This window comes from Ruditapes philippinarum, unplaced genomic scaffold (assembly GCF_026571515.1).
Source record: "Ruditapes philippinarum isolate M1 unplaced genomic scaffold, ASM2657151v2 ctg499_1_1_1_1, whole genome shotgun sequence".
NCBI classification, from domain to species: domain Eukaryota; kingdom Metazoa; phylum Mollusca; class Bivalvia; order Venerida; family Veneridae; genus Ruditapes; species Ruditapes philippinarum.
Window position 1 is genome coordinate 69,138 of NW_026861806.1, and position 72,089 is coordinate 141,226.

At 32.1% G+C, this 72,089-nt stretch overlaps 3 protein-coding genes and 2 long non-coding RNA genes across 5 annotated transcripts; 3 read left to right on the forward strand and 2 right to left on the reverse strand.

The window, feature by feature from the left end:
• The first annotated feature begins 12,576 nt into the window (after window positions 1–12,576).
• LOC132716888 (uncharacterized) lies at window positions 12,577–18,848 on the forward strand. Its single transcript, XR_009623883.1, has 3 exons — window positions 12,577–13,031; window positions 13,144–13,275; window positions 13,647–18,848. It is a non-coding gene; the product is annotated as an uncharacterized LOC132716888 (long non-coding RNA).
• Window positions 18,849–19,120: 272 nt separating this feature from the next.
• On the forward strand, window positions 19,121–30,702 carry LOC132716887 (NXPE family member 3-like). The gene is made up of 3 exons (XM_060700222.1): window positions 19,121–19,574; window positions 26,546–26,724; window positions 27,785–30,702. The coding sequence occupies exons 1-3, from the start codon at window positions 19,333–19,335 to the stop codon at window positions 28,447–28,449; spliced, it is 1,086 nt and encodes a 361-aa protein (XP_060556205.1). The 5' UTR covers window positions 19,121–19,332; the 3' UTR covers window positions 28,450–30,702.
• Window positions 30,703–39,120: 8,418 nt separating this feature from the next.
• On the forward strand, window positions 39,121–41,991 carry LOC132716883 (uncharacterized). The gene is made up of 3 exons (XM_060700217.1): window positions 39,121–39,171; window positions 40,978–41,427; window positions 41,741–41,991. The coding sequence occupies exons 1-3, from the start codon at window positions 39,121–39,123 to the stop codon at window positions 41,951–41,953; spliced, it is 714 nt and encodes a 237-aa protein (XP_060556200.1). The 3' UTR covers window positions 41,954–41,991.
• A 3,683-nt stretch (window positions 41,992–45,674) lies between these two features.
• On the reverse strand, window positions 45,675–49,204 carry LOC132716889 (uncharacterized). Its single transcript, XM_060700224.1, has 3 exons — window positions 48,666–49,204; window positions 47,750–47,811; window positions 45,675–46,893 (listed from the first exon to the last, which is right to left on the reverse strand). The coding sequence occupies exons 1-3, from the start codon at window positions 48,724–48,726 to the stop codon at window positions 45,787–45,789; spliced, it is 1,230 nt and encodes a 409-aa protein (XP_060556207.1). The 5' UTR covers window positions 48,727–49,204; the 3' UTR covers window positions 45,675–45,786.
• Window positions 49,205–58,021: 8,817 nt separating this feature from the next.
• LOC132716890 (uncharacterized) lies at window positions 58,022–66,804 on the reverse strand. The gene is made up of 2 exons (XR_009623884.1): window positions 60,779–66,804; window positions 58,022–59,786 (listed from the first exon to the last, which is right to left on the reverse strand). It is a non-coding gene; the product is annotated as an uncharacterized LOC132716890 (long non-coding RNA).
• Between the last annotated feature and the right edge of the window lie 5,285 nt (window positions 66,805–72,089).

Genomic DNA, 72,089 nt, shown 5'->3' on the forward strand with positions numbered 1-72,089 from the left:
TTTCAGAGGATTGAAGGTAATTAATTTATATTTTGATAGCAATAAAAAGTAAAATGTAACCCAAAACTTCTTGACCTAGTTTATATTCTACGTCAAAAGTTGCTAGTTCTTAGAAAATTGTTCTTGATACGTAGCGACTAAATTGCAGAAAATGTCAGAAATATTGATATTTCGACATATACATCAGGTCGTTTTCATACTAAATTCGGCAAGGTACTGTTTTTAAGTGTTATAAACTAAATCTTATCAGTAAAAACAAGTAAAATTAAGTCATTATGAGTCATAATTAACATAGATTTATCTAGTACTGAATGATGGTACAGTTAAGATAAATTAAGTTTTACTATTATTGTGATTCTAGAAGATATTTACAGAAACTATCAAAATGAAAACAAAAAGCTACATTGATTTTCTGCAAACAATTAAAAAAATTCTTATAAATTAAGCTAAAGTTGGCATGATTATACTAGTTCTTGTGTACTGTACTTTCATGACAGTTGTGGAAAAAAGAAAAAATCATTTAATCTAAGTATACAATAACATTATTAAGATTTATAAGTGGCTTAAGTTTTTTTAATGTTTTAATATCAGGAAAGACATATGCTTATGAAAGGCTTTATCTGGCATTTCAACTGCATACAATATAAAATGCAGAAATTAGCAAGAAATATAAGACCGTTGCCCCTAGACCGCAACCCCGAAATTCTCAGTCAGAAAGTTAGTCAGTAGTTCAATTTTTTAGACGGAATCTCTTATCAAAATTTAATTATCAAATATAAAGAGCTGTAAAGTCTAAATGTGATCTCATATTACGTCATGAATGATTTGTGTTAATAATGCCAAACACTTAGTTTGATTACTGAAAAACATAATATATTCTTTTTGTTCAATATTTTTCTGATTTTCTAATTTATTCACAAGACCTTACCAAAATAATGACATAATAAGATCCAGATTCTATTATCTTTGTCACAAAAAATGCTGCTTTAATAAGTGTTAATTACTAATGTCAGTTAATTACCTCCCCAAACACTAACTTGTATGACTCATACTGAACATTAAGTTCGGATAAGCTAAGAAAGTGTGTGCACTTTAATGTACAATACAATAAGAGGATTTATTTACCCAATTCGTGCATTGACAAGGACATTTTTGAGTCTACTTCCTTCTGGATTAGGATTTAATTTCTGCAGATGTTGATGCACAAAAAACAAGTATTAGACTCATTCTTATATTAAAATATATGACTATATAGTATATCACTATATTGTGATTTACGATTTGTTGTTTACCGGATAAAGAAACCGCTTTCGTATTGATTTTAACTCGCTTGTGTATTATATTTTGATAATCAGTAACTGGGGGCCGTTATCGCAATCAGCGGTTTTGCATGTTGCTATTGGCAGGACATCATAGAGTGCTCGACTGTTGTCAGTGCTTGATAGCTAAACTAGAACCTAGAAAATGAAGAATTCTCTTTATTTAAAAGGGCACTTATTCTGTTAAAATCTATTTGGCATTGAACAGTGACCTTCTATTTGGATCACAAATAAGTGTATTAGGTTTTAACCTATTCCAGTTTGTAATTTTTACAAAACTAACTGGCATGCAATCCTTAGCTAAACTGTAAAGCTGGCATCTTTAGTGTGTAATATCGCTCCCTGTTCTTCAAAATACCAAGCTAAATATTATGCTTGCATGGTTTTATCTGTAAATGCAAGTTTTTTTCTCTGTGAATGTACACCTGTGTGTGTAGATTTTATGCAAGTATACCATTTTATTAGTGTGTTATATTTATGAAACGTGTTGATCATTTGAATAATATTTATCATGGAAATTTGTCCAAAAACATTATTTAATGGCGGCCATCTTGGATTTTCTACCGATGCTACTAAAACATTTTTGCAAGAAATTACTAATTTTGACCTACAATGTGAATTTATATCATTTTGATGCCATAAATAACTCCATTTTGTCATGTCCCATGCACATTTAACTTTTTGGCGGCCATCTTGAAATTTGGAGGCCATCTTTCAGTTTTTAAGAAGTGGATGACAAGCTGAAGTAATTTGGTATACTATATCCTGCCACCATGCCAGTAAAGCTTTTCACAGAAGGTGGACAATTAATTTACTGATTTCTTGGACTAATACCAAACCATTTTAACATACTCTCCTTTTTTCTAATACATGGTATAAAAATATATCAACTAAACTTCATTGTTTATTGACTAGATAATATCGAACTCATTACTTTAGAATACCGCAATGAGATTTAATAAAAGTAAAAAAGACAAAACTCACTTAACACTCAAAATACCATTTTTATTTTCTCTACAAAAGCAAACACAACACACTCCGGGTTAGTCTTCTTTAACTGATGTGAATTTCTCCCAAAACAGGCATGATCATAAAACATTTGTTATCCAAACGATTACATATTAACATGCAAAGAGAGTTTATACAAACTGCGAGGAACATCAGTTTAAAAAAGATAACTTTACATTATTATATGATATTTACTCCACGACTCGGACAAAGTTTAGATGTAGGGAAAATATTAACCCGTTGTAAAAATGAATAAATCAACATATGAGACTGTATGACTCTTTTGACAGTATAGACGATAACTTGATGACTCTATTCGTTCAACAAAGTTTCACGGCAAACATAGGCTTGAAGAATAGGAAGGGAATATACAGTCAGGACTCATTGCAACGTCTTTGTTTGTTCCCAAAGGATATGTCAGTATATCAAATTTGTCAGTATATTGAATTTCATCATTCATCATGTAATTATATGCTTATTCACTGGTATCTGAACATTATGTATTTAGATCTATAATAAACATCTGTAATGAAAAACATTTTTGTGTTTATGTCTTCACTTTATAATACACATTACAAATCATACACATAATACGAGGATGGTATGGTAATAAGGCGTAACAATCAACTGACCAAGCTACAATACCTATTTTAAGACATTTCGGCTTTTGTTCAGGGCTCAATGATATGTGCACTTGACTGACCAAGTGTCAGTTAAACGGGTACTGATTTTATAGAAAATAACACGTTTGGTTTCAAATTTTATTGTGTCGGAGTCGGGATACGAATTTTTTGTTATATAAAGGATTATAACAACGTTGAAAAAGTTTGGTTCCCACCAAATCACTGTCGTTATTTGAATTTGTCAGTATAATTGATTCCGATGTATTGAGTCCTGACTGTATTTTACAAGAGCTAGAAAAAATAAATTGATTTAAAGCAAAAACAAGAACAACATGTATCACTTAAAAGGAAGCGTTTTTTTTACATTTTACTGCATCAGGTACAATAGGACAAAATGTCTCTGTGGAACCTCAATTCTACATGACAGTATAGAGACCCATCTACTTGAATACTATAATGTAAATTTAAAATCTCATAGAAGTCTGGAAAATAATTTTTCCATAATACAAATGGAAATATTCAATTATATTTTAGAGGGAAAAATTTACATCTTAAGAATCTCCGTTATTTAAATAGTCTTGCACAAGACACTTTTCTGGTGGGTTATTTCAATGTGTTGTTGAAAGTGTTAGTTCTTGTTTGATTCAGAAGGGTTATAAAGAAGAAATCAAACAAAATTATCCTTTAACTACCCTTGTTGATGAAATTAAAGTTCAAACAAGGGGATTATACCGTGCGCGCGCATCCTTAAAATTCTGATACCGCGAACACGTTTTCAACAAAAACGAGTCATGTAAAGCAATCAAATAGCATTCAACGCGAAATACTGACCAAAAAGACTTGTGTCAAGGCATTTGGAATATTAAAACTAGAAGTAAGGACATCTTCTTTGCAAAAGAAATTAAATTTAAATCTATTCTAATTGCTTTACATGACTCGTTTTTCTTCAAAATATCGGTTGAAAAAGTGTTTGCGGTATCAGAATTTTGAGGAAGCGCGCGCATGGTATAACCCCCTTGTCAAAAACGTAAAGTAAAGTAAGAATTGTAAAATAAAAAAGGTAAAATATGACCTTTTATTAATTTTGCGGATATATTTAAAATGAATGATTCAATTCATTTTGATGGTAAATGTGAAAAAGAAACCCAGATATGGACGTTCACTCGTATTACTTATTCAACCTTTTCCCTTATATAGACATTTTTTGACGGCTGTTTGCCCCCCCCCCCCCTTTTAAGCCTCAGAAAGTGAAAAAATGTCCTATTTAGGTCCCAAACACTGTTTATCATTTGAGAAATGTTGTTAAAAAATTGACCACTTCTTCGGCGCGGCTCCCCATCAAAATAGTACATCAGGGGGTTGCTAGAAGGGGGATGTGCCTCCTTTTGTTTGGGGGTTTGAAGGGGGGGCGGTAGTCCCCTTCATCGCCAAGAAAATTTTGGACATGTGACAGGCTAAAAATGGCCTCAGATCGATCTTAGGGTAACTTGTAACCGACGCTGAAAGCCTTTTACTCTATCTTAATTCATTGAGAAGTTGCAGCACTTTGAAATCAGTTTTGATGGAAAAAACAATGCAAAATAGTGATTTTTGGCAATTTTGAGACGTCCCGCGTTGCCATGGTAAAAGAAAATTTACGATTAGGTATGCTGTTACAGAGGCTATGGTTCAGTCAACATTTGTGCCAGGTTACATCAGTTTTGAAGCATTTTTCGTAGTTCCATAGCAGTTTGAACTTGAAACTAGTGGCTTTTCAATAAAAACGGCCATCTTTCACAATATGCTCATGGGGTAAAAGGTTAAGGTATATTTCTAAGAAATGGGTAGCGTATACCATTAGTATCTCCGATTAATACTCTATGAGTAACGGAGTACCATTATCTAAAATGAATTTGTTATAATCATAGCATGATGTTGAAAGTTTATTTTTATCATAGCTTGATACATTATGTTTTACTTAGCGAATGGTTATGTTTTCATGTTGTTTCTGTGTTCAATAGAAGAGCGTTCAATTAAAAGTTTGTGTTTTAAAATTAATATGTTCTCAAGTTTTCTTTACAAAATATATACAAGGGCTATTCATTATTTTTTTATATACCGTCAGTTTGTAATAACAATTATACATTTCACTTCTTAAGCCAACACATTCAACAATATGAGTCTTTGCAGCTTCATCTTTGAATTATCCATTAACTTTTACAAGCAAAGCAAAATTGAACTTAGAATAGACAAGTCCGAGGGATAATGACTATTCTAAAATCAACCTCTGTCAGCATGGGACTCTTTATACATGTCTTCTGTTTCGATTTTTTTGTAAAGTAAATCCTTATCAGTAAATAGAGTGGTGAATCTATATTTATAATTTTATTTTTATGGAAATGATAGATTAAATACTTCGATAAATCAAAAATTCACATTGCTGCATAGCTAGGACTAATAAATAATAATCTTAATTTGCTTTGTTTATATGATTGCATTTTAAACTCGGGGTTGAAATAACAAATAAGGTTTAATTATGTACTTGTGTTTTTATTTTGATTAGAGAAATAGTTATTAAATCGTTAACACTTAAATGTATGATGATGATCGAAGGTGGTGATGAAAGTAGGAATAGCGTTTGTATTGAATGTCTAAACTTTGCCCATTTTAGACCTATTACACCCCACCATGCTATAGTCTTGCCCTATATTACAAGGTTGGGCTTTGCTGTTGACACAGTTTGAACTCCTGCCTTACCTTAACCATAAGGTATTGAGTCGCTGACCAACTAGATGTCTACAAATATTTAAATTAATGATTCAGGGAACTAGGCTAGTTCAATGCATCAATCAAGTTAAGACTTTGACTTGTAAACAAGAACAAGCCGAGCCTGTATTATTTTCAATTTTGCTGTGTTAATCTTTCTTAAGGAATTCTGTTCTTCTCTATTGTAGGCCGTAAACTATGACCGGATAAACTATTTATAACAAGAAGAGGTCCATCTACCAAGTTTCATGATCACTTCTGCCGAATAGCCTTTAGCTGCTAAGTTTGAAGCTCTACCAACTCTAAAGCTATGTGATTTGAAATTATTCACCCCTGAACACAATTTTTGTTTTGTTACAGGCAAACGTTCTGATGGCAAAAAAAATATTCTAATTTTGAGGCTTATGTAATACATAGTTGAAAAATGCACGCATTGGACAAATCGCACCAATTTCCTTTGGTATTTTTAACGTAATTAATTTTCCTCTTTGGTTAGTTCTAAGAGAGATAATAACATAATCCGAATTGATGAATGTACATCCGAATCTCTGAGTGGGCCAGTTTCTTGGCATTTATATGAAGTGACTAGCTCTCGCTTATCCCAAATAAGTCGAGATATACCGATGTTAACAAAGAATTAAACAATTTAGTTTCATTTCTATTAAAACAAACTTGTGGAAGTCTCTCACAAACAACAACCAAGTTAGACAGTGTTAGAGGAGCCCTATAATCAAATGTAACTTGGTTCCTATGACTACCTTCTAAAAGTTTACTGATGATAAATTCATTTGAGATGTCATGAAAGCCCATTAGTTTATTAAAATTATTCAAGACGCCTCTATAAGTCGTGATTGTTTTGGCGCATTTCTTTTCCGATGCAATAAGTCGTATATTATATTACATGCTGATTTGGGATTGGACATTTGACTGTTAAATTGTACAGGTGTCTAAACTTTTAGGACGACCTGTATGCAGATTGATAAGTAAAGGAGGTATTTGTTGCGATTCCATTTGAAAGAAGTCGCTCTCGATCGAAGATATTCCAAAGAGAAGACGGTATCGGACAAGTGTCCAAGTCTGCTTCTGGTGCCAAGTACCTGAACTTGACTAACTGAAAGCGAAAGAGAGCATCGCAAATTTTATTACAACTGTGGTACGTGATAAGTTTTGATGATAATGTTAAGATGAAGACAACTTATAGCCAGGCACCTTACATGACACATTACTTGTTCCGATTTTGAAGTTAAATTGTTTATTTTCTGAACTACGGCCATATTATCGCAATTGAATCTGATTCTTTTTAACTAAATCCGAGACCCAAATATAACGCAACAAAATTTGGAAATAACTCTGTTAGATCGGATGAAATTCCGCGTTTGTGCCATAGCTGGGGCCATTGAGCATGTCACCAATGTCTCTTGAAATATTATCCAGAGACCCGATCTTGACCTCCCGCACTGTCAGGGTATAAATAAACATCTTTGGAGTTTATACATTTGAGCCGGTGACAGCAATTTCGGGAGATCTCGCAAGGTTGCCTAGTCGCTAAGGAAGATGGCTCGAAAGATTAAGATATTGGAGTAGATGACAATCGATAAACAAAGAAACTATTTCAAGAAGACCTTGTCAAAACACTGGAGCATTGATATAAAAACTGTTATGGACACGCTTGGGCTGAAAGATAAATTCTTTAATACACCTATTACTGATATACAATTGGCAAGAAATAAAGTCCACGATCATTTCAAAAATAAATAGCAATCAACTTTACAATCATATTCAAAAATAAGAACGTGTAGACTACTTCAATAAATCAAACTGAACAATATGTTCATTGTTATAATAGACAGTGCAGGGATCTTCACATACCCCATGTTAATTGTTTCGCCATTTAACATGTTGACCAAGGTATTAGGGATTGGAACATGCTCCCACTTAATATCTAAAGGGAAAGTAACTTATAATAATTAAAAAAAATGAAAGCTAAACTCAGTGAAAACATGAAATAATTTGAACAAGCTGTGATTTTATTTTACTAACCTTTAAGTTAATTATTTTCATAAATATGCATGTTAAATATAATTGAGTTATCATAACATAATCTCTGATAGCAATTTATATTATTTGAGCTAATATCATATTTAAACGTGGACTGTAATGCCAGATTCCAAGAACATGTATTTGTTTCCATCAAAGGACCCCATTGGAAATAAGTTCTCTATTCAATATTTAACTTCCATTTGTTATTCTTTGTTTATTAATTGTCTTGAAATCAACTAGGTCTTTAATATGAATGTTAAGTTATTATGTTTCAATTAACTATTGTGTTACTTTTAATGTGTATACTTCTGTTACGAATTGAAACGGGGAGGCATAGAGTGATAGAATATGCGCACCGTGTAATACTAATGAAATTGAAAATACAAAGTACATGCTATTCTATTCTACATAAAACAGCAAACTACGCAGCGAAATACATGGTAGTTTTTAAAAGGCTGTTGCTTTTTTAAACAAATCAAATGACAATATTATTATTTCAACATCCCAGACCAGACTAAAAAAATCAGTAATATTAATAAATTTCTTTTTGATTATATATGTGTATGCGTGTGTGCGTTGGTGCGTGCGTGCGTGCGCGCGTGTGTGTGTGTGTGTGTGTGCGTGTGTGTGTGTGTGTGTGTGTGTGTGTGATATAGATTATATTGTAAATTTATAAATCTCTTGTTCCAAACCATCTGCCCAATTTCAACAAAACTTGGCAAGATTGTGCCTTGGGTGAAGGGCTTCCAGGTTTGTTCAAAGAATTTGATTCAGTGCCGAGATCTGGAACAAAAATAAATTATAAGAAAAAGCATCTTCTTGTAAACACCTACAAGACCTAGAGCAAAGATATTTTACATAAGGCATTGTTTGGTAGCATCTAGTGTCAAAAGTGGCCTCGCTCCGGATAGAATCATAGGTTTTCCTTATATGTATTTAGTAAAAATTTTAAACATCTTCTTCTCTGTATTGACGAAGGCTAGAGGTTATATATTTGCATTAGAACATTGTATTGTGGACCTCTACCAACATTGTTTAAATATAAGTCAGAAGTCAAAATTTGCCCCGCTCCGGGGGTCATCAATTTTCATTATTAACTTATAGTAAAAACAGAAACTAAAAATGGTTTCTGAATAGGAGAAAGCTCGAGCTTAGATATTCGATATAAAAAACCTTTATTTGGTGGACCTATGTAGAGACCTACTTTTTTGTTATGATGTACAAGCATGAAATTTGGATCATGTGCACAGTTTTAGATGTTTAATTGAACTTTGGAATCAGCTAACCTATATTATGATGAAGTGACCTACTTTGACTTGTTATATACAGCAATGGGATGTTGACACCTTGAAAGTCAGTAACAAAATGACCTAGATATGGATGTAGTGACCTATTTTCTGTATGATGTACAACTATGAAATTAGGACAATGCATATAGTATGATTAAGAAATACATTCTGCATGAAGTCTAGTGACCGACATCGTTTTTGTAATAAACACTAGCTTTCACTGCTTTCACACCAATAACTGTATATCTTTAGGTGAGCGCTTGTCCCTCTTGTTCAAATTATGGCTGTTCTTCTGTTTCTACACTACTATGTAGTGTTGTATTAATGCGGTGGCATAGTATTTTTTACAAAATCTGGAAACAAAGTGATCTTATTTCTCGTAACATCACAGTTAAGACATGCTACGTCTTGCAAACGAAAAATGCAATATGTTGACACATTATTCCAATTGTTATTTTGAATCGATTTGGCTCTAAAATATAGAATTAAGTTAAACTATGGTTTACTGTTCAATGAGATGACAAACGGTACACATACTTACGACCTAAATAGAGCAAAGTGACACTTAGGAAACAAGTGATGTATCAGATAATTCCATGAAATCGGTTAATTTTTATTTTAAAGATACATTTATGTTGATGTAAAGTGATATTTTGTAATGTTGGGTATACCAAATGTAAGTATAATTAAGTTGTTCACATAAATGTATTCACTTCGTTGATTGAACATTTATTCTGTAAAATTGCAAAATCTTTATTATTTTCAGATCTAAATAGTGATTCTGTCAGTGGTTGTGGTTCAAACATATAATATCACCATTACCTTAACTTAATACGTTCATTCATAATATGTAAGTAAATTCAAATCATATTTCGAGAAACTCTATAAATATAATGTTTGTTTTCATGATCAAATATTTATAATTGAATTTGAATATGCTGACAACTGTATTTTAAAGTCATTATGTTTACTTAGTTTCTATGTCTCGAGTTAGTCTTTTCTTGTTACAAAGATAATAATTATAAAGTAAAAACAGATTTAAAAAAGTGTTCGCCAATTTGAATATTTCTGAGCACTGTTTATTTTGCAGATTCTCGTTTATTCAACCATAAAAAGGCATGCAGTAAAAAATCGCATAATGTGACATGTCTTTTTTCATTGGATTGAAATATCTCTAAAGTTGTTATCTATATAAGTAAATAGGTATTTGTTTGTTACAAATACAATTTGGAGAAAATAGTTGTATTAGGGTTGTAAAAGTTATATAACATAGTTACTTTGAGAATTAGCAGATTTGCCATGATGTCCAATAATAATAACGACTGCTTAATGACAAATTTGATAGCTACGGGAAAGGGCTTAAACAAGGACATATAACCTGAACTTGAAATCAATGAAGTTAAAACAATGATCACATATGACACAATTATTGAAATCATAAAAACATAATAGCTAGAAAGAGGATGGTTGATAAGACATATTACTATCTTTAAAAGAACATCGTTGCGTTTGGTCACAAGACTCAAGCATTCAAAAAAAGACATCTTTTTTTTTCCTATAATATACAAATCAACTCTTTGTTATAACTCCCTCGGTACTTTAAAGAAATGTCAATTGGTTGATTGTCTATATATTTGATGTTCATTTGACTTTACTTTAAAAATCTACATATTTCACAATTGTACGATTATATGTTGTAATATGGAAAAACTGAACATTTCTCTTGGTCAGAAAGTTGATTATGATAAGAATATAATGCGCACAAAAAAACAAGGATAAAATGCACAGTCCGATATGAATCTTAAGATCCAGTTTTGATTAATAATTTTGGCAAATGATAAAAAATATATATTTCAAATTATTTTTCTTTTTGTGTCTCTTGTGAAATAGGTATTAACTGGGGGAAAGCAAAACATACGTAAAATTTACAGCAACCTTTTGATTAAAACAACAGACATGCTTATTTTGAGGGAAAACATAGTTTTGTCGCGAAAATGTCTCATGAGCGAATTATATGACCTCGGTACGAACTAAATAATGGAAAAAAAATATCGGTACAATTTATCATTACAATTATTACATAGTGCAGGAGTAATTGCAACGTAGTCTATGTACTAGTTCAGTTATTAATACTCATAATTGAATTGGTTCTCAGGAAAATTGACATTCATTTTCAGTTTTTACGGTTTTATGTAAAGTGGCTAACTGGTTATCCAATGCTACACAGAGATAATATATAGTAAGTGGTGACCTTGTTTGCACAAAAGAACACGTGGTTATGTTTGTGATACTGTTTGTGAGCAGTTGACCTAGCAATTAATCGAAAAGGTGTTGCTAAATGTTCCGCTACGAAAAACCGAAAGGTCCATATCAAATTGAAATTCAATAAAATTGATGGACCTTTTTAGCTTAAATAGCATTATCAGAATTTGTTAGTCTAAAACCATTGTGATTCACTTCGGGGTATAAATTGATTAAATGAATATTGTACGTTTTATGTACTGTATTTTGCTTTATTGACATGTTATTTTAAATCGATTTATAAAGTTTGCTTGCCAAGAAAAAGAAAAGACAAAAAAAGAAAGCTTAACAATACTAAAATAAATAGAAAAGAAACGACAATGACGTGAATAGTGCTATAGACGTTCTGTCAGGTGGATAATGCAATTAAAATAGGCATGACATGCTGTGCAATTATTTCTCTTTGATTTTATTTTTACCCTAGAAGACAATTTTATTGAATGTATGATTAAGCGTTAGTACATTCGTTACTTCTGTGTACTACCATCTTAGTGAAATTATTATCATCGTTTCATGACTGCTTTTCCGCTTATTACAAATATAACAAAACCATTTTTTATCAATAAATTATAAATGGCTAGCTAAGAAATGTTTTATCGGCGACCTCCGACAAGTGTTTTTGTGATACAAAGCTGAAAACGTTTTTTCTTTGTTTTTTTGTACTTGTGTCTGTGTGCATATGATGTCAATGGATACCGGCGTGGTCTTTGTAACAAATATATTTTAAACGTTAATCAGGGTTTAGGTTTATAAGATACTTATTAAATGCATACTTGTAAGCAATAATTGCAATCTTATAGTATAATATTAAATAATAGTTTTTGACTTTACATGCAATATCAATTGCATTATTAAACAAACTTGCAAACTTTTGTTTAGATTGCATAACACATGTAACATTCAAGCTTTTGATAATTAAAAAAAGAACATCAAAATCAATACATACATTCTGCTTTGAATTTGACTTGCTTCTTGTTTATTGGAACATCCTGTTTAAATACATTAATATTTAACTTTGTCAAAATGTTTGAAAATTATATACATGTTATTTTTGTACGCTGTATTTTGATAAATGGCTATTGTATCAAATTATAAAATCAAATTACCTTCTGAAAAATCAATTTGTATTAAATTTGTTATCCTCTCTTAAGTGTGTAAAAAATATTTTTAATGCAAATTGTTATTTAAAAATAAGGCAAAAATGGAATAACATCGTTTCTGTAAAAAAATCCAATCCAATCCATTGTGCAATCTATGAGTAAAATTTACACAATAAATGCCTTGAATATTCTACATCTACATATACATGTAGTTGCAAAAATAGTGCATTATGCACTAGATGAATAAGTCAGGCAAATACAGAAGCAACAAGTAATGGGAAGCATGTAACAACTGGAGAAATTGTATTAAAACCCGATATATATACTCGCTGTTTAATTTGGTTTCTATATTTCGATGAAAAATACGCATGGTTGATCAAAACGGAAAATATTTTACTTCCAAAATTTACGTCTTTGTTTGTCGTATGTTCACATATAAATAAAAAAACTGAACGGTTGCTACACATTCGATTCTGATATAAACTGGTTTTAAGTATAAGGTTATACCATGTTGAAAAAATTACGTTTTTTTCAGAAATGAAAGATTTACAGTCTTGTTGCCTGATTTGATATAATGGACAGTATGTTGAACCGGCGATTAAAAAGGTAGCAGTTTTTTGCATTTAGATAATTAATCTAAAATCAACGTTGTTGAAGGAAAGTAATAATTAGTGTATCGATGAAAAGTTCACATTTTTTCTTTGTTTTCTATTTAAAGAATGCACTTTTTGATGGTGTATGCGTTCATAACAATATGTACGACGATATCTTTTGTCGAGATAGTTTGTTGTAGAAAATTCTCAATTCCTAAAACCGATGTCAGTGAAAAATCCGATATCCGAAACGACTGGTAAGTTTAATATATTTTTTTTTAAATAAGTACTGAGAGATGTAAACGGTTATAGTGTCAAAGTGTCATTTTTTTCTAATTTATAACAAGATGGAAAGTAAAATTTTCATTCTTAAAAAAGAAATTCTCATTAAAAATCAGGCTACAGGGCATAAACTGTAGGTTCGCTTATCACTACAGTTAAATTAAAAAATTCTAAATTAAACATTTTGTCCTCTGTGGCTACTTAAGGATTCTATTTCATAAATGTTAAGCTTCAAATAGATTTTACCTAAGAAATAAATTGATGTCTTATTTATTTGAACTCGATTTTATCATTAATCATTATCATTATTACGTCACATTTACACTTTATTCGGGCTTCTTTGAAGGTCTGAACAAATTGACAATATTCAAAAGGAAGTGTATGAAGAATTTAATGTGCAGTGTCTGCTCCAAACTGAATGTCGAGACCCTTTCCTAGCAGCGGATCCACTAAAATCAAAAATTGAGATGAAAGGCATGTGTTATTAATGCATTATTTTCCTTGTTATTTCAATTTACTACATTGAATTACGCATGTTTTAAAAAACATCATATATATAGAAAAATGTTAAGTCACAAAAAAAAATGTTTAATAGGTAGGAAAACTGCACTTGCAGATAATCTAAAAGTCGTTTTATATATTGATAATTCAACAGAGGCAACAAATTATTTTTAAACTGAATCATCTATTCATATACAGGATTTAAATGTACATTGTTTTAACTGGCTTTTTTAGCTTAGTATTTATAATTAAAAAGAAAAATAATCCAAGTTATTTTTGTAGCCATATAGTAGAAATAATTCAACTTTTCAACGAACAATAAGATTCACCCAATCAAACATTGCCTGCTTCAATTTTGCCGTTTTCTGCTCTCTTCATGGATTCTTTTGCCTCTCTTTTACGTAATCATGATCTAGGTATGAAAACAAACATTGAAAATAGTAACATAAAAAGAAAATGATTGACTGTGCGTAATATGTTGGTACAAAGGTATTCATAATAATCGTACTATTTACACTGTGTATAATCAGTAACGTAGGAATGTGAAAATAACACATGAATTGTGCAATATTAACGCGGTTATGTGTATTTCCATATCAAACTGAAAGAAATGAATAAGCATGTGCGATTGGTGAGATATTTCTATTTTAAACCTTATTAAAATATTTATAGGAAAGTGTTTTGTTTAGTAAGAGTAACGACTCGCTTGCATTTTGTGTTTCGTCGATATATATTTTGTTTAAATAACGTATACACTGCATTATATTTTTTGATATTCGGAATATCCGAGACATGTAAACTATTTGTCTCATATGACAATGACATAACAATCAATATGTGGCTGAGGAAATTTTAAGAGGTAAATGATTTCGCAAATGATGCACCGAAACATACTTTGTTATCTTATAAAGCGTACACAAACAATATTATTTCTGCTTCATAGTAACATCATACTGTACTAGTAATTTGGCAAATGACATATGAATACCGAATGCCAAAAACAATGAAAATCTGGAGAAAGTGTGATCTCTCGGACACATTAATCACAAAAATACATATAAATTGAGGACTCGATTTGACTGAATCTGTACATGTGGGATAATGAAATAATACAACAGAAACAACAGAAAACCAAACAAACAAACGATGTTCAAATCATGTCATTATTAGTACTTGTAATGGTAAGACAGAAAATTCCGCTCTAAAAAAACACAACAGATATATCAAAATTCAAAGCAAGGCGCCTACATTAACATAATAAAAATCCTGTCAGTTGTATGGCACAAATTACAAACCATACAACTAAAGCTATACACTAAACTTTTTTCACGGTATTTTATGACATAAAAACACATTATTTTACATTGCAAGAAATGGTAATGTCGCGGCATTGAAGATATGTTCGGTTTCTTTTAAAGTTATTCTTTTGATGTTGCACACCAATAGGAAATTAAAGTATTTTAATACATGTAATACGAAATTGAACACAAAAATACATATAAATTGAGGACTCTATTTGACTGAATCTGTACATGTGGATAATGAAATAGTACAACAGAAACAACAGAAAACCCAACAAACAAACGATGTTCAAATCATGTCATTATTAGTACTTGTAATGGGAAGGCAGAAAATTCCGCTCTCAAAAAATCAACAAAAAAGATATATCAAATTTCAAAGCAAGGCCCCTACATTAACATAATAAAAATACTGTCTGTTGTATGTCACAAACTACAAACCATACAACTAAAGTTATACACTGAACCTTTTTTCACGGTATTCTATGACATAAAAACACATTATTTTACATTGCAAGTACTTTAATACATGTAATACGAAATCGCGATTCTAAACTACTCCTTGATTGGGCATGTCAAATGTTTATCCTTGAGTAAACACAGACAATTAGAAATACATTTGTTTAGTAATACAATCAAATTCAATTAATAATTTAAGACAAAAAAGTCAGATATAAATAATCAGGTTACTTTTATTTAAAAAAAGTTAATTGTAAAGAGCACGTCATTACTTGTATATAAACATCATTTTAACTAAGAATCAAATAATTAAGTTTAAAAGAACACTTACAAATTGTATGATAATAATTATCTATCCTTTTTTATTGTTTCTCGTTAATATTGTTTCCAAAACTATAGAAACATAACATAGGTAAACATTACTTCGCTTTCAAGATGGCACACTAAACATTATATATACTACTCATTTTTGCTAAGCACCATATGTTGAGTGTTAATATATTTTTGGATAATCTTATTACCGCCGTAAGAAAGGTTTTAAATGTTAATTTATTGTGTTATCAGTTCATCTGAAGGACGAATTTAGCCTACATATGAGTTTTACAGTGACTTTATTCTAGGAAAGAGGATGACTCCCCACTTTGAAGAGTCTACAACATGCACCGTAATTCAATATCTGTTAAATTGGATTTTTGTTTACAGTTGTAGACCAAATACCGTGTGTATGACCCGTGACTATCATTGACTGCTTGGTAGCGCCTTCCCATACTCCCTTTTAGGTTTCTGATCATTCTAACGTTTATGGCAGTCAATTCGTAGACCAACACTGCTCCAAGCTCCTGGATGGTTCTGGATTGCAGCAGACGAGCTGAAATTCTAACCGGCAGCTCATTCCACATGTGTTCTATTGAATTTAAGTAAGGTGAGCGAGCTGGCCAGTCCATGCACCCAATAAACTCCCTTTCTAGATAGTCGTGGACCACCCTGGCTCTGTGGGGCGAGTATTATCGTTCATTAGAATGAACTGATCGCCAACTGCTCTAGCATACAATCTAACCTGGTTCCTCTAAGATGTCGTTTATGTATCACTGACCTGTCAATGGGTTTCTCTTTAGCACAACCAAGTCGGTTTGTCCATTCCAGTTGATACCTTCTCGCAAAAAAACTAACCAACCAACGTAGCTATCATGCTCAGCCTAAAACCTACCTTTTCATCTCTAGACTCAAGCACACCTATCTGTGAAGTCTACGTAGTATCTGGACTCTTCGGTGAACAAAATTTGTCTCCAGTGTTGCATGGTCGACCGTGTCTGGTCCATGGTACATTTCAAAGGGGCCTGGCGATGTCGAGGCGTCACAGGAATACGTATGCAAAGTCCTCCCGACCGCATATTACATTCATGCAGCTTTCTTCGTACCGTCTGCGTTGAATCATGGACACCCGCAGCATTAGCAATGTCATTTCAAAGAGAAGTTGCTGTTAAAAAAACAACCCTTGTACGTCGTGTCTGAGCGACCAAAAACAGATCATTAGCTGGTGTAATGACCCTTTGTCAACCTCCAGTATGCCTCCTGGTGCTTATACAATGTAGCTGGTATCTCTCCCAGGCTCTAGTGATGACGGTAGGTGTACACTGACGGAAGGTGGCCCTCTGCTGCACTATCCCTACAGCCCTCCATAAGTCTGCTTCACTTAAATTCTGCCTAATGTTAGCATTCGCCATTTCGTACTGACAGATGTAAAGAATGTAAAAATAGAGAAAATAAGAATCCCTAAAGAAAGTCAAAAACGGAAAAATTAAATTGTTGCAGGCTCGGTTTGATTGAGCCTGTTCATGGACGATACTGTCAAGTGTAAACCTCCGTCCACGTCCCCTAGCAACGGCTTAAGCAGAATTTATCATTCAAATATAGTAGTGGTGAATTTTGAAACTTCCGCAAATGTATATTTATACGGCCATTATCATGGAACCTCAAATGTGACACTTTCGTGCCATTCCATGAAAATCGTTTGAATGTCATTAAGCAGGTAATGTCGCCGTTTACCAAATGACATGTGATTGTACACCCCATCAAACACATGAAAATATTTGGGTGCATGTTTTCCATGCTACCTAGACGAGTTTAAACGGACTATCTTAAAACATTGTGAATTAGAATTTTCAAAAATTGAAAGAAATCTGTTTTATACTTGTGTTAATATAAAAATAGAATTGTGGTGCTAAGCAAATGTTCAGTAGTATAAATATCTATACATTTCTAGTGTCTTTCTACAGTTTATTAATGTCATGCTATGGTTGGACTTTAACAACAATTTTGTAATAATTTTAAAAGATTTACTCAAAAATAACAATAAAGCCGCACTGAAAAGTGCACTCGGTAAACTGTTGCTGGTAAGACCTCTGGGGTGACAGATTTTCTATCACTCATTTGCCTTTTTATCATTTGTGGCTCAAAATTAATTGAAACAATCATGTGCTGATAGTATCCGGTCATTTGCATAGCAATTGGTAACTACTTGTCACTTCAGTTTCTTATAGAGATTTGTTTAGAACAAAAAGTATTTTTAACCTCTTTCACATTATGCCTTTTTCGCGCTATCAATTCACGTTCTGTAAAAGTTTATCCCGTGTAATGAAATTGCATTACACAGTGCATACTGTTTAGTCTATGCACTGAACGTACAAAGCAGTCGATGTTGACAACACCAAAAATATCTTAATACACTGTTTCAGTGATACTTAGGTTACAAAATTAATGAATGGTCTTCTTAACTCCTTGTAAGTTTGTTTTTAACTTTTTTATAGAAAAAACTTTCAGCATTAATGATTAATGTATAAATGGGATGAAATGTGATACTTTAAATTATCAAACTGATTTGGATATATTCTATTGTTTCTGTTTTGTGTTTTATTTATCTATCTTTTTAACATCTTTTTTAACAGATCTTTTCCAGGTTTGATTAACATGTTGTATATTATCAATTTCAATTAAACATTTCACCTCACCGGCTCAACTTTTAGGAATAGTGTTTCTCTATTGAAAAATCATTACCGTCTAAATATAGCTTTATTCTGTAATTAATGTCTTTGATGAATGCACTTCTTGTGTAAATTTTATAAATGCTTTCAATTTCCTGAATTTTCATTTTAATGTTTAGTATGCAAAAATATTCTAAATTAAAAGGGAAAAGCAGATATCGGTACATGAAAAACGTGATACACTTTGCTCATAATTATCACGCTTTCAGATTTCTACAAAATCGCCGTCGGCGATAGTATCGATTTAAATTTGATCATATTTAATGGGTACGGAAACATGAAAACAGAGGGAGGAGACTACGTCAGGACAAGACTTTTTAATGATAATTTTAAAGCTTATGCTAATGGAGATGTTCTAGACCATAAAAATGGATCGTATACAATTAAGCACAACGCATTATGGACAGGGTTAGCTAAAATTGAAATAGAGTTATTATATCCGAAAGAGATTCTAGCAGCCATGATTCGCAGGAGACATCATTGGGTAATATGTTATACAAAATAAATATGCAAATAAAAGTATTGATGATAAAAAATCCTTTTACCATTTTTATTCTATACTGATCATATATAAGCCCAGAGTTCTCATTATATCTTTACTAATTGTAAAGATCAATCTGTTCGTTTCATGTTTAAGTACGAATCCTGAATTAAATACGATGGCTTTATCAATTTAATGATTTGTTAATTGAGAAACATTTAGGTTTAACTTTGCAGCATTTCAAGGATATTCATGCCATATACCAATCCTTTAATACATCCGAATCTGCTCGATGTCATTCGGACAAACATATTGAAAAAAGACAATAAAGATTCAGATTTGTGTAATTTTTCGTATTGGAATAAGACAATGCCGTGGTATTGTCTGAAACCTGTGAACAGAACTTTATCATGTAATGACTTGACAAAATACGAACGTAATTGGATTGGCTATTTAGAAGGTCTTAATGACTGTGAACTTCATCTTGTTAAAAGGTGAGTGCCTTTTTCTTAATAAAATAATTATTCTTCATCATTAGAAGACAAAAAGAGATGTTAATATTTGTCTGTTATGCTACAAAATAAAAAGAAATAAAATTCATCTCACTTCTTTATTTTTTTATCATAGCTAGTCAAATGCCTAAATACTGCTGAAATGCGAATATATTATCTTGTTTTAAACTTTAACATATAGATCTAAACAATCTGGTGCGTTTTTTTTCAAAGCAAATTTACTTGCTGTACTATTTTGATTTACTGCGCTTCAAACACTTCTTTCATTATTTGGACTTGCTCCCTTTATAGTACATGTAGTATGTTTCTCAGGCATAAATTGTATAATTATTTTTTATTTACATGCTCCTTGTTATATTATTTTTTCCCAATAATTTAGATAATTGATTTATTTAGGAATAAGTTTAATGACATCCGTCTATTGATAGTCATTTATAAAGCATGAGCACAAAGACTGTACCTTCACTTCTCTTAATTTTTCGTTTTTCGATTAAAATTCTGTTATTGGTGCGGGACTTGGTAGCTTGTTTATGTTTGAGATGAATCATTGAAAGACATAGTCTAAACTAGTCTACACACCCAAAAGTAATAATTTTTTGTAAAGGAATTTCATGTTATTGTATCTTTTATATTACAATGTAATGCATGTGTATATAATTCTTTTCTGTTGTTTGTACATTATATACGAGGGTTGTTCAAAAAGTAATAGGACAGGTAGTCTTGCGTATTCAAATTTCATTCAATTTAGAATATTTTCATATGTACAGCAATCGTAAAATGTTTTCTACAAATCAAACATAAGTTTTTTAATCTATTGTGCTAAACGCGCTTTTCCTTTGTTATTGAATAACCATGGTAACACGCACCCGGCGCAGCACATAAATATAGTTATTGGAGCTAAGTTCTACTTCTAATTTATTCATAAATAACTATTTGTTTTCCCCTGTATTCCATCAATACGTTGAAATATATTATTGTGACATTATGTCCAAATTTGACGTCATTCGGACTTGAAATGACCTATTTATTAAGTTTTGAACAGCAGCGGTCATAGCGTTAGATGTAGAAATATGACATTTGTTAACAAACAGAAAGTGTGTGCCATCGTTAAATTTTGCCAACAGATTGACTATAATCATTCAGATACACACAAAATGATTAAATAAACAAAGGACAATTATCCTGCCATCAGGACACTTGTTTTCAGTTGGCGCAAGCAATTCAAAAACTGAAAATACAAGATCGATAACGAGAAAGGGTGAGGATGAAAGTTGAAAATTGACGGGACGTTAGTGACGTCAATTGCAAAAGCGCTCCAAAAGAATTCACGGTAAACGGTACGCGACTGTTTATCGTTGTTGTATCTGCTTCGGGTCTACTTATTCAGTTTTAACCAAGGATTGTAAATAAGACATTTGTTATAAACACTATTTTATTGTATTTAACTAGATATACGTGTAATCATTAAATTAATGTTATAGTAAACGGAAATAATTAGTAGTGTTTCCCCAAAAACTTGTTTTAATAAACGATAGACTGTGCTAAGTAGAAAAGGATACTTTTCAATTGAGAAATATCTTTATTGGTCTGTATATAATCATATTGTTTTAAACACAATGACATGAGTAAATTAATAAAATAAATTGCCTTTACTTTAACATTTTCAGTCCTATTGAGTTCCAAGGTTACTCAAAAAACACACGAGAAAACCCGGAGAATGCCCGGCTATCGGGCATTTATTTATTTATTTTTTTTTTTAAACAGTGGAACAAGAATGTGATCGCTTTTTTTCTTGCTTCATCTCCACATATGAGGCAAAGTAGTAGTTACATGACTCATACACCTAGAGACTAGGGAGACTACTTTCAGAAAGAATGACGCTTATTACAATTTCGATTTATTTTACGACGTCATGAACGTCAATTATTGTATTGTTAGCTTGCGCCGCGTTTCGTACCCCTTGTCACTTGAAAATTTCACAGAAATTTCATTTCTTAACATTTTGTTTTGATTTTTTCACTGTATATTGAGAACATGTTCCGATATTTGTCTCATGTAAAATTGTGTATGTAAATTTAAAAATGTGAACAGTAGAGCTGCAGTCCTATTACTTTTTGAACAACCCTCGTATACTTTGTTTTTCGGGGATAATAAAATATAATAATAAAACATTTGTAAAATATAATAATTCGGTGAAATAATTTACAGCCTGTATACATTCTCTTTATTAATAACATTCTTGATTCTTTACTTTCCTCTTTCGTATTTGTTTAGATAACCAACATTTGACATGTTTCATTATGTTCCTTAGTAGTAAACGTATCACCGTTTATGTATATTTATCATTGTATCATTTTAACTGCATTTTATAATGTGTGCTCTAGTAATTCGTTGGTAGCATTAATACAAGAAATACATATGTTTATTCGGATTTTTAGATTTTATTACAGCAATCATGTGGGCAATATACCGTATAAGTACTTTTTTCTGCGGAAACTTTATTTCTACTATTTCTGCGGTTCATAACAACACCACAGATGCAAAAACCCAAGAAACTTCAGCCATTCCTTTTGTATATGTCGAAATATTTCAACTACCGGGATAGTCTAAATGCAAGACCATGTGTCGTTATCCGCTTTTGTAGATGGGATTTTTTCTTAATGTATCCGTCATGAAAACAATGTAAGAAAAAAATAACTTTACTTATTCTTTTTGTTGAAAAAAATATTTGTATGATTTTCGCTCACGCTAAGCTTGATGGGTCTTTTTGTGAATAGTAAAAAAAACTATTATAGTTTGACAGGTGATATTTGAATGACCCTTGTTTGTTATTTTCATTTAAACCTGCTATAAACATACCTTTTATGTATTTGTACCATGTATTGTGTCTACGTGCGATTTTGCGATTGTTTATTTTGACATTTCATTTTTATACAATCACAGTATTAACATGTGTCATTATATGTTATTTTCTTATTTGTTTTTAACGTGTAAATACCGATACATGTTGATTACGACGAAAAACATTACCAGTCGTGGAAGTAATGTCACATCATCAAATCTTGAAATGATGTCTGTTTTATCGCTTAAGTTTGAACAAATATTTAAGTTAAAACGCAGAAATAAAACGTATCAATGCGAGAATGATGCCAGCGCTGAAAAAAGATACGCAGAAATTTAAATAGAAAATCTCAGAATATTTAGCCCGCAGAAATAAGTACTTATACGGTAATGATAAGTACACAGTATAAATACATACATACCATACTATATAACATACCATATATTTGCGATATTAACTATTAAAAAATGTAGGTACATTTGATATATTTTAATATTTATTAACGAGGGCTGTTCAATAAATACGCGGAAAAGTGTCGCTATTTCCTTATTTTCCAAGTTAGCTGAATAAAACTTATACAGGGATAGAGACAAACATATTTTGAAAATATACAGCAAATATTGCCGTTCTGACATGAATAATATGTTAACAAACGGTCGTTATGGTAACCACATATAGCGATTACCGGCCCACTTTTGTTCATTTTTACAAATAGTCACTGGTCAATAATGACGTCGCATTTTAACGTTTACCGTGCGATTTTCACCAAACTTTGCATATTTTACGCGCAATATGTTGGCGTTACGCACATGACGTCATGTTAGTGTGTGACGTCATTTATGCGTTAAGCGGCCATATTGTTCAGTGCGTATGCGTTAAAATGGCATCGGAACAACGATCTTCAATAAGGTTTTGTGTCTTGAACGGGTTTTCAAAGAAAGAAACAATGTTAAGATTACAAAAAGCATATGGTGATCAGGCGATGAAGAAAACAGCAATATACACGTGGTATGCCCGATTTCTAGGCGGCCAACAAAGCATCCATGACGACAAACGCAGTGGACGTCCCAACGTAACGTCAAATCACGTCGCTGTGATAAAGGAGCTGCTTGACAATGATCGTCGGATAACAATTCGCGAAATACACGAAAGATCGGATTGTAGCATTGGCACAGTGCATCGTTTTATTTACGATGAACTCAATTTGAGACGCCTGTATGCCAGGGAAGGTGAACGTTTCTTGCGACGGATAGTGACTGTTGATTAGACATTAATCAGCCTATACGAACCTGAAACGAAATCACAGTCTCCTATGTGGAAAACTCCAGAATCGCCTTCACCTAAGAAGTTTAAAGTCGGCCCATCTGCAAGGAAACAGATGTTTATCGTCTTCTTTGACGTCGACGGTGTGATACTGAGCCACGCGGTATCCCTGGGTCAGACTGTGACAACGAAATATTATTCTAAGGTGAATAAATTTATTTAATCTATAATAAGATATTCATTATTATGTCTATACATAACCTAATAATTATCTATATTTGTGTAAGTAATTATGAAAATAAATTATAACGACAATTTACTTATGATTTTATTTCTTTCAGATTCTGAGACGCGATTTTATGAGGGCGATAAGAAAGAAGCGGGCCACGAAAATCGCCGACACGATATTTCATCACGACAACGCACCGTCTCATCGTGCGGCCGAAGCACAGTACACAATCAGGAACTCGGCTTCGAAGTCCTCGAGCACCCGGCCTACAGCCATGACCTCGCACCATGCGATTTCTTTCTGTACCCGACACTGAAGAACGTCCTGCGGGGAGAACACTTTGATGATGCGGACGAGTTGTCCTAAGCGGTGCAAGGTGTAATTTCAGAGATAAATAATGGCTCCTACTTTAATAGTTTCATGTCATGGATCAACCGTTGTAAAACGTGTGTTTCCTTTCACGGAGAGTATTTCGAGAAGGACTAGGTGCGTGTTTTGGGTGACTCTCATACATGCGTTGAGCGTGACGTCGTTACGACGTTGGGCCGGTTTCACTGCGATTACCTTAGAAATACTTGAAATTGTACTATTAATTTTTATCCGATTTAATTGAAATTTTGTGTACATGTTTATTATATATTTATTTACAAAATGTAAAGAGAACGTCAATTTCCCATGAATATTAAAAATATGGCAGCACTTTTCCGCGTTTTTATTGAACAGCCCTCGTAGAAGCTGTTCTGTTTCTTAAATCATTATACAGGCGACATTTTAAAAATACATAAAATTCACCTTCAAATTAAGAGCAAAACATGACATTTACTTTCAATATAAGGAATTGCTTCAAGTTTATGCAATATGTCAGCTGCATCTACTATTTAATTTATTTGAAGAAGTCCTCAATGTGTCAAAGGTTTCCTTAACTTTTGAATATTAACCATGGACTGATATGATTGCAAACCAAAATCACAAAATAATACATATTTTTTGTATACAAATTTTGTATAAATGTTTCTATTCATCTTTGTTTTACTACTGCTGATATATATATCTTCAACATCCTGATTAATCTAAACGTCATTGAAACCTTATAATTGTAAAAAAAACATAACAGATAAAGGACAATGATTGAAATTCTACATACGAGTATAAGGTCATACACAAACCTGAAATATTTTGTAGTTCTTGACTGAACAACTTTTTACTAGTATTTTATAACGTATACAGCTCTTATTGTCTTTAAGTTATCCTCCCTTGTTCACCAAAGATATTGTTGTTGTATGTTGTTTTTTACTTTTATCAATTTCTTGTTGTACTTTAAATGTATATTTTCTAACACTTGACTATTAAATAGTATCGGACTTGCAATCAATGGTTAAGAACTGGTGAAATAAGTACCTAACAGATCCAGTTTATGTTTAACTGACATGTAAAGAAATCTTTTCAATTTAAAAAGGTTTATCCAATGCTTTCTGTGCTCGTCCAGAACCCCTACAATTATCTTCATCCTCTTTTTATGAATATATATGTTCAATAAAACATTGTGTCCAACTTGATGGAGAATACCTATATAAAACATTTTATTAAACAAAGAAGTTTTACCCTGTAGTTGATTTGTTTGCTAGTATTTGAAATATCAGTATCAGTGAAAGGAACATAATAACGTTCAGTTAAGAAACCATGATGTTTTGTTCTTTATTTCAAGATTATTAAGAGCTTGTAATATTTTCGCTCTAGTTCCATTTCATATATTAATTCTTGTTGCAGAAAATTTTCAAAGTCTAATATATCTTATTATTACTTAGGAGCAGCATAATCATTTTAACATAAATTAGCAAATTTATTCAAGACACTATAACTACAAAAACTAATCTTATATATTTCCTGTTTTCCCATTTATAACAGTGAGAAATATTAGAATGATAATTCCAGTTTTATCTTCATTTTCAGATATTCCACAAGATTAAAATTAAAGTGCAACATAAATGATAAGACATTTTTTCAAAATTTGAAATAATTGCATTTAATCAGTTCTACATAAAACATAGTCTAATGATGCTTTGTTAATTTACGCATGTTGTTCACCTTCTTTATTACCTTCACTACATCTGTACTGTAGTATTATAACCTCAAGTTACAAAAATGATTTTTGTGCATATTTTCAAAATTCAACATGTAATCAAGAGAAAACTTCAAATAAAAATTGGTTTCCAACAATATTTTCGTTTGGAGTGTAAGAATCAATGCAAATGAATCATTTACAAACTCCTACTATGTTTTACTGAATTTCAGCCATAACAAACAGTCACCTGAAAATTTAACCAGTTCCGCATATTGTTTTAATTGAGAATTGACATATATTATTAAAATCCCGGTGTCTCTTTCTGCACATTAAGAATCTTATTGTATATGTAATAATTTGTGTCTATATCAGAATTTATTTAAATGAACTGAACTTGAAACGTTTCGTGTGATGGGAGAATTGTTTTTCCTTCAATTTTGAAAATTCCGTACAAATGTAGATATTGATTTATTAAGACTATCATTATATTATCATAGAATAAATAACAACAGAGAATTAAAAATAAGATATTTAACCTTTATTCTTTATTGCCCCAGGGGTCAATATAGAGTTGGAGATGTAATCAATATTACAATTGAAACTTCGAAAAGAAATCACAGCCTACAGGAAAATGAAATGCAACAATGTCGTGCTTATAATAGGAGCAAGCTTTGGTTCCTGAAACAGTCAACAGGTTATTTCTACCAAGGAAGGTGGATAATGACCCATTGTAAAGGTAATAATCTATTTAAATATGGGTATTATGTGGTAACCTGTAAACATTAGCATCATTTAACTTAAAACACTTACGCTAGAAGCTTATGAAAAAAATGTGATAGCCTTTACACATTGACATACATACCCACCTAACCACCTACAGATCTACCTATACATCTACCTACACACCTACCTACATACACACATTCATACACACATACACACATGGAATTCATTTAAGTTTAATGTCTACATTAAGCATTTTGTATATAAGTACAACTTTATATCGATTGTTGTGTCCGGCATCTTGCTATTTCTATGTAAATATGTTTTAAACAATCGTAGTTAAAAATTGCAATTGATCTATCCTTGTAGTTATCATCAACATAAAAAGTCACACTGGACTTACTGTAACATAAAGATATGACACTACCATTCTGTATCTATAACTGACTGATGTCATATAAGATTATTTCATATGCTGTTTATATTTCCTTAAAAATGATTAATAAGTCAACCAGAGTTTAAAAGAGCTAAAATTTTTACTAACGTTTCGGATTTTTTTTAAACATCATAAATGTAAATGCGTAACTCGGAACATGGTCAGAAAGAAAATTTACTTTCGACATAAATAATTCGGATTACAAAATTAACGTTTTCAAGATAAAAATCGGAACGTTATTTGAAAAAAACATCTATCGACCATTACAATATCAGTTAGAACTGGTAGAATTTACTGTAAGATGATTGAAATAAGATCAAATATCCTGCTCCACTCGGGGTAACAATCGTTTCAATATTTTATCCAATTGTTTTGATCAAACTATATTATATATAACAATCTAGAATCTCGAAATTTTTAAGACAGACTATGAGTCTTTTCGATTCAACTATAATTTGCTTCTGAAACTGGTGATGTTGGTAAACTTATTCTAGAAAAGCCATTGGTCCAATTTTATTTTCATGAAGTTATGAAGCACGCCAGTTTTATTTCGCGTTGCTATCATTTCTTTTAATTGATATCTTATAATGCGCAGAGATTGAGCTTATTCATTACATTCTACTTTTTTCCACAACAGGAAGGAATATATTTATAGGAGAATGTCTTCGCAACACAATTATCTATCTATGGGGAGATTCAACAAGTTTGCAATGGTTAGCGCACCTGAAATCTTCGAATTTATCTTTAGGTTGTACACTTAAACGCATATCTGGCGAACGATGGCACACACGTTACGAAGCATATTGCTTGAAATACAATTTATGGATTATATATATACCTCACAATATACCAGCTGTTGCTGGCGGGGTATCAAATATGAGTAGTTACTTTTCAAAACCACTATCTGAGCAAGTTAAGGATTTCAAAAATACAAGCAAACGTGTTGTTATCCTTCACATATATTCACATTTACAAATAGAGCGTATTAATTTTTTCATAGCAAATGTTATTGCTATGCGGTATTATTTAGAAAAATTAGAAAGAATGAGTCAAACTCAAATTTTAATCAAATTACCTCACATGCATCGTGACGAAGGAATTGATGGATGGGTGATCAGACAACCTGACTATATTGGTTTATTATATGAATCTGTTATACGAAAGGTTTTTACGGGCATGCATCATTCTGTAATTGCACTACATAACAAAGATATAACAATCGCAACGAAAAGCATGAAACTTCATCCTGAACACTTTGTTGTTTCGGCGATGGTAGAACAATTTTTACATTATTTGTGTTAGGTGTTACATTGCTATATACTATTTATAATTCTTACCGTAGGTGGGTGTAAACACTGAAGGCATATTGATTGAATGTTCGTTGGTCTTTCGCGTTGATTGCTGGTCACAAACCTAATACCATCTTTTTTGCGCCAAAAGTTTTACCAAAATTATAAAAATGTATGAAGGTTTTTTTTTATTTTAAAGTTTGTCTGATTGATATAGAATCCCTCTTTTTGCATTATCGTAGATAGTAAATATATTTAAACATTTTTTAATTATATGGCCAAACAACTGTATTTCATAGCATGCATTTTGTAAAAATAAATATTATAAAGATGAAAATGTTCCATTTAACTATTTTCTTGTCAAGCTCTTATAAAATTATCTGAAGCAAAACATATTTTTATTTTAGTTTTTTTTATTCTTTTGACAATCTTAAATAATATTTAGTACTACTATCAACATTGAAGTCATGTAACAGTTTATATATGAATTAAATAAAAGTTTTAATGAAGTTATAACAGCCATGGAATATTATTGTACTTATGACTAACAGTAACGTTAAACAATACTAAATGCAACTGAAATTTGATTAAATGGATCTGACCTCTTTTGTCTTTATCAATTACAGACAATTGATGATGAATAGCGTTTCACTTTTAATAGCAATACGCATTTTGTTCTTCTATGCACAAGATTAACGCAATAAAAACTGAAAAGATATTAAACATTTGTATACAGTTTCAACCAATGTAAGTGTTTTTTTTATAATTGTGCTGGTGAATCTTTAATTAATTATATTTGATTGTAAATGTATGTGTGAATGTAAAATAACACATTGTTTGCAACCAGAAACAATGAATTGTGATACTATCATCACATGGTTATAACACTGGCGTGACCAGGCTCACACTTTAAAATTTACCATTTGATACAGTTAATTGACAAAACACTGTCGAATCTTGTTACATCTAGAAAAGAGAAAAATGGGATTCATTAAGAATGCCTAACACGGGAAAAATAAAAATGTGGCTTGTTTGGTATGATTTAGCTTCTTCATGGATGATAGTGATAACGGCAAACTACGGGTTTTCAACGACCAAGTATTGATATGACAAGATTTATGAATGAAATATGGCAGTAAAGTAGATATGATGCTGTTATTTGTACCAATACAGAAAACTGGTTTCAACAGTTCAAAATGAAAATATACAAGAAACTTGAGTAGCAATGCCAGTTTGTATTTTCATTTTAGCTACACACATCCTAAGTAAATTATCAATAGGTCAAAGTGTACTGAAGTTATTGCATAAAAGCTGAAAATTATATTGTAGACAAGTAACCTTAACCTTGCTTCACCTTGCTCTAGATATATAAGTAGCAATCACAAGCTACATCTTAATTTTAGCTACTCACGCGACAAGTTTGTTGTTAATAGGTCAAAACTCAAGTTATTACGTGAAAACTGAAATTTTAATTGGATTCCGAACTGCCTCTTGATATAAGCTACCAAGTTTGGTGTAAATTGGCCAAAGCAAACTCTAATTATTTAACGGAAACTAAGTTTCTACTTTAAGCAACAGTGACCTTGACTTTGATCATAAAAACCTGGGTTGCATTCTCAAGCTGTCTTTTGATATAAGCTACTCGCACACACAAAGTTTGGTGTCAATAGGGCAAAACAAACTCCAGTAATAAAGAAAGCGGAAACCACAAGTTGACGACAGCCCGCCGCCTTCGGCATTATATTTACCGGTTTTCGTTGAAATCCTGGTCAAGAAGTAGGCAACATAATTATCCTAAAGGTGATAAACATTATTCAAGTGAGAGGAATACAGGAACCAACGAAAATCAACAAAACTGGAAAGAACCAAAAGTGCCAAACACATGTACTGATAACAATAATGATGGCCTGAACAATCTTCAATGATAAAAAATATAACATCTTTGATTTAATATCCGGGAGACTTACATATTTGGTCAAAAATGTAAGTGCTATAAAGATACACCATTCTGTTATGAAATATGTGTTTACTTCAGCGGTACCACTTGCCCCTCACCTCTGTGGGTTCGAATCCCGACAGGGACTTTGGATTCTTTCATGTGAGGAAGCTATCCAGCTAGCTTACGGGAACGTCGGTGGTTCTACTCAGGTACCCGTTCGTGCCTGAAATAATGCACGGAAGGGCACCTGAGGTCTTCCTCCACCAGTAAAGCTGGAACGTCGCGATATGACCTATACTGTGTCGATGTGGCGTAAAACCCAAAACAAACAAACACACTTCAGCGGTTTGCTTATAAAAGTTGATAATTTATTTTTCTGTTATTAAGGATCGAGCAACTCATGTTTGTGTGGGCGGTGCAGGTCACTTTCGTTGTCATTAAACATGAAATCCTTTCTACGGTCGTTCGCACTGTACCTTTCCCCTTGCATGTACAGACATTATGAGTTCCTTGCCAGAGTGGAGGAAACTAGTATTGTGGCGAATTGTCATGGTGAATCATCATTAACTGTGACTTTGGTAGCGAACAAGTCGCAACACTTTTTTAGGTTTATACAATCTTCAAATGAATGGATACAAAAAGGATAAGTCTTTGTTTAAACTTTAAAATGTAAGAATATTAAACAGTAAGAACAAATATATGAAAAATAATTATACCTTTTACATCTTTTATATTCATTTATCAACTATAGATCTAGTTTACACAATTTTCGTATTCTCCATAAATATCTCTTTTGTTGTCGTATGCCATTTAATACTCTCAATTTTTATCAATGGTCTGAACTTTCAATATTTTGTATTGATTTTTCACCCCAAGAAGTCAACAAAGTCAGATCTTAATTCTCTGAATTCATAACCTCAAATTAAAAAAAAAAGCATACTCTTTTTATGTTAAAAGAATTCTGCCGAAATCGACAGAATTTGGCAGAAAGTGTGATGTCATAAATAACAGTGGCAGAATTTAGCAGAATTCTGCAGAAATATTAACATTCATATTCTGAAATTATCTTTTAAGTACGCAAAGTTCAAATAAATAGGATAGAAAAAATATTATATAAGATTAAAAGCAACTACCTAAGATTTGACATATTTTGTAAACATAATCTGTGAGCTATCAAAACGCAATTTTAATAAACAAGAGAAACGCCCACCAAAAATCAATGACGCAGAACACCCAGTACAATGGCGCTATATACATTAACGTAACAAGTACGCATAAATGTTGTAAACATGCCGGTTACTCACAATCAGACAAATTATACAATATATTTAGAAATTGAAGTAAACAGTAGATAACAATTATAAAAAACACGCAAAATACGGATAAGGTCTACGATAGAAGGTAATTCAATGTTAAAAATTATAAAGAACGGTAAAAGCTTCATCACTGACAGTTTAAATATTGTAAACAATACCCAACCGGCTTTTAATCAGTATGTAGTAATAAGTAGTTTGACCTGAAAAATACTCAAATAAAGAATAATGTAATCAGAAGAATTATTAGATCACCTGATCCCTCCATTGCCCCCTCCTTTCATTTTTGTGTCCTCGCAAAAAAGAAGCTTTGGGTAAAAATGAAGCAAAAAATAGCATCATTTAATTTCTTAAATAATGTGGCAGTTAGATATATCATTATTACACAACTCCTTAAAAAATTCTTGTTTCTATGACAAAGCACGCCGATATATCAAATAAGGTTTTGCGTAATGTTAAGTACAAAAATAAGCGTGTAAGGTAATAAAGAATATTAAGTCAAAATCATGGTAATAGAATTCACCACTTCTGCACACTGTACAAGGTCGTTATTTCAAATTCTCTTTTAAGAAAAACGAATATGAGCATTAAAATAACCAAGAGTAAAAGTCAAAATCATGGTAGTTAAATTTACAACCTCTGCACACTGCACCAATCTTGAGTGACATACTAATATGTGAGGACAACGGTTGGAAAGACGGACTGATACTATTACTATATCCCTGCGGTAATTTCTGGGGGGTATAGATATAATTCGGAACTTGCCAAATAAGGTCTAACAAAGTATTGAGTTAACCTGTTACTTCACGTGAATCATGAACAATTTCGTCCACGCTTCGTTGAACAGACATGCCTACGGAAAATGTTTGTTTGACAACACTCGCCCACACGACCGCCTGTCTGTTTTATTTTAGAGTCAACATGTAACTAGGAAGAAACAAGAATTTGTAACAGAGTTACCAACGTCCCCCGCCTCGGGAAATTTTATATGAAGCATAAAATTGTGCTATTTCAAAAGATTGAGGTATGGATCTCAGGACATTCAGTCCAATATTATGATCAATGCTAGATCTGCAAATGTAACATTAAATTTGTTAAAAAAATAAAATGAAACACGGAATTTAAAAATCAATCATGTTAAGCTTTGACCTCTAAGTGTGACCTTGACCTTTGAGGTAGGGGAGCAGGTGTTGTGCATGACATAACGTCTTATTATTGAGACTATTTGTGCCAAGTATTTTCAAAATCCCTTGAACTATCAAGAAGTTATAGATTGGACACAAAATATACCCTATAACAGACTATGTAAATCTTTGACCTCTAAGTGTGACCTTGACCTTGGAGGTAGGGACACAGATGTTACGCATGACATATCATCTAATCATTGTGACTATTTGTGCCAAGTATTTTCAAAATCCCTTAATCTATGAAGAAGTAATGGACGGGACACAAAATATACCAAATAACAGACTCTGTTAACCTTTGACCTCTAAGTGTGACCTTGACCTTGGAGGTAGGGGTGCAGGTGTTGTACTTGACATATCGTCTTATTATTGTGACTATTTGTGCCAAGTTATTTCAAAATCCCTTGAACTATGAAGAAAATAGATAAATACAGAATCCCTAAAGAAAGCCCAACACGGCAAAATTGAAAATGTTGCAGGCTCGGTTTGATTGAGCCTGTTCATGGACGGTACTGGAAAGTGCAAGTCACCGTCCACGCCCCCTAGCACTGGCCCAAGCAGAATTCAACATTTAAACATGGAATAGTAAAATTTTGAATTTAGAAACATCCACAGATGTGTTCATACGGCGGTTATCATGGAACCTTCAATGTGACACTTCCGTGCCATTCCATGAAAAGCGGCGTATGGTCCCCAAGTAATAAAAAGCATGTGCCCTAAACGAGAAAACAATCGGCGGAACTAAATAAAATGGAATTTTGAAAGGGATCAGAGGTTATGAAGCCTGCGTATCACAGATAAGACGTCAAAAGACAAATTTAAAAAGCAGGCAACATATCCTAAGGGTGATTCAACATTATTCAAGTAGGAATATTGGAACCACCCAACTAGAAAATGCCGAAAAGTTTAAACTAAAAATACCACAAGCACAACAATAATGTCGTGCTGAACGATCTTCAAGGATCGAAAATATAAGTTCTATAGGAAGTTCTAGATTCGACACAAAATATACCCTATAACAGACTATGTTAATTTTTAACCTCTAAGTGTGACCTTGACCTTGGAGGTAGGGATGCAGGTGTTGCGCATGACACATCCTCTTATTATAGTGACTATTTGTGCGAAGTATTTTTTAAAAATCCTTTGATCTATGAAAAAGTTATGGACCGGACACAAAATATACCCTGTAACAGACTATGTAAGTATTTGACCTCCAAGTGTGACCTTGACCTTGGAGGTAGGTGACTGGTTTTTGCGCATGACACATCATCTGATTATTGTGAACAATTATGGCAAGTACATGACACATCGTCTTATTATAACAAACATTTGTGCCAAGTTATTTCAAATTCCTTTGATAAATGACAATATTATGGACCGGACACGAAATATACCCTGTAACAGACTATGTTAATATTTGACCTCCGAGTTTGACCTTGACCTTGGAGGTATACAACTGGTTTTTGCGCATGACACATTGTCTGATTATTGTGAACAATTATGGCAAGTATTTACAAAATCCCTTCATACATAAGAAAGTTATGGACCGGACACGACATATACCATCAAATAGACAATGTTTACCTTGAATGAGCAAGTACGACCTTGACCCTGAAGGTACAGGTCTGGTTGTTGCGCATGACACATCGTCTTATTATAACAAACATTTGTGCCAAGTAATTTCAAATTCCTTTGATAAATGACAAAGTTATGGACCGGACACGAAATATACACGTAACAGACTATGATAATATTTGACCTCCAAGTGTGACCTTGACCTTGAAGGTAGGTGACTGGTTTTTGCGCATGACACATCATCTGCTTATTGTGAACAATTATGGCAAGTATTTACAAAATCCCTTCATAGATAAGAAAGTTATGGACCGGACACGACATATACCATCAAATAGACAATGTTAACATTGAATGAGCAAGTACGACCTTGACCCTGAAGGTACAGGTCTGGTTGTTGCGCATGACACATCGTCTTATTATAACAAACATTTGTGCCAAGTAATTTCAAATTCCTTTGATAAATGACAAAGTTATGGATCGGACACGAAATATACACGTAACAGACTATGTTAATATTTGACATCCAAGTGTGACCTTGACCTTGAAGGTAGGTGACTGGTTTTTGCGCATGACACATCGTCTGCTTATTGTGAACAATTATGGCAAGTATTTACAAAACCCTTCATAGATAAGAAAGTTATGGACCGGACACGACATATACCCTCAAAAAGGCAATGTTGACCTTGAATGAGCAAGTGTGACCTTGACCCTGGAGGTAGAGGTCTGGTTGTTGCGCATGACACATCGTCTTATTATAATAAACATTTGTGCCAAGTTATTTCAAATTCCTTTCATAAATGACAAAGTTATGGACCGGACACGAAAGTGTGACGGACGGACGGACAGACGGACGGACGGAAGTTCTAACAGGAGAGTAATAATGTGGCTACTCTATTGTTCTTTCTATTGTTCTTTTTAGCCACACAAAAGAAAATAGCCACATAAAAGCATTACGGAATGAATGACATCAAAGAGAAAGAACAGTTACCTATTGTCCCTCTAGCCACATAATTACTGTCCTGTGAGTGCGGACAGACGGACGGACGGAGCCTATTTCTATATCCCAATTTTTTCTTCGAAAAGGCGGGGGACAATAATACTTATGCAATTGTTATCAAAAACTGTTATTCGTTAACACACGCATAGCGACAAACAGACGGAAGGGTGGCAAAATGATATAGCTAATATCAAAGCAAGTATCAACAGGATAATTTTAGCAGTTGTAATATAACACCCCAGTTACACAGAGCCATCGGTGATTGATCGGTAGTTTTTTGAGCCAAATTATGGAGTGAACCGATGACAACGTATTTAACACCGATATCACCTATTGGTCACCTGTTTTCCACCTATCAACTGCTATTGGGGAAAGATAAGTTTCATCGGTGAAAAATTACCGATTGGAATTTTTAAACATGTTTAAAATTCTAGATCGGTGAAAATATTTTACAAATAACCGACAGCAACCGATATCACGAGATATGCAAGCTCTTAATCACCGATATCGCCGATCGGACAAAGATGACCAAATATGAATCACCGGCCATATCTGACGGAAAGGGTTTAACCACTGATGACTAGCTATCAACCACCGATTAATCAGCGTTACGCCCGATTTAGCTCCGATTTACAAACGATAAAAACCGATTTATTTCAGCAGTTTTATAACCGATCCAACCCCGTTTGAGTTTGCTTTCTGCCACCGATGGTCGTTTACACAGAAAACCAGAAATAAAATCACGCATGACAACCGATCATAACAGCGAGTAAATTTAAAATCGTATCACCGATTGGGGACCGACCGTCTGTGTAACTGGCCCCTTAATATTACTTCTTGCGGGATTCAGATTTCTTTGGATAGTGAAAACGAAAGACAAACAGACGGACGGGCGATTGAGAAATAAAATTAAAAAAACTCATCAAACTAGATTTTTGTACTTTTTGAGTTATTGCACGATTGTGACAAACAGAACGATAAACGGAAGGTTGAAGTAATGTGCATCATACCAATATTACCTTCTACATATACACGGAGGAGGAAGTGTTACACGAAGGATGGAGTTCTTATGTTAACTTGTTCAGGAGTTTTTTTGATAACTGTCACGGAGTTCGTCGAAAAACATCTGTATATACTACAAAAACACTCGTTAAAAATGGTTATTTTCATATTTAAAAAATGAGTTTTAGGTGCTAAATTAAATTTTAATAATTAAGCTTGTCTTACATCTTGTATTATGTGTCAAACACTTATTCACAGGCCATTTTTATTCACCTCCTGCTATAAATCTGGCAATTTTCAGTAAAATTTCCATATTATATGCGAATTCACAAGTATTGCCCTGTTTATTTCTGGTCTTTATTCTTGCCATATATAATTACCTTATTATAATGCAAAATTGCTAACATAAAGCATCGGCTAACAGATTTATATCCGATTTTTCAAATGTCTCGGAGTTCTTGTGATAACTCTGAAGATGTCACAGAGTTCTTATGATAACTTTTGGTATTGCCATTGTGTTTCTTGCGCTAAATCACGGCACGTTTTAGTGTTTCTTATTATTCAATGAGATTGTAAATCATTATGAAATGTAGTACGCTCATCCTTTGCGCAAAAAATAGAATATATAATGTTGGTTTTGAGTGAATTTTTGTTCAAGAGATATTATTTCTTACCCCCGTTTCTTTATCATAGTATTTCTTTTTGTTTGACGCATATTTCGTAGACTTGGCCGGTGCTAGGGGGCGTGAGGGATGTTGCACTTATTCATTATCCCTCATGTACAGACTCAATTAAACCGAGTCTGCAATTCTTATGTTATTTTGTTGTGATTAATGCTTCCGAGGGATCACTTTGTTTCCAGAATTTTGGAAAAGGATTTATGTACTGGTTTCCTAGCAGTTTCCGGCTCCTAGCAGTATCCTGGCCCTTTATCATTTTCATCCAGGCATACAATCTATTTTTTCTCAGTTTAGCATCTATGTAACTGCATCAGTCAGAGAAACATTTGTTTTCTATGTAATACAGCAGTTATAATAGTACAGCGATTAATATGTATCAAAGTTTTGTCTGTTGTTTTAAGTTACATGAGAGAACTTGCGACACTTACAAGCAACACCTGGGCAATTCTAGTTTGAATGCCAATGCACAATAACTGAAATCCCATTCTAGGTAAATCACAACTTTTAAAGAATATATTTGCAGACGACACGGAAAAGTTTGGGAAGTTATATCTACTTAACATTGCTTATTGGTACTGAATTATATTCAAAATAAAAAAGGTCCGAAAAACTGTTATGAAATTTTGAATAAATGTGTGCAAATGTGTGTTACATCTCAGGCTTTTATTCCATTAAAATGTAAAATAAAAGAGCAACATTAAAACATGGTAATGGTGGACAGGTACCTAACTTTGTTCTGTCAAAGTTTGCACTCTTCGGGAGACAGATTTTTATTTTATTTGTTAAAAAGTGCGATTTGGGACCGGGAACTGCTATAAAACCAGTAGGGCATTTATGTACGAGATAACATGCGCTTTGAAATACTCAAATATGATATTTTCATGTATATTTTTCTGTCGATGTTTGATGAGCATTTCCCCTATGTAATCTTAGTGGAGGAACTTTTCTACTTTTGCTATTATGATAACAAAAATATATAGTGAAACTTAGTTCGCTCGAACCTGGAGGGACAGTTCAAATTTGTTCGAGAGATCGGTAGTTAGAGCCGCAGATGAGATCATGTATCGTACTTTTTTAAGACACAGGTATGAAAATTATCCTGGTTTTATACTTATTTATTATGGTATAAAATGATACAAATTACTTGGCCCTTAGGTAAGGGAAGCATGCCTACATATTGTCTGCTTAAGAAAGGTGGTTGCTTAAAACATGTGAAACTGAGATTAACGTGTACGTTATGAGACATTTTTGTTTTGTGGTTTAAGCCATTATACTGCTGAATATCAGTGGCCGCTGGTTCAATTTTTACTGTAGATGATAGCCTATCATCTGTTTATCCTTTGCAGACACTTAATACCACTATTTTGTCCACATTTGTGTGCAAAGGATGATCGTACTGCATTTCACAATGACTTATAATCTTATTTAATGATAACAAACACCAAAAGATGCCGTAATTTAGTTCAAGAAAGACACTGGCAATAACAAAAGTTATCATAAGAACTCTGTGACATCTTCAGAGTTATCACAAGAAATCCGGGACATTTGAAAAATCGGGTATAAATCTGTTAGCCGGTGCTTTATGTTGCAATTATAATTAGGTAATTATGTATGGGAAGGATGAAGACCAGAAATCAACCGGTCAAAACTTGTGAATTGGCAAGTAGTTTGGAAATTTTACTCAAAACTACCAGATTTGAAGCAAGAGGCGATGAAAAATGGCCTGCGACTTAGGCTTTGACACATAATACAAAATGTAAGACAAGCATAATTATTAAAGTTTAATTTAGCACCTAAAACTCATTTTTGAACGATGACAATAACCATTTTTAACGAGTATTTTTGTAGTATATACAGATGTTTTCCGACAAACTCCGTGACAGTTATCACAAGAACTCCTGTACAAGTTATCTTAAGAACTCCATCCTTCGTGTAACAATTCCTCCCCCGTGATATGCATATAATCAAAACAATCATTTGTATTTGTTAAGTCAATGCAGGAACCAGACTGTTTTGATCCTAGTAGCCAGTTATCCATAAATCAGGTATGATCAGCATACAAATTATCCCGGATGAACGGCGGACGGACGTACTGACAAAGATTCAAATTATAGTCCTCTCTGTTTTAATCTGTGGGAAAATGAAAAAGGTACACTGTGTGATAAGAATTTTGAATTTTACCACAGCAGACTTTCTTTTGATAGATAAACCTCCTTTTCTCGAGATATATATCAAAATGTTTTGTCCGTGGAAACAAGCTAGCTCATTATTCATTTTAATGAACTCGTTTTTAAAGATTAAAATATAGATAATAAGCCATGTCACATAATATACTGATGTTTCTGCGACAAATTTGATCCTTGTCAATATGAGAAATTTCAAATGCCACCTTAACCAATAACTTCACCCCTCACCAAAGTCTTTCTACACACCGCCTTGTCCAAACCTGCCTTGGTCCACTCGCCCCACCCTCCTCGCCCCGAAAGTCAATTAAAATAAAATAAATCATCTTTTTTTTCACATTCACATTTTAAAATGTGGAAACAAAGTGATCCCTCGAAAGCGTTAATAAATTGATAGTACTTGATTACAGACTCGGTATGATTGAGTCACATCCCCCAGCACCGGCTTGAGCGGTTCTCAATTCTCAACAGTTAATGGTGCTGGCATCAATGATCCAAAAGGACCAGAAAAATGTAACAACACTGAAGTAAAGTACGGGGAAACTTTTTACAGCTGCCACACGGCACTTGACACATGTTATTGTGAAGTATGAAAATCTGGAAACAAAGTGATCCCTCGGAAGCATTAATCACAACGATATTACATGAAAATTGCAGACTCGGTTTGTTTGGGTCTGTACAAGAGGGATAATGAAAAGGTGCAACATCCCTCAAGCCCCAAGCACCAGCTTGAGCGGTACTCAATTCTCATCACTTGATAGTGCTGCCATTACTGATTCCGAAGGACCAGAAAAATATAACAATACTGAAGTGAAGTACGGGGCAACTTTTTACAGCTGCGACACGGCACTTGACACCTGCTGTTGTGAAGTATAAGAAACTTGAAAGAAAGTGATCCTTCGAAAGCATTCATCACAATGATATTACATGAGCATTGCAGATTCGGTTTGATTGAGTTTGTACATGAGGGATTATGAAAAGGTGCAACTTCCCTCACGCCCCCTAGCACAGGCGTGACCGGTACTCAGTTCACAACACTTAATAGTGCTGGCATCAATGCTTCCAAAGGACCAGAAAAATATAACAACACTGAAGTTAAACCATAAATTATTAATACTTTACATTGTACATGCGTTTATAGAAATCTAATATTTATAACACTATTATTATAGTAATGATGATTGAATACAAGATGGCTTTGGAAATAGTAATTCATCAATATTAATTGACTAATTTGCTGGATCTAGCAAGATGTTTTTATCAGTTTTATTGTCGTTATGATGTTTGATAATAGAACAACATTTTGCACAATATATCCTATTTATAACAAGCATACAAAATAATGTTTCAACTCTGAATATGTCAGTCAAGCCTTTTATAACATAACAAATATTTTAATGCAGGCAATGGCTAGAATATTAAATTGTTAATATATATTAACGTCATGTAATGTTGGACATCACAGAAGGACATAGAAAGAACGTTGAAACTACTGAAACAATTTCCTTCAATTTAACCTTATATAACGTTATGAATTTGGTTTTCATCTTCGAATCAGTAATATGAAAGCACATTTTTTTCTAACATTATTATTATTTTTTATGTTTGTTACTATAAGCATCAATCTGAAGAAATTTATGTTCAAAAATGAATATTATAAAATGAAAGAAATATTTTAACAAAAATATTGGATTAAATTCGTATGACAACATATTCTGGGAAAAAGGTGTTAATGACAAAAATTATGAAAAGTCATGTTTTTGTCTTTCGTGGAATCATTCATTTCATCGGAATACAAAACAATACGGCAGTACACTTCAAGGGCAAAGTAAATTTAGCATTTTGAGTAATCAAATCAAATCCTGCAACAGATATATAACAATTTGGAAATCGTGCGGAAGAATGGGTAATCAAATGTTTCAAGTTGCATCTGTTATTGGAATTGCTTACCAATATGACATGACACCACTTTTTCCTTACAAAATGCTTTACATATATTTCAATTTACCTAATAGATATGATACAAATTTACAACATGTTGAGAACAGCACCAATTGCTTATGTTCTAAAACGGCCACCTTTAAGTCTTGCAAGGAATCGTGGAATTCAACAAGAACGTAACTATGCGAGGATTACTTCAGTCATGGAAGTATTTTGATAATGCAAAAAGTATAATAAGGACCATTTTCAGATTGAATGAAGTACATAACCGTAACGCAAAAGAATTCTTGGATAAAGTTACGACAAAGACTTTTCAGCATGTTTGTATACATGTAAGACGGGGAGATTTATTGCGAGAGACGCATAAAAAATACAGTGTACCAGATGCTGACTTTGTAAGAAGAGCAATGGACTTCTATTTAAAGACATTCCAAAACGTTGACTTTATCATAGTATCACAGGATACATTTTGGTGTAAAATGAATATAAAAATGTTCCAGTAAGTCCATTTGTAAATGCTGGAGATGATATGGCATTAAAGACATTGTGTGACCATGTGATAGTTACAGCAGGTACATTTGGATGGTGGGGTGCATGGCTCTCCGGTGGCATAACTGTTTATTACAAAGGATATCCTGGTCATAATTTGTCAAACAGGTTTAATTTATTTGACTACTATCCTTCGCATTGGATTGGTCTTTAAACTCATATTTTGCACTTTTATTATCAAAAGCAATATTGCAATATATTATATCATTGCAATATGCATTACTATTTGGGCCTCTTATTATAACGTGAAACAACATTATTGATCAGATGAGACAAGCTAAATGTGAATATGAAAAGACGTGCAAACATTTTTGAATTTTATTTGCTTTTATTATCAATGATTTTATTGCAATATGCATTACCATTTGGGCCATATATAATAACGTGAAGCAAAATTATTAAAAATTAAGATGAGGCAAGCTAAATGTAAATATGAAAAGACACTTTTGAATTTTAATTAAGATATATCGTACACATGGATATACATTAGTGAGAATGCACGCAATAATACCAAACCTACCAAATATGGAATATATAATTGCTTTAAATGAAGTTATTAGGAGCAATTTTAGATATAGTCACTTTGCCTAAATAGGTTAACCTTATGAGCTCCTTTTCATGCAATGGCTATAACATGTCACATTAAGATGACAACCGCCAAATAGACAAATCTTCGGATGTTCAAAATTCAAAATTTACCAGGTTGCTTCAAGACTTTTGTATGACCAATTCTTATTTACAATAGTTCCTGGTTGAATAAGTTTTTAACTTTCAAATTATTCGGCGTAAGATCGTTAAGCTTTGAAAAAATGATTATCATTTGAAATATACAATACCATATATGGGCATATACATTAGTGAGAAATACACGCAACTATACCAAACCTACCAAATATGGAAGGTATAATTGCTTTTAATGAAGCTATTAGGAGAAATTTAAGATAGATTCAACTTGTCTAAATAGGTAAACTTACATGCTCTTTTTCATGCAATGGCTATAACGTGTCACATTAAAGATTCTATGATAACTGTCAAATGGATATATCTTCGGGTGTTCAAAATTTAAAATTTTAACAGGGTTGAATTGTCCTTAAGCCGATGCTAGGGGACATGAACGGTAGCTTTCAATTACCACTTCCGTCCACGAAAAAATGGAATAGTGAAAATTCCTCGGCTAACCTAAATTATCTCTCAAAATAGAGAAACACAGGATCCCTAAACAAAGCGCAACACGTCGAATTTACATAAGGTTGCAGCCTAATTTGATTGAACCTGTTTTATGCTATTCTTGGTAGGTCTTCATTAACACAATTGAGACATTCAACATCAGTCACAGAAACAATACTAAGCTAAAATGTTTTGCATAAATAAAAAATGGAGTAAATTAGTGAATTCATTTAACAACTTTTTACATATCTGTCATAAGGTAATTTTAATAATTTGAACCAGTACTTTTTACAACGATTTGCACATTATATGTATATTGGGTATCGACCAAAGTCAAATAGTACTAAATTATTGATAAATGTTTTATTTACACATAAAAATCGTTTGCAAACCAAACGATGAATGAGCTCACAAGTATCATTTGGTTTAAATCCCTATAATTCGGATCCATACAGAGGGATCGGCAATAATTTTGTATCAAATAATTTAACAAAAATATATATGAAGGTAAATGTTAATATTCATACACAGAAGAATGTAAAGAAAATAATACTCGTTAAGCTATCATTGCAAGTTAATTGCTCATAATATTTATCGACACAGTGGATATAAATGTTACTTTATCGAGTTGATGATTGTTATAGTAAAAATACTGATTACACGCCGAGCGAATGCCCTTTCTAAAAACGATGACTTGTTTTTGAAGTATTTACCTGCAAACAACTAGATATTAATTCTAATACATTAAGTTGATATTGTAAATCACGTACTGTTTAGGCAATCAAAGCTACGTTATACGCAAACATTAGCAGCAATTTTGAAATTTAGCATAATGTTTATACCTTTAATTTTATCGTCATTGTTCATCATAACTGATAATCCATTCATGAAAAATGAGAGCAATAATGGCGAAGCCAGACAACCCTGGTTGAGGTCCATCGGGCAATTAAAATAATCTGACGTATGACCGTTAGAACGTCACATGTTTTAACATTATTATACATAGCAAAAATAGAATTTAAAAGATTTCCCCTTATATTATCATTGTAAAGTATTTGACAAAGCTTATTTCGATTGACAGTATCAAATGCCGTTTTGAAATCAACAAATGCAACATTATTTTCCATTTTGTTTGAAAGTGCCTTAGAAATAAGCTATTTCAGCACAAATATAATGTGGTACTTTAACCAGCTCTAAATCCAGATTTGGGTTCGTCTATCTTATTAGAAACATTGGCATAAAAAGCTAGACGTCTATTTAGAATGGATGTGTTTATTTTACTAAAATGTTAAGTAATGATATTCTCCGATAATTCGCTGGATTATTGCGTTTACCCTTTTTTTGCAATGGTATCATTATAGCGGTACTCAATGAAGCTGAAAATTCCCCTTAAGCAAATACTATGTGAAATAAGTAACCATTAATGGCATAATTGAATCAAATGTGTATTAAAAACAATTTGGTGGGAATAACCATGTCTCGGCGCCTTGTCAGATTTCAATAAACGAATACTCATTAATATTTCTTCTTCTGCTGTGATTTCTGAGCTGAAGACCTCAGTTTCATTTTTAGTTAAATTTTTAACAAGAACAATTTCATTCCGCCTCTTCATCAACTAGGCGTTGAAATAATTTCATAAAATTATCTTTCCAAGATTCTAAAGGAATGCTGCACTGAACGTTACTGTTCGAAGATGAAGATACAAAATATTTGATTTTTCCCCAAAACGATCTAGGGTTATTTGAATGTTTTACTAAATCAACGAGCTTCTGTTTAAAAAATGTTTCTTTTTATCTTCTCAAATATTTTTAAATTGTTTTTTAACTGCGATGTAATATTATATATAAACCATTATCTTGAAACAATAACAAATGTTTTTGAACATTTTTATACGCAAGGACATACTTTCCAAGATTTCTCTTTTATGCCTAGTTTTTTTGTTAATCTCACCAAATTCCGCTTTTATACCTCGTCAGAATCAAAAATAGCGTCCAATATGGATGCCCATTGCAAAACCTATACATTTATTTTTTATAAAATAATTTGTTGCACTATATTTGTTCTTGCTTATTTCGATACCAAATTGTTCAAATAAATGAGAAATAATCAAATTATATCTTTATTTTTATGAAGTAAAGTTCTTTTTAAAGATTTGTCTAAAATATATCAATAGAAACTTTACATTGTTTGCATATACTCTCATTTCGTTTTCTATATCTACGTATAAACATTAGGCAAGTTAAACTGACTAAGAATTATAAAAAGGGGAAAAATACTTTTTAGTGTTTGACAAAACGTTGGAATTCATTTCGTTTGTTGATTATGTATCTAAGTGATATATCCAGGAAGTCTCTTTTAGAAGTCTTTACAAAGGATGTGTTACTTTATCAATAGGCATAAAAGAGAAACTTAATAATGCTTTGGTGTAAATTTTAGGTCTGTAAAGAAATGAATGCATGAGCCATTTTAATTTTAAAAAAGAGGCCATCTTGAAATAGCAGTTTATTACCCACTTCTCTCTTGAAATAAGCATGGTTTAAAGATGATTTCCTAAAAGTTTCATGCTCGTATCACTATTTGCACTTTTTTCTCAATCCCCGCTTTACTTTTACACGAAATGGTAATTCTGCTTGCTTATTTCATAAAGTTGACGATGTAATATTAGCCACCCTGAGCTAAAATTAAACAAACAATATACACTATACTAGTACGTATCTAAACATTTATAGGTGTTCATACATCACTTACATATGGTACTAATAATAACAGTATCTTTAAATATTATTAACATATTTGTATTGATAAAATGCCTTAAAGGATTCACAAACCCTTGAAATAATCAAAATTCGATTTCTTCTGTAAACAACTAATTTTATCAAATATATGTGCCGGTTTGTTGTCATATCCAAATAAAAGACAATCGCCTAAAACGACATTGCTTAATCGCTCCATATATTCATCAGATATTGTTGAATAAGCCTGAATCATCGCTTCCGCTCTCTGTAATTTTAATTCATTTTTATAAACTGCTGATACATTCATTGCTTTCGTCAACTCACTTAAAAAGTCTTCCTTTTTAATGTCATTCAGATCGCTTTCGTTATATGGAAAGTTGATTGTTTTTAAGACATGTCCTGTTATTTGGTAATAACACCATGCACGAAGGTAAACATCATACAAAGATATATTTGAACCTGTCAACAAAGGAATAGTTCTAAATAAATGCTTTATCGGTCCTAAAGTAGTCCATTTTTTCAAGGAGATCAGAATATCCTTTTGATACATTCCGACTGTTTCTTCCTGTAGGTTATTAAAAATGAAATCAAAGTCGTTTTGTAACGTCTCAAGATGTGCGATATAATCAAACTTAAAAACACATGGATTACAGGATTTATGGTGCATTGGTCGAACATGTTCGTCCAAACGATCATTATTTTCATATGTGTCCACAGTGTATTTAACTAGTTCAGAAAAAGATAAATCATGCCCATAAGTAAGACTGTCGTATGAAATATTTAACCGTGTTAGTTTTATGAGTTTAGTTCCTCTGTTAAGCCAATCTTCCTTTGGGAAATAGAAAATATTGCAATAAGTGGAAAACAAACGACCATAGGGCTCACGAACAACCATAAATGAAAATGCGTCATCCATCACCTGTCTTGCGTTTGTATTTAACCGAACACGTTCAGCATTTTTTATCAGGCATTCTGTATCACAGCTAAACAACTGTTTAAGTAATTCTAGTGTCATTGTGGATGCACATTTATTAACTCTACAGTACAAAAGTTTCAGGTTTGGTGACATATGTGCCCTAATATTCGTTGAATTGACATCCACCGAATAGCCCAATTGTCTACATGCTTTATACATTGTATCAAACCAATTTGTATTATCCACCATTATGTCATTCGAAGAGACACACTTATCCTGAAAATTAAAATCTATGAAATATTTTTTATATGTTTTACACAAGCGTTATAGTTGAAATATCACGAAGCTGGTCGAAGGTCGTTGGATTCAAACCACTTGTCACTCACGGTGCTGGTTTGAATCTTTACAGGGACTTTGAATTATTTCATGTGAGGAAGCTTTCCCGCTAGCTTGCGGAACATCGGTGGTTTTACGAAGGTACATTTTCGTGTCTGAAATAGTGCCGAAATGGCACCCGAGGTCTTTCTCCACCAGTAAAGCTAAAATGTCGCCATATGACTGTGTCGGTGTGACGTAAAACACAATCAAACAAAACAAACAAACACAATCTCGAAGTTGGTATGGTTCATTGCATTTTAGAAAACATTGTATATGAAATTGAAAATATGTCAAAAAATAAACGTCGTAAAGTGTTCATGTAACAACAGATACTTCTCTCGTGATATATTAACAAAATAGATAAAATAGTTAAAACCTATTGTAAATGGCAATGCTATATGTAAATAATCAGGTCGAAAAGCTAATAAGACATTATGTTTGTAAACATAAATATCGACTGTTCGAAGTTTATGTTTATGTCTTGTTCAAGAATAATCAATGATGCAAATATATTTTGGTAATTTACTTACATTCATTTCAAGAAAACATAGAATATACTATAAAAGATGCTTTTACATTCAAAGATGACGCATACATTCAAAGATAACGCACTTCCAAAAATAGACTAATAATCTATTGTAGCTGTAAGTCGACATGTTGTCTACCTTTTAGATTGTTTATATCGAAATAATGTCATTTAAAATGATACTTTACGAAAGATATTATATATATATATATATTTTATGTTTATTACCTCTTGGTTATTTCTAGAATTTTCTCTCTTTTGATTTTGATCTTCCGCAATGTAGCATATTCCTAGAATTGAAATGTTTATTTAAATTATCAGACATTTGAAAATACACACACACACGCTCGCACGCACACACACGCACACACGCGCGCGCACGAACACACACACACATACACCAATACACACCCACACGCGCACGCACGCGCACACACACACACGCATGCGCGCACACACACACACACACACACACACACACACTTGTAAGACAGTATAGTGAACTAATTGAAGAGATTTTAAAAAATGGCAACAAGTTGTGTTGCTCAGGGTTTTCATGGCAAAATTTAAGATTTAGATTTAAAAGAAAACACGTTCCATTTGAACGTTATATTTAAGTATAAAAAGAGTGTGTCCGTATAGTTCCAGGACGATTGTTAATTTGAAACAAAAAATGTTGATAAATGTCAAAAAGGAAACATGTCGCTCAATTCCTTCCAATATTTCAAATATCATGCGTATTTTTATCCAATGCTATGCATTACGCACAAAATTATAAAGCTATATAAATATACAACATCGTCGCATCAGTCCGCGTGACAACGACGTTTTGAAGATAACGATTGGACGTTCACTTGTTCTGACAATATCGTCTTTCTGCTGCAAAACTATTTTCATCTGCACATCCGTTAACAGGCTCGGCACCCATCTAGCGCACACTTTGGTCATTGACATATTTCCAGTTATTATCTTATGAAATCAAATCAAAACTTAAAAAAAATGACAAAATCGAGGATTATAAAAGATCGTTATGCTCAGCATAAATAGAGTGTTTTGGTTTATCCTTTTGATGTAGGCTCGTACAAAACAGTATTTTCATTAATAATTTTCATTTCTCTATAACAAATATGTTTCAGTTACTTACCAGTAAACAGCTGTAAACCAAAGATGATTATGAAAAGTAGAATTATTTGTTTTCTTCGCATTTTCAACTATCATACTCTATGTCGCTTTTTAATTTCCTTTTAATGACTTAAACAGAAAATATTCACAAATACGTGACACCTATAATTCATATGTTCCCTTTTTGTGACTTCCTCTTACCATATCTTTTTCCGAAAGTTTTTTTTACTTGTATTGTTTTAAAATCAGCGAGGGGAAAAAACATTTGACAAAAACGGCCTTATCTCATGCAGAAACAAACAGATTTCAAGGGCATACTTCAATACTGATGTTGTACCACACGTTTTTTAGGAAATTATCGTCATTCCTTCACAAGGTTTACACGTTCATTCTTAAAAATCTTTAAACGAAATGTCACTTGTACGGCTGTGTAAAACGTAAAATTAGTTCGGCAATCAATATATAGCTTGGAGCTCACACACAGATAACATATGTAAGATTAGTATGTAAGAAAATTATAAATATTATCCGTTTAATAAGAGCAAACGCTTTCGTAGCTTTCGACATAAAAATGGCGTTTATTTATACACAAGAGAAGAAAACAAACATTGAACAGATAAGCTGTATTGATAACATTATTTCACGAACGAGACGAAACATATAAGCGAGATATGGGTTTGATAATTTTCAGACAAAATATTTCATTTGCACTGTGACTATGTTGAATGGTTATTCTTTTCATGTCTGTTACGTGAAGCACATAAAATAAATTTTATTCAAATGACAAGTTATTTGTTTTACAGAATATACGTCACAGATATATGAGACATAAATTTCAATGACATAATTTCCACATCGATGCGATGGGACACTAACCTGGACAGCGAATCAAAATATGAAAGTGAGTGACTAAATAAGTGTGAAGTTCCTTGTGACGTGTCAGTTAATATCATAATTAGCAATTTAATCAGAAACAATAGGGTTGGTGAGAAGAAACTTTTGGTGTGTAAAGACTATAATCTTATATGACGGTAGTGTAATTTGCTGAAGTTAGGAGTAATTTTGCTTATTTATACTGTCAATTATCATGAAGAACTAGAAAATTAGAAGGCTTTTTCAGTTTTCTCTCTAAATGATGCTAAATGCTTATACCAAGAGTGTTTCTTTGGAAAAATATCAGTACTTTGTTTAATAATACCGCATGTTTGAGCAAGCAGAAATAAACAAAAACTTATATACAAATTATCAAATTCTATTGATTAAAAAATCCTGTATTGTATCGGTTAATGTTATAATACAAATTAACTTTAAAATGAAAATAGAAGACAAAATTTACATTTATTTCATTCAGTGACTATCACTACAGACCACAAACGGTGTAAGTTCATGATGAAATACTGTTCTGAAAACAATTCGTATCTGACCAATGTCTTTACTACTTCTTACGTTTTGCGACAGTTTCTTCGGGGTTTTCCTTCTTTTTTATTCTTTGTTTTTTCTTTTGTAAACGAAAATGAATTATTGATGTGGGGCAAAATAAATTTCTATCGAGTGTTGTCAAAAAAACAAAAACGAAAATAAAAGAATAGCAATGTTGCTCTTCTATGAAAATAGTTTAAAGAACTAACACGATTTCACAAGAAATAACGATAGGAACAAATATCCCCTCTATTCTTTTTATTGAACACATATCGTATTGATTTTAACTGTATATAGAGTACGTGTTCCGATGATTGTTTATGTTAAATTGTGTATGCAGATTAACAATGAAGATAATATGGCATATTAGTTTCAAACAAAGAAGGCTACCAAACATTGTATAAGTTTCTTATCGATATATACGACATACATTATGAGATTCAAATCGTACGACATATACATATGCAACATTGTGCGAAACGTTCATTTCTGCGACGACAGATTCGCATCCTGCCATCAGCATGCGACAAGCGGGATTCGTCGCTGAAAATAACCCGACCCAACTGGTTTGGTGTAAAGAATTAATGACGCTGTGCCAATGCCAAACTGGCGATCCTATCACAAGGTCTCAGTCTCTGACCAGTATATGGTATGCGGGCACGAATTGGAATATTCGATTGTATAAGGCAATTTCGAATAGTTTTGGTGCAGTCATGTACTGCCGAGCAGTAGCTGTAGCAGACAAAATCCGGTTGCAAAGGTAATTTAGCTTAATGGCGTGGTCGTCCCTTAGTGTCGTCACACGAGATGCACCAGATGAACGTATCTAGTATTAACAAAACGTGTACTAAGATTATATATTATTATTATTATCATTATTATTATTATTTTATTATTACTATAGAGCAGCCAAAATGTTGAGCAACGTCCATAACCCGAGCACCCGCCTGCAGCATCACAAGAGCCTCATTACGTTGATTTTCAGAAAGCCGTTGCATCGATGCTGAAAGTCTTAAGATTTAAAAATAATGTTTTTTCGAAGTTGTGAATAAGAGCAAAAGTTTCTTTGAAAGAATCTACGGTAAGTATCTACCCCTTTGCCTATAGTTTTTATTTCTTTTATTTACCATCCCCCTTTCCCCGGGTCTCCTATCCCCTTCCTCTATTCCCGTTGACTTTATAGGCCTATTATCAATCATTTATTTGTTTTCTTTTAATTCCTTATCAGTTACTAATTATTTCTACTTGGGGTCCTCCTGGGCTCCTTGCCACTGGCTTTTGTTTCTGGATCGTGTGGGGGTTGCGTTCATTGAACGCCGCCTTTCCTTATTGATCTTGTTTATTATATTTTTTATTCAAAAGATATATCATTTGAGGCATGCGTAAACACAAGTTTAAATATCAAAACATGTTTCGCTTTATTTAGCTTCCTCAGTTCAATAGAGCAGATAAAGGAAACATATTATGTCAAAGCGTAAAAACTCTCAAAAAGTTTTACTTTGTTTTTATGTTATTTGTTTTTATATAGGGCCTAACCATAAAGAAATGACAATTAGTCACCTAGTTAAATAAAAGGTCAATATTAGAAATACATACAAATTTATTTATATATTTAAGTCAGAGTTTCATCCTAGTTTCATTTATTGCAAAAAATATTTGAGGAAATGTGTGTTCTGAAATATTTATATTGCTTTAAATTATTTCCTTGTTATGTGCAATTTATAAAGGCAATAATTAAGATTGATGTGTCTTAATGTTGTTTAAAAATGTATACAGTAAATAGAATTTCTTTTGAAGAAAATTAAAAAAAAAAGACTGTAAAACCCGAAAAATCATAAATGGCTATAATGCGAAAGAATCTTGTTATAGAGTATATTATATAAACTTCGGTTTACATATTTGTTATACCCCAATTTAAAAGAAAATTATTTTAATTTTGTATACATTTTCCTTGATATTAGTGTAATAATTTCCTAATTCAATGCATGGCAAAGTAAACAAATGAAAACAATTTAATTATTAATACCATGGTGGCATATTCAGCTGAAGGTTCTTTTGATTGGATTTCACGGCATATTGAAATATTACAGCTGATAGCCAACCGAAACAGTTAAAAACAAATAACGTTTATAAAATTACTAAATAATTTGTGTTTTATGTTAAAGAGATAAAGATGTTGTTCTGATTTAGGAAACATACTTTAAAAAGATAATTAATTGGTGAACATAAACCCATTGTCATCTATTATTTAACTGCTAACAGAAAAGAACTCTAAATATGTACAATAATTATCGGAAAAGAATTGGCATTCCTAAATATTTTTGAGATATTAAGTTTTAAATATTTGTAGTTAATTAGATTTACATCTTTAATTTTACGCGCTAGAGCAAGGAAAATGTTAGTCAGATAATCAACGTTATAATAAAGATCTATATTGAGGCAAAAATAGGCCACAAAGTCACACTTTGTATTTTTTTATCTTAATGTTTACAGGTTTTTGATAGGACACAAACACTCATGAAAACAAATAAATTCCATGTTATTCCTATGCTGTAACAAGTGGCACTGCGAATGCTTTACATTTACATTTACATGGTTATTATTATTGGAACTTTGGAACGGTTGAACATTTATATTTAAATGTTTATGAAAATACACATTGCCTGCGTGATCCTTTAACAATAAAAAACAGCCTATATAAACGTGAAACCGATATTTTGGAAATTAAGTGCAGTAGAGACTTTCAAAAGATACCGATGGATCTCTCAACGTGATACAATTTTTGAATTTTATTCATATACATTCTAATTTAAAAATGTTTACGTATATTTAGTATATTTATATGGAAAATGTTTTCTCATAAGAAGATATTGCCTTTTATAACCTTTGTTCTGCTACTTATTTGTCACGTTTTCATTTTTAATAAAACTACCAAAAGAAATTTGAAGTTACAATCTTTACAAGTAATTGATAAGAAGAAAATAATTGATAGCAAAGCTATTTATAAGACTAAAGCAAAACCAACAATGCATTATCAAGATAGTAAACTGACATGGAACACTAATGAAACTAAAAACTGGACAATTCTTCTTGAATTAAATCATGGCGCCTTTGAATTATTTCAAAACTGGTATGTTTACTTTTTAAAACTTTCTGTACAATATTCAGTTATTGTTATTGCAGAGGATGATATAGTTTTTAAAAAGCTTAAATCGGATCACTATGCATCAATACAGGTACACAGAAGTGACTATATAAATATTTCTAATGCTTCTTCATACAATACACCGTTATTTAGAAAGCTTATGTCTGTCCGCGCAACACATATTTTGATGTACTTACCATACACACGCTTCCTTCTTTTTTCTGATGTTGATACAGTATGGCTACACGATCCAATACCATATTTTAAAGGCAACTATGACTTGTGGATGCCATTAGATAGAAAGCTTTATTGTGCTGGATTTTTTGCAATAAGACGAAACAAAGAAACAGAGAATTTGATAAGAGAATGGGACAAAAGGTTAATGGAACGGGCTTCGGTGAATCAAATTGTTTTTAATAATTTAATTCAAATGTCGAAAAATCTTAAAGTTGCAATATTAAATGGATCACTCTTTCCTTCAGGAGATATATACTTCAAAACCTTCAGTGAAAAGGATCGTAATAATGCGGTCATTGTACACAATAACTTCATCAAAGGAATTAATATAAAAATTGACCGATTTAAAGCGTTTGATTTATGGAGTATTTGAGCGTTTTAAATCAAACTGCTAAACTGCTCATAGTGATAACGTTGTCAATGGTTTTTGTAAGAAACCATATTCTAAAATTTTGGCTATATACAATTATGATTTAGCAAAATAGTCAGTTTACATGTCAGTTCTCTGTATGGACAAACAGAATGATTGAAAAAGTCTTTGATACTTATCCTTAATTCGACTTTAAGCTCAGATTTTGAGGAATTCATTCTCTTTACAAATGGGTTAATAAACCGTTTCCGATAAACATTGTCATTGTTTTGTCTCATAATCCTCGACTTAATTGAAGATGACGTCTTTGTATATTGATACGAATAATCGCCCTGTTATTTTCTGAACACTGCATTTATCATTATATGTCAGTGTCACTATTTTACTATATTTGTCTGTCGCTATCATTTCACTAGTGTAAAACATTCAAACTTTCAAAACCAGCAAGCAGTCTTTAGAATCATTGAGAATTTGTAATAACAGTATATGTAATAGTATATACATGTATTCTCGGCAAAACTTATAATAGATTTATGCATATACTGTATTTGAAAACCTGCAAATGGTTCACAAATCATCTCGAAATCTGATCCCTTTATGCAAATAAAAACACATTAGATTCCCTTTAGTATTTATCTTTCAATTTCAAATAAGTTTCTTATTCTCCAACGTTACAACGCTTTTGGAAACGTGTAAAATTGTGAATTGTGAACTTAAAAAGGTTCTCCTTAAAATACAAAAGTTTGTCTTAAATCAAACTGGTCAGGATTACAACTTTGGTAAAGGCCTCGTATATATTTGCTTTCATGTCAACTAATGAGTACATAGATTTTTTTTAACTTTTGTATATTTTGTTTGTTTTGGGTTTTACGTCACATCGAGACAGTAAAGGTCATATCGCGACGTTCCAGCTTTACTGGTGGTAAAGACCTCAGGTGCCCCTCCGTGCATTATTTCAGGCACGTACGGGTACCTGAGTAGAACCACCGACGTTCCGTGAGCTAGCTGGATAGCTTTCTCACATGAAAGAATCCAAAGTCCCTATCGGGATTCGAACACACAGAGGTGAGGGGCAAGTGGTTTGAAGTCAACGACCTTAACCACTCGGCCACGGACGCCCCAACTTTTGTATAACTAACTGTTGAAGATGCTAGCTTTAAACTGCAGACAAGGCTTTGTATTGATGGAATTATCTCCCTTTTCTTGCACAAGAATATATATCTTTTTAATTCCAGTCAAAAAATATTAAATTGACTTTGGTCACCTTTCTGATACTCTTACATGAATGTCTTACAATTAAACCTCCAATCAACATTATGACTTTTTAACAATTGTTGCAAATCTGAAATAAAAGTTTTTAAAACAGAACAATTCCAGAATAAATGAGATAATGTCTCTTTTTCTTCTTTGCAAAACGTACATTTATCAGATTGTGTCAGTTTCATTTTAAACATTAAAAAGTTTGTTCCTAGATTTCTATGGATGATTCTACTTTGAAGCCATTGGAGGTCACTATCATTAGTATATGAGCTCTCTATTATGTTATACATACAGGTTTTTGACAATTACCAATAAATACATTATATATGGTAGAGGTTCCACTTCTACATAAAAGTTTGTGTTTATATAAAAGGGGCAATAATACATTGGTATAAGAATTATTCTATTTTTAGAGACTTTATGTTCTTTCTAATAGCAATTTTTAAACTTTCATAAACTAAACGATTTATATGTGAACCAATTTTTTTTTTCAAAATTTCATTTACTCACAATATTTTATTTTTTGCATAATATCTTCAATAAAAAACTTTATTTTTATACATGATTTAACATAAAAAGGTTTCCTATCCATCAAAATATTATTGTTGTAAATCAAAGGGCAGTTAACAAACTGGTCTATATTTGTTATTTTCAAAATATCTATAAAGTTAATAAATGCTAACAAAACATCTTTCCAAAAGTAATCGTACATTGATTTAGACTCAATTTTTACATAACATTTTCCAAAGTTAAAAACTTTGTCATAATTAAAAATGTTACATTCAAATGTGAAACATTTTTACCAGTTCCAGTGGGAAGTCTTCCAAACCATGTAAATTTCAAACTTTTCAAAAATGCAAAATTATTAAGTCATGGCTTTTTCTTAATCATTTCTCTTGCTTTAGGATAGTCCATCTCATGAGTTAAATGGTGAAAGGCTAACACCTCATATTATATGTACATGTAATGTTTATTTTTTTAAATAAAATATTTAATTGCTTGGAGTTTGTCCAAAGGTCATCACCTCTAGCAAGATTTATGCTTTTCAGAGATGTCTATGAAATGATTTGAGCAGATTATAAGGAAATAAATATTCACGCAATGATTTTTCTTTTGTAAAGGAAGATATGCATAGATTAGTTAATATTTTTCACATTGTTTCAAATTATGGTTTAAAATCTTAACTAAATGTAATGTTTTGTGTTTTCAGAAATAGGAAATGCATAAAAAGAAAGTATTCATGAAAAATAATTGTAACTGAATTTTAAAAGGTTTTATTAATCTAAGTAGATATCTATATTTTTGACAAGTAAGAATACTTTTATCTTAAATCAATCATACTATGGCATATGTACACATCTGACATTGACCCAAACATTTACTAAACATAACATCATTAAGGCACAGTTCATCTGTATAGAAACATGTTTGTTTGGGTTTTACTTCACAACGACAAAGTGTAGATCATATGGCGAAGTTCCAGCTTTAATGGTGTAGAAGACCTCAGGTGCCTTTACGTGCATTATTGCAGGGCACCTGAGTACTGAGTAGAACCACTGACGTTTCGTTAGCAAGCTGGATAACTTCATCACATGAAAGAATCCAAATACCCTGTCGGGATTCGAACCCACAGAGGTGAGGGCAAGTGGTTTGAAGTCAAACAACCTTTACCACTCGGCCACGGACGCCCCTTGTATAGAAATAAACAGACCTACTTCTGTTCCAACTATTTAGTGTTGTAATAATATGGATGCAAACTTGTTTTAAGTTAGATGCTTGCCTTTCATTACTATTTTATAAATCATATGTCTTATAATTCAGAAAAAACACAACGTTTTATTTATCTGATTTACATAAACAGTAGTTAGTAATTGTAAAAACTTTATAGTTAGGTATTTTACTATTTGATATGGGCAGTAATATTTTAGTTTGCCTCCAAACACGAACAAAGGAACCTTTGTCAGCAATGTAACACCATGGTATTTATAATTTATTTGTTTTCCTTGATATTAATCGGTAAAAGTGAGTGAGTGACTTGTATGCAGCGTAAAATGTGTAAACCAACCTCTTAGTGTATCAACACTGAACAATATTATTCAAAATATGATCGTCTTATCAAACAAATATTTCAAACCGTCAGAAAGTGTTTAACTTGACATAGAAAACAAAAAGGTAATATTGTCATGTGTTTCCAACTTTCGTTTCATTGAATCATAAAGCTTGATTAAAATGGATAAAGAACTTAAAACTTTCCTTCTTGGATAAAATGATTACATCTATCAACAAGGGAACATTTCTAGAGATCATCATATTGATAGTTATTCCTCCCTTCTTTATATTTGGAGCAAACAAAACAAATTTAAACTAAACCACTTCCTTAGTTCAAAACCTCGAAAATCCAAATTATGTCCTACACATATTTGCCCCCTATCTAATTATAAATATTATATCACAATAAATATTCTTTCTTTCCTGTTAGGTTTAAAACAAAATTATTATTTCCTTTTTAATTTGTTTAGGGACTCGGTTCGTTTGTCCGTCATAAAATAACCCATACACTAGTTAAACTGTACACAAGGAGACACATTGATCTGTACATAGGTTTCGAATTATCAATATTTAAATGAATATGCGGATATATCCCGTTAAGGAAAAATGCAGTGAAACATGTTTTTTGTAGCTTTTTTAAATGGTAGATATCGTATCTGAATTGTAACTAATAATGCACAAATGCGTACTTTATATGACACTGAAGATTATAAATATTATCTGTCAGTTTAGTCGGCAATCGTATCTTGTTGTATTATACTTATGTAAAATCCTTGCTCGCCATGTAATATATATATATATATATAATAACTAAGTCTACGTCCTGCAAGTCTAAATATTATAAGTGTCGTTCAAACAATCCAAACATGCTTTTTATAATTCACCAATAAACACATAATTAATCTTATTACAATTTTATTTGTTTTTATTCGAATACATATCTCTACTGCGTTTTCTTATCAACGCATTTTTTTGTACAATTTGAATAGTATTCAATAAAAAATATATGTTTTTCTTGTAGATATAGCTTTATGATCTGGAAAATAAATTTATTTGTGATCTTTAAATAAAATCCATTGTCGTACGATTTGAATTCAAAATGAACATTGTCGTACACATCAATTACAAACTTATACAATATTTCGTGGCCTTCTTTGTTTAAAACTAATATGCCAGACATTTTATATACGATGTAGAATGTTTCAAAAAGTATTATGAATGCGGCTCAACTATTCACATCTTTAAATTTGCGAACACAATTAAACAAATAACATTTATCGGAATCTGCATTCTGTATGCACTGAAAAATCAATAAAATAGATGTACAATAAGAATTATGTGAATATAATACATAACAAGATGTAAGCGACCCGACACAGGTTAACAATATAACAGATTGTGTTTGTGATCTTGAGTTTCCCTTGTACATTGATATATTCACTGAATTGTTACTCGTTTACCTATTGTTTTGAATTATCAATTTTACAACGGACATACATATTCATTTTGATTATTATCTTTTTGTGGAATCATGAAACTTACTTTATCGATGAGCGTAGTAGAATAATAGAACTTTTAACTTTTGAACAACACTCGGTATATAAATTTATGCCTTCCCTTCATGATATATTAAAAAATCCATTAACATTAAAATGTAATAATAGTCATCAAACATCAGAAATAATGTAGACATTGCTCAAAAACGAACTGCATAGAAAAAATATTTTATCATGTAGATAGATCTTTTGCGGCTCATAATGATAGTCTCTGAATATAATAAATGTAAGTTTTGGCTTCAATTTTCTTTGTAAACTAAATTTATATCACTTGATTGGCAATATAAAAGTTAAGCAATACAGAATTATTTTTCACAATGTAATTTGATAATCTCAAAGATAGAGCAGATGAAACATTTTCAATTTTTAAGATAAAATATTATTCTGAAATTCAAGCATTTAAATGCACTAGCACTTCACTATAATTGATGGTATTAATACACAAAATAGCATTACTCTTAACTACTGCAATATTCACACAATTTTCATATAAGAATATATATGTACTTGATCTAAGAGTGAGTTGAGGAAGTTTCAAACAGTTAAGTACTTTATTGTTTGTCTTCACATATGGTCATTTTGTACTGTTATATGTTATGCATGTTAACAGGTTTTGTGATGCTGACTTTGTTTACTGATGTTTTTTTTCCATTCCATTTAAACATTATTTTCCATTTTGCATCTATTTCCGGATTATTTTCTTTACACGATTAACGTTTTCCATTACCTCCTGCATCAATCATTTTCCTTGTTCTATTTGATATTTTGTTTACTTTTCCTCATTTAATTGTTAATTATGATATAACGTGATAATCACTTAAATCCTCTCTACACATTATTGATTCGCTTTTCTGCCCAGTGTCCCATCGATGTGGAAATCTATGTCGGCCTCCTTAATATTTGTTCTCACATTTTATTTTCACTACTCTTAAGAAATTTGTCCAGAATATTCCTGTCATGTATAATCTGAAAACTTGAAATTACTTTACGCTTTAATAAGGATCACTTTTTTATAATATAATAAATTTAACATGTGCCTGGAATGAGATTCTTTACGAAAGATACATCTTTGGTACATTATATTTGTAATCTGTCATTTTAAGCATTCTAAAAATTAAAGACATTTGTTAAATAGTGCAGTCCTAAAATAAAACTACCTCCATTCTTTTAAAATTAAATGATTCAGATCTTATGTGTTAAAAATCTATTTGTTAAAAAGATATTTAAAATATCTTCTATCGCGTCTCATTAGAAGTAGAAATCTGAAAACAAAATGGTCCCTCGGAAGCATTAATTACAACAAAAATACATGAAAATTGCAGACTCGGTTTAATTGAGTCTGTACATGAGGGATAATGTATAAGTGTAACATCCCTCACGCCCCTAGCACCGACTTGAGCGGTACTCAATTCTCAACACTTAATAGTGCTGGCATCAATGATCAGAAAAGAACCACAAAATATAACAGCACTGGAATGAAGTACATGGCAACTTTGTACAGCTGCCACATGGCAGCTGTCTTCTAAGTCAAGTCAGACATACTCAAAGAAATTCACAAAATATTACATAACAAGAACGTTATTCAACCAACATAGTTACCACATTTCAAGATGATACAATATACACAAACAAATATGAAAGTGCAAAAAGTTTTAATGTCATGCGCTTCAGCATACCGTTTGACAGACAGAAGTTAAGTTATCTATATAAATGATCAAATTATAAAATTTGTAATCAAATTACAATGTTATGAATGAATTTATACTCACCTGATGGGAAATACATTAGGATATATTTCCGTTTTAACTCAACAATCCGCTAATTAAAAATTCAAGCGTCTAGCAATAACAAATTTATGGATGTGTCTTAGACGCACATTGTTAACCCAAATACTTCAATTTATTTCATAAGTAAAACGTAAACACTAATTGTTTGCTTAGAAAATACCAAAGGGGTGGTGGGAGGAATCTACATCAGGTGAGTATAAATCCATTCATAAAACTGTAATTTGATTACAAATTTTATAATTTCATTTTATGATTTATTACACACCTGATGGAAAATGCATTAGGATATAAATTTCAAAGCAATCTACTCACATTCATGGAAGAGGCTGGTATTTTCAACTTCTATTCATCTTATCCATCATTTACTATTTTCCACTTATGTTCTTAAGAGAATAAAAAATTGATTTCCTTACATCATTTCATATCTCTGTACTTAAAACTGTATGTAGAATTACATATATATTCCCACTTCCTGTGAGAAACACAATATCATAAAGAAAAACAACTGTCTGCAATCCGTCGGAATTTAACTTTTCTTGATAAAATAACATGTACAAATGATTCCTGGAGTACATTAGTTCTCTCCTATAACATTTTATGAAGGTAGTTTCTTTAGACCAGTTTGCAGCATCTTAGACATATTGTATAGAAGCACCCTTGTAAAGCGCCAAAGATGGACCTACAGCTCTTGTTGAATGTGCTTTAGTCATCACGAATAGTATTTATAAATATGAACCAAATTTTTTGAGCTGAAGCTGACGAATGCGGTTCATTAACAGTTAGAAAAAGACTTGTTTAAGAGGTTCTTTTTTTTCTTAAGATAAGTAGCAAAACTCCTTTGGGATCCAACAAATAAATTTCCTTGAATTAAGGAATGAAGATGTTAGTAGAACAATGATTTGGTCTGTCTTGTTTAGACAATCCTTGACGAATAAAAGTTGTTCCATCAGACAGGACTGAAACGGATCCTTTTCCAGCATTTAATGGCTGTTAGAAGCTGACCCTTCGAAATGTCGTAATTGCTGTTAGAAAAACAGCCTTATAAATAACATATTTCGGTGATATTTTCATTAACGGTTCAAAAGGATATTTTTGAATAGAATTTAAAACTTTTGGTAAATCCTATCCTGGCAAAAGTTTAATTAAAGGTGATCTTAAGTTGAACACTCCTTTTAAAAGTCTAATAATGTAAGGATGTTGTCCAATTGGAAATCTGGCAAGAGTTTAAGTAAAGGTGATCTTAAGTTGAACACTCCTTTTAAAAGTCTAATAAGTAAGGATGTTGTCAAATTGGAAATTAACCTATAGCTTGTAAAACTGACAATAGCATAGATCTATCTCGCTTTAGTTTTATATTGAAAACCATCATAATATAAGGAGGCTAGAAATTCTGCACAGTCAGTTAGAGATGCTTAAAAGAATCAATTTGTTTTCTACTACACCAGCGACTGAATCTGTTAAATTTCGAAGCAAAATGTTTTTGTATTCCAGATCTCTAACTGGCTGAGAGCAGTTTTCTAACTTTCTTAGAAAAGCCTTTTTTAGCAGACAATGATATTAAGATTTTCTGGCTATTTGACCAAAACCTTTAATCATTTGAATACCAAGACACGCTCCCACCTACTCATCGAAGCATCGTTTTGGGGCTTGACATTCGCTGACCATGGTAGAAAAGATTTGTCCTGTAAAACATTTACTGGCTGTAACCACCATGTGAGATGATTTTGAGGGTGTTTTGTCAAAGAAATTAGTTCTAGGTCTATTGAACTCGGTTTCCAAAAGGAGAGAATATACAACTGGATTGGTCTTATGTATAAACGAGCATTACAGTTTCGACACATAACGCCATTAGACCTAGAATGTGTAAATACTCTCTTGCCACACGTAGAGAAAGTTTTCTCTAATATTGTTTGAATTCCTTGAGAAATCTTTTTTTGTCTGTCTAGAGTTGGAGACACTACGTCTTGCATGAGATAAAACATGCAAACTCTATGTAAGTTATACATTGTGTTGGTTAAAGAAGTGACTTTTTACAGGGAAAATAAGAATCCCTAAAGAAAGCTCAACACGGCAAAAAATGAAAATGTCGCAGGCTCAGTTTCATTAAGCCTGTTCATAGACGGAACTGTCAAGAGCAAACTACAGTCATCTACACGCCCCCTAGCATGGGCTTAAGCAGACTTCAACATTTAACATGAACTGGTACATTTTTGAATTTTAAAACATCCGCATATGTGTTCATATGGCGGTTATTATTGAACACGTAAGTAACAAGCATGAAAAGCGGCATGTGGTCCCCAAGTAAAAATGCATGTGCCCTTAACGAGAAAACAATGGGCGGAACTAACTAAAAATGAATTTTGACATGGGTTCAGAGGTTATAAAGCCTGCATATCACCGGTAAGACGTAAAAAGACAAATTAAAAAAAGCAGGCAACATATCCTGAGGGTGATTCAACCGTATTTAAGTGAAGAATACTGGAACCACCAAACAAGAAAATAGCCGAATAGAAAGAACTAAATTACCCAAGCGCAACAATAATGTCATGCTCTTTAAGAAACCTAAATGAATGATGACACTTATCATTCGCGATAGATCGTGAAGAAGATTTTCGTGTAAAGAATTTAGTCCCAACCAATCGTCTAGATAAACTGCTAGACGGAGATTTTGCTGTCGTAAAAATGCTGCTACAACAGCTACTACTTTGGTAAAAGCAAAAATTGATCCATTGATACACTTTGCTGCCCATTGCAAATCTTGAATATATTTTGTGATTTTGAAATGAAATATGGGAATATGCATATACGTATCTTTCAGATCTATCGAGATTGCAAAGTCTCCTTTTCGAATTAAATTCAGAGCTGTTTTCATGGAATCCATTTCGAAATGTTGTTTTCTGAGATACTTGTTGATGGGTTTGAGATTGATTACTAGTCTTAAATCTCCAGTTTTCTTGGGTACTAGAAACAGTGTTCTGTAGAAACCTTGATTCATTTCTTTTTGAGGAACTTCCTCTATACATTTTTTCTGTAATAATTCTTCTACCTTCCGCAGTGTTATAATTAATTTTCTTTTGGCATAATTGTTTTGCGAATACCGTTGAATTTTGGTTTTTCTAGGGATTCAAGTTTGTAACCTTGACACATTGTATCTAGTACCCACTGATCGTTTGTGATTTGATTCCATTGATTTGCAAGAACCTCAGACAACCCCAACAGGTATCTCTGGGTGTAGACAATAAAGGTCATGTTGATTTGCTTTTGTTACGAAAATAACACGCCACACTAGGTTTGGCATGACTGCGACGGTCTTGTACTTTTGGTATGGTGAAGGAGTACTGCTAATTGAACGATCTGTTCTTCTGATACCTTGACTTTCTTCTGATACCTGATCAGAATTTTCAAAACGTGGCTTCTTCCAGTAAGCACCAGTAGTTGCTGAAGAAGGTGGAAGTTTCCTCTTCCGATTTGTTTCTGGCAACAAATCTGAGGGTTGATTATTCAATTATTTCCTTTCCTTTTCAAATTTAAAAAGCAGGCCACATATCCAAAGAGTGATTCAATATTATTTAAGTGAGGAATACTGCAACCACACAGCAAGAAAATAGCAGAATAGAACGAGCTAAATTACCCAAACGCAGCAAAAATGTCAAGGCTAGTACCAAAAACGCCTTCATGAGAAAAAGGTAATCTAAAAAATATGATCTTTCTCATCCCTTAATCTTGTAAACCAGTGTCGGCCATAGCTGTTCTTCGCTGAATGAGATGATGGAAAACACCTGTACGTGCCATTTGATCAAGTGATTTTGTAGACATTGCAAAAATGTCCCTTACACACTGAATATCACTGTCAACATAAAGCTTGTCACTTTGTAAAACAAATAAAAAATACTCAGTGCTTGTTCATGTAATTGTTGATGATGAGCCCCATCCGAGCTGCATGTTGACCTTGATATGCCATCTTTTCTAAAGATCTTAAGGGTTAAGAACTTAAAGACTGAGATTTAAAACACTTACTACCATATTTCTTCACTAGTAATGTCTCAATCATATTATCTAGTGATGGAACTGACAAAGTTTCTTCAGATTGGCTACTCACAGGAAAAGTTGAACGATATCTTTTCTTGTAAACTGTTGGTTTAGAAGGATCAGAACATCCCCATGAATCCAGTAATACTTTAATTTGAGTACTGTCCAAAACAATGCCTCTACTTCTATAGAATGTGTTGTGGTCACAACATCTTCCCAAAACAGTTTCACCAAAAGAGTGGCAGTATGTTAACTGCACTTAGTAAACAGGTCAGGTATATGCATATCATCATCCAAGTGTAAGCTCTTGTTGGAATTAACACTAATAATAGATTGTGTATCATCCCAACAGTCTTATAAACCGCGGCTTTCATGCTGTCCAGGTTGTAAAAACAAAACATCATCTTGTCTATTTGAATCCAGGAGGGATATGTTGTTATCGCTAGGTGCTTGAATTATTAATCGGCTGATTGTTGGCTTAAAACGGAAATATATCCTAATGTATTTTTCATCAGGTGAGTATAAATCATGAACTGGAATTCTGCTGTTTAAAAAAAACCAAGTAGTTTAGTATCTGTTAGCGTTTATATTACCAAACAAATGATACACAAAATTACTTTAAAAAGAAAATGGAAGACTAATTTTAGCTCAATGTTTCCTTATTTAGTACGGTCTACGTTATTTCTAACGATTTACAACTGTTCCTTTGTTTTGCTTTGTTTTGTTACGTAAATGAGCGTTATGACATAAAAATAATATGACAGACACCTAGATGTATTCAAAGAAGACTATGATACAATGCGCACTTTAAAAAGATTACGAATTAATTTATTTTCTCAGTCATAAATAAATGTTAAAATATTGTGTTATGAGCAAAAGACATCAGAAAAGATAACGCAGCAGCAAATTATACAATTTTTAATTAAACAAAAACAGATATTTACAATACTACCGGAAAATATGAAAGTATAGTTTGACTCACAATTATCCATTCAAATTTATACAATGTTCTAAAGTTTAACTCACATTACGAAATTCAATTGTCCACAACTCAAATTTAATCAATGTCCAATGTCCACAGCAGAATATTACAATATGTCCAAAACACTTCCCACACAGAATTACAGAATCCAAACTAATATATTACTATGTTAGCAGTACAATAGCACACAATCAGTATATCAACATCACACAACAGTCCAAATTAGCACGCACACCTTGAAGTACAAACAGTCATCATATATATACTATTTATGAACAATCTAGAATACTAAACTACTTAGAGAAAAATATTCCAGAATGAACATAAAAAGAACTATCTTGAAAGAGGATGAATGAATATGTGAACATGACCAATTATTTAATTATTAAAAATGATATTGACAAGATTAGGTATCGAACACACGCCCTCGAGATTATCAGTTCTGCGCTCTACTTACTAAGCTATTCAGGGAAAAAGATACTAAACACATTTGAAATAAAGCCTTTATACATTACAATAGTTACAAGGAAAACGTAATTCAAACGCTGCAGAGATGTTTACTCAAAGAAGTAACAAAGCAAAATTCGAAAAGAGGCATTATGTTTACGTTTGAGTATAATTAAACGACATGCTTGTACTGTTTGAAAGTCACTTCAAAGACTTGCAAAAATGGCAATAAAATAGAATGTAATTTTAAATGAACTATTAATGAAATGGTATTATGTATAAAGATGGCACGCTAAATAATTCAGATAACAAAATAAAAGGTTTTTTATTGCCGATTTAAGCATTAAAATTTTATGACATAAACATTAATAATTCTCAGTCTTATAGCAAGTACGTATTTATATCACATAAACTGCGGGCGGGATGTAATAAAGCTTTCTAATAAAAACGATATTACACTAGTGTAATCACTTTTTAACGTGACGTCATTTGCGTTACATGAGCGTAATGTCCCATGCAATAATGTAAGCGTTATACTATAAGCGCATCTATAAAAAATAAATCTTTTTAATTGTATAACATACTTATTTTGAATATGTGATAAGAAAAATATCGTGAAGACTCAATAATAAGTTAATTGAACCCATTGAATAAAACAGTATTATGTTTGTCAAAGGTTCACATTATATAATTCATTCCACTCGTTCAATCAATTTGGTACACTCTTTCTCTCTATACAGATTTGATTATTAATAATTTATATATATATAAGAACAAATTGACGATTTTTTTTCCGCAATTGACCCGCCTGTAGAACCCATTCAATTGTGTTCTAAAATTAATTTCTTTATTTCTTGTTCTTATATTATCGAGTTTGTCCAACATAAGATGTTTACTACCTGTTATACAGGTGTGACATGAATTGTCGTATATATATATATATATATATAATATATATATATATTATATATATATATATATATATATATATATATATATATATATATATATATATATATATATATATATATGAAAGAAAGAAAGTCATGAGCGTGAAATTATACATAGAAAAATCGCACGAAAAATCGGCACGCCGCAGCCGGGACTCGAACCACGGGTCTCTGGATTGCCGGTCCAGTATGCTAACCACTACACCACATGTAAAATATTGATAGTTCAACATAATTATATATTGCAGTGTTCCTCGTGAGATGATTTGCATTTAAATACATACTTTAGATGAACTTAATGAAAATATTGCTGATGGTGATCTATTTGTAGTTCAACGTAATAAGTTTGAATTACAGCCACTGAATGCATGACTGCTTAGCTCCAAAAATGATGACTATCTCGACGTCCTTAGCCCTTCTTCAGAATTAACATTCAACCAATGACGTAAATAAATGTATTGAAAAAGAAAACATTATTTACATTTCCATATCCAACATAGAAATATAACTTTACTCCAACATAAACATGTCTTTTAAAACAATGATTTATTGATTCCATGGATTATCAGTGTAACGATGTTCGCTTTTTTGAGGAGGGGGTATGTATAAAACACATATACTGTTGTATGGTTTACAAGACCTATATTTTCAGTATACTAAATAATACTAAATACTTAAAGGTTAAAGGTAAGACATAAATATAATAATTTTTAAAAATATTTAACCTAAGAAATGATAATGATGATTATACGAAATTTTAATAAAAGCAATTTTTGTGTAACCCGTGAATGAAAAATATCTGAAGCCGTTGTACATGTTTTTTTTTTGTAATGTTAGTCTTAGTCTTAACTGTTTCTGTTACCCGTCTTTCCTGTTTTGAAGTTAAACGATTTCCTCTGGGTAAATCCTCTCTTTAAAATATGAAACATGTTCCTATTTATAAAATTCCTTCCGATAAAATATAACTTTGATTTCAAGAAAATCTTTTGGTAAAATTATCAACTTCCTTTAAAGGAATCTTCATATTAAATTTTTTTTTTCGTTTCCATAAATCTTCCCAAATATATAAACCTGAACCTGAAGCTAATCTGAGAGTAATATATAATTTACTGGGTGTGGGAATGATGTTTACTCTTGTGAGATAAAAGAGTGCATAATAACAGCACTTAAGTGTTGTTTTATTTTTCTGGTCACTTTTAATTGTTGAAAATTGATTTCCGCTCAGGCCTGTGATAGGGGCGTGAGGGATGTTGCACTAATTCATCGTCCCTCGTGTACAGACTCAATCAAACAGAGTCTGCAATTTTCATATCATTTTATTGTGATTATAATGCTTCTGAGGGATCATCTTTCTTTCCAGATTTTTGAATTTGAAAATGAATCTGAACCGTCTGGAAATTTACAAAACCATTAAAATATCCCCAAATGTTTTAAGTTTATATATATAGATTCATATAAAAATCAAGTACTGAAAGCACTTCTAAGCATTTACGAAATGGTTAACTTTGTGACAATACTTTTCATCAATGTGACAACTTCATATAATATGTCAACGATGTGATTTTGAATTTGTCAACAATGTGACTACAGTTTAATTGTCATCGATATGACTCTTAAATTGCGTCAAAAATTTGACCACTTCTTATTCACTCACTCTACGATTAAACCTCTCAGTTAAACAGCTTTCTGGCAAATGCCTTTTTTTAGCTTGCAGATGCATTATATTAATATTTTTCTCTCACAAGAATAAACATCATTCCCATACTCTGTTAAATCAACAGATCATTAGGCTAGACGGGTGGTATAGAGATCCCTAGAATCCCATTCATTTAAACTGATCATAGCTAATTAACTGCTAGTTTAATAGCATGACAATTGCAGACTCAGTTTGATTGAGGGATAAAAAAGTGCAACATTTCTCACGCCACCTAGCACTGGCTTTAGAGGTACTCAATTTTATTAACAACACTTAAAATGCTGGAATCATTGATAAAAAAGGACCAAAAAATATAACAACACTGAAGATAATTACGAGGTGCCACACTGAATTTGACACCTGCTGTTGTTAGGTATAAATATAATAAATATAGTGATCTCTTAAAAACATTACAATGAGCAAAATAACATGAAAATTTCAGACTCGAATTGATCTGTGCACGAGGGATAATAAAAAACAATGCAACATTCTTCACAGACCCTAGCACCTACTTAAGTGACACTCTATGTTTAACACTTAAAAGTCCTTGAAATAATTATCCTGAAGGACCAGAACGATTTAAGTACAGTGACATTTGTTATTTTAAAAAAACATGGCCTCTCAATGGATGATTGTTGTTTCCATAATAATCAGGATATTTAAAATACAAAGACGAAAAAGAGAAAATAAAAATCCCCAAAGAAAGTCCAACACAACATAATTGAAAATGTTGCAGGCTCGGTTTGATTGAGCCTATTCATGGACGGTACTGTAATGTGCAAACTACCGTCCACGCCCCCAAGCACCTGCTTAAGCAGAATTCAACATTTAACATAAACTGGTACAATTTTGAATTTTGAAACATCCACAGATGGGTTTATATGGAACCTTCATGGAACCTTCACTGCGAAAAAATATATGGATATACGGAAGTGTACGGAATTCCGTATATTATTAATATACGGGTAAGAATACGGGAAACTTGAAATACGGAGATGTACGGGACCGTATATTATGTTAGTCCGTATACGACTAATATACGGTGATCCGTACAATCGTAATATACGGGAATTTTGATATACGAAGTCGGTATATTAATGATATACGGAATTTTTATAACAATTTTCTGGAGATATTAACACGTCAATTGCATACTTATATTATCTTCAGTGCAAAGAAGGTGTAAGACATCCACCTATCTATCTATCTATCTATCTATCCATCTATCCATCTATCCATCCATCCATCCATCCATCCATCCATCCATCCAATCTATCTCTTTTATTAATTTAGTTATTTAGTAAATTATTTAATCATTTATTTCAGGAAACATACAGGTTTGCATTTTTGTACACAAGTTTGGAATAGAAATCTTATGAAGTTCCGAATTCCCCAATTTTGATACTTTCGCGTGGTCCCATTGATGACATAATATTGTGTAACAGCCACGTGCTGTATTGCGATCGAAGCCAATATGATTAAGCCGAATATTGACCCGGATATTGATCATAAACGCAGCAGGGTATAGAGAGTGTCGATTTTTAGTTAGTTTAGAAGTTAGCGCAATTGATGTTCAATGTCTTAACGGTAATTTTCACTGTTAATTTCTTATATAATTCATGTAAGAAATAAGGGAATTAAATTGAGATCTCATAACCGAGTAGCTATGTGATTTGGTTCCAGATATTATAAAGACTCTAACATGACATAATAAAATGAAACAGACATGATAGCTGTTGTACTATTTCTAATTTTTTTGCAGTGTCGTGTTGTTGTTATCCTTTTATCTGTCGGATTCGTCATTTAAACAAGACACAATTAAGTTTTATCTTGGACAATATAATGATCATCTCCCGAATTATCTCGTCTTCCTTCCGCCGAGTTTCTGCATAGTTCGGTAACTCGAACATTGTTCATGACAGGGGAACATGGCCGTACTATGTAAATTAAACATTTGTACCCTGGTAATAATAAACTATGTATCTTGGAAACAGTTTTTGTATAAGTAATTGTCCGTTTAAAAATAAAAGTGTCGCAGTTGTTTTAAAAGATCAAGTTCAGAACATTAAAAATTATATATTGATAGTAAAATCACTTTTCAAATTGGACTTTCGAATTGTAACCGATACTCCAAATATTCGTATAATGATAAAATTTTATTTCAATTATGAAATCCACAGATAATGTGAAGGCATCTTTAAATTTTAATTCTGTGTATAAGTAAGTTAGCAATTTATTTATTTTAGTGACATGTGTACACATATTTTACAAATATAATTTTAACAACATATTAAATATACCCGAACAAATGGGCCTATAAATCACCTCCAATAAACATAAAATATTTACATAAAGTCATAAGTGATTATATAAAACAACTCATTTGTAAAACTCGTAGCTATAACGTAATATAAGTATTGTATATAATCTTTGTGTAATTAATAGTTCACAAGATATGTGATTTATTCTATAGATTTATCGGTAAATGATTTGTCGTATGATATAGGCTGGGAAAAATATGCAGTCTAAGCGAAACTCGAACAAGGGACCCTCAAAATACTGATCCGATTGAGCTATTCTGCCGCTTACAAATCTTTTCTCCTAAAAAGTGAACAGCTCTGAACAGTGACATACTCCCCTCTTTTGTTGAAATTCACAGATTTACAGAGCAATATGCGAACATAAACTCTGAGCTATATGCAGTAACGGTGCAACGTTGAGCGCAAAGTATCACAGTTTAAGAAAAATGTGAAGCCTGACTGGCACTCGAACCCGAGACCCTAAAGTACCGCGGGGAACTAAACACGGAGCTATCCGACCATTTACACATTTTGTCCTCTAAATAGTGAATAGTTCTGAACCGTGACACAAATGTCAATATTGTTTATGTACTAAAGTCAATAATAATTACTACAATTTTCAATTAGTATTACATGTATGTATATATTTATGCATCAATTATGATAACACATGCAGAATTACATGCAAATAGGTAAATATTATTTTGTAAGTTTTAAGATAACCGATACAGAATACATGTGAATATGTAAGTGTAAGATTGTAATTACTATACGTCAATATTCTTGGGCACGTGTAAATCATATAGAGGTTTTTGTTCTTAAGAGAAACAACATTGAGTGTTATGTACCTGGTAAAAGGCTTGTAAGTTATATATTAATCTTGAATTTATATATATAACTACATGAAAAATGTGGCAGGTAGTTTCTTTATCAATCAAATCAATGATCTTCAAACATTTGATGATTGTTGATATTATGTATATATGTTGATGTCATACACTGTTGGTTATTTTGTATGTTTTGTGTCTTCATTGGCATTAAAGCCTATTTGAATGAAATAAAGTGTCTACGGCATAATAGAAACTGAGACATAATTTGAATAAAGTCTTTAACAGAACAGTTATTCCATTAGAGCAGAAAATGAATAAATTTTTACTGAGCTTTCAAGACATATACATTTAATTAATGACATTTTTCAAACTAAAATATATGATAAATT

Bases quoted from the DNA above. Each gene is read 5' to 3' on its own strand.
- LOC132716883 (XM_060700217.1), top strand. From the start codon at position 39,121: ATGCAGGAACCAGACTGTTTTGATCCTAGTAGCCAGTTATCCATAAAT. The intron at 39,172-40,977 runs GTATGATCAGCA...ATAAAATGAAAG, and splicing joins GCCAGTTATCCATAAATCAG to AAATATTTTAACAAAAATAT. The intron at 41,428-41,740 runs TAACTATGCGAG...AATGAATATAAA, and splicing joins CGTGGAATTCAACAAGAACG to AATGTTCCAGTAAGTCCATT.
- LOC132716887 (XM_060700222.1), top strand. From the start codon at position 19,333: ATGCCATATACCAATCCTTTAATACATCCGAATCTGCTCGATGTCATT. The intron at 19,575-26,545 runs GTGAGTGCCTTT...TTATTGCCCCAG, and splicing joins GAACTTCATCTTGTTAAAAG to GGGTCAATATAGAGTTGGAG. The intron at 26,725-27,784 runs GTAATAATCTAT...TTTCCACAACAG, and splicing joins GATAATGACCCATTGTAAAG to GAAGGAATATATTTATAGGA.
- LOC132716889 (XM_060700224.1), bottom strand. From the start codon at position 48,726: ATGCGAAGAAAACAAATAATTCTACTTTTCATAATCATCTTTGGTTTA. The intron at 47,812-48,665 runs GTAAGTAACTGA...TTTCAATTCTAG, and splicing joins TGGTTTACAGCTGTTTACTG to GAATATGCTACATTGCGGAA. The intron at 46,894-47,749 runs GTAATAAACATA...TTTAATTTTCAG, and splicing joins ATTCTAGAAATAACCAAGAG to GATAAGTGTGTCTCTTCGAA.